This window comes from Cuculus canorus, chromosome 18, assembly GCF_017976375.1.
Source record: "Cuculus canorus isolate bCucCan1 chromosome 18, bCucCan1.pri, whole genome shotgun sequence".
Lineage (NCBI taxonomy): Eukaryota > Metazoa > Chordata > Aves > Cuculiformes > Cuculidae > Cuculus > Cuculus canorus.
Window position 1 is genome coordinate 9793017 of NC_071418.1, and position 65642 is coordinate 9858658.

General features: G+C 52.2%; 1 protein-coding gene, 1 long non-coding RNA gene and 1 pseudogene across 7 annotated transcripts; 2 read left to right on the top strand and 1 right to left on the bottom strand.

The window, feature by feature from the left end:
- Positions 1 to 448: 448 nt before the first annotated feature.
- On the top strand, positions 449 to 5867 carry LOC128854033 (tektin-3-like; annotated as a pseudogene).
- Positions 5868 to 18677: 12810 nt separating this feature from the next.
- PIK3R6 (phosphoinositide-3-kinase regulatory subunit 6) lies at positions 18678 to 56796 on the bottom strand. 6 transcript variants are annotated; one of them, XM_054083461.1, is made up of 21 exons: positions 49799 to 49901; positions 46856 to 47060; positions 41129 to 41261; positions 38282 to 38365; positions 36964 to 37055; positions 34353 to 34421; positions 33728 to 33860; positions 31943 to 32012; positions 31419 to 31602; positions 30498 to 30645; positions 29710 to 29796; positions 28800 to 29256; positions 28030 to 28129; positions 26591 to 26713; positions 25993 to 26103; positions 23925 to 24015; positions 23156 to 23226; positions 22828 to 22918; positions 21865 to 21935; positions 20994 to 21106; positions 18678 to 20252 (listed from the first exon to the last, which is right to left on the bottom strand). In XM_054083461.1, the coding sequence occupies exons 3-21, from the start codon at positions 41139 to 41141 to the stop codon at positions 20096 to 20098; spliced, it is 2265 nt and encodes a 754-aa protein (XP_053939436.1). In that variant the 5' UTR covers positions 41142 to 41261; positions 46856 to 47060; positions 49799 to 49901; the 3' UTR covers positions 18678 to 20095. The 6 variants fall into 6 exon arrangements, with proteins under 6 accessions (XP_053939436.1, XP_053939435.1, XP_053939438.1 ...); XM_054083460.1 differs by lacking the exons at positions 46856 to 47060; positions 49799 to 49901 and adding an exon at positions 56686 to 56796; XM_054083463.1 differs by lacking the exon at positions 46856 to 47060 and having other exon boundaries at positions 49799 to 49936.
- Positions 49669 to 56665, top strand: LOC128853995 (uncharacterized). Its single transcript, XR_008452866.1, has 3 exons — positions 49669 to 49853; positions 53955 to 54100; positions 55222 to 56665. It is a non-coding gene; the product is annotated as an uncharacterized LOC128853995 (long non-coding RNA).
- Positions 56797 to 65642: the final 8846 nt, after the last annotated feature.

Genomic DNA, 65642 nt, shown 5'->3' on the forward strand with positions numbered 1-65642 from the left:
TTTGGGCTTTTTGATGGTGGACTGGCCCGTGCATCTCCAGGCTTCCTAACCCAGGATGGGGCACGCGTGTCTCGTAGGGGTACAAAAATCCTCATCAAAAATCCAGCAGGGCTCCTAAATAAAGCTTTAAACTGGGTGTAAGGGGGGGGGAGAGGGACACCACCAGGCTAGTCAGGAGTGAGCCTGGAAGTGGAACTCCAGTGTCTGAAAGATGGTCTACAGGTGAGGCCCTCCGGTGTATCAATACAGAGCTCGATCCCACTCCCCTCGCTCCTCCTTCCCTGGATCTCCCTCCCCTCTCAGCTGCCCCCAGCCCTGCTGGATCCGCTCCTCCCCCATGGCGCAGGGAGTTGGCTGTGCCCGCGGCCGTCCCTCCTCCCCACCCAGGGGACACCAGGCGGCTGCAGAGGGGCTGTGGCAGCTATCGGCCTTCATTCCTATAGCCGGAATGGAGTTCCACAGGAGGCCCCTGACGCCCCCTCTCAGCCCAAGGTCGGGCAGAGAGCAGGCACAGCTCACCGCACACAGCTTCAGCGCCTCTCAGACAGAGACCTGGGCTGAATATGGCAGCGTGGCAGGGCTGTAAAACCCCTCAGAGCCGGGGCAAGCACGGCTGACCCTCCCTGGCACTCCTGGCTTTCAGCTTTTCTAGAGGGTTCGGCAGCCATTGTCACCCCCTGACAGTTTAAGCTGCTTTAGGGCAGCTGCCCCAGGGCTGCAGCCATGTCCCCTGCCCCCCCAGCTCTCTACTCCCCTCGGAGGGAACACCTCTGCTCTGCTCCTCAGCTCTCAGCCCTGCGAAACTCGGGAAGGGCTGGCTGCTGAGCTCTTGCACTACACAGCTCTGTCAGGGAACAGTTTTTCGAGGGGCTGGTGGTCTCCAGCAGCTGTGGCAACATCTCTGCTGGACAGGATGCAAGGAAAAATAGGCTCGTAAATCGCTGAATTCAGAAACTCTGCAATCAGAGCTCCCAAATCCTCATTCGTGGTGGGAAATACCTCCTTTCAGTACAGATTCTTTGGGTTTGTTCTCATGCATTTCTTGATGTGTTCATAGTCCTGCTTTACTACCTTGCTTTGCAGCCAGCTGGTCTGTGTGCTGTGCGTCTCAATGAAGTCCCACAAATGTGGGTCATTCTTTTCAGATGCTAATTTGTGCAGTTCTAGCAGTGACTGGTTCCCATTCTTCTCCAGATGCAGGGCATTGCAGTTCATGCAAATGGTGTTCACAGGAGTTAAGTTAGCCATAAAGAAACCCCTTGTCATCTGCTGCATCCCCCCCTGCACACACCGAGCACATCAGAACAGTATTTGTTGGACCAAATATGTTTATGAGCGGTATATCCAAACTCCTGACTTGGGAGACTAAAGCCCATGTCTTGCTACGAGGCTCTGGCAAGGTCGGCATCGAGGCTGACACAGGTCCCTGCATTCAGCTGTGGTTGCATGGGGGACACGTGCACTCCCTCATGTTGATCCAATGCCGACGCTGCAGCTTGGCTGCTTGTTGCCAGCTAAAGCAGCTGCCAGGGGCAGTTCTTTCCCCTGCTGTCACCTCTGTGTCCTCCTATCATTTCTTTGCTTCCATCACTTGAGGTGGGGATTGTCCCTGTGGGGAACCCTGCCCCTACAGCCAGCACTGACGGCTTGTCCCCAACAGGTTGCGGAGCAGTGCTTGCTTCACCGTGACAAGAGGCTGGGCATCGACCTAGTCCATGATGACGTGGAGAAACAGCTTCTCACGGTAAGATTGGCAACTCAGATCACGTTTCAAAGCTATTTTTGCCTAAACCGCCTTCAAAGGGGTTTGCAGCCTTTTTCTCCAACTGGCTCCTCAGTCCCCCTTAGTGCAATAGAACTAATCACTACTTGACACGGATGTCAAGATGAAACCATATTTATCACCCTACCCTGAAAGTGAATGCAAAGGTCACGGCAGTGGCCACAGCGCCCTTCTGTCCCTCCCAGTCACCGCACACAACTCAGCTGCGTAGGCTGAGTTTTGGGAGGTACTTTCCCCACTCCTTGCCTGTTTGCTTTGGGCAGAAAGACAACCGGGCAAGTTCTTGCTACGTGCAAGGTTGGAGAGGTCTGAGGGGATGGGTGTGACCAGGATGATAGTGTATGGACACTGACAGGGTCATGTTTCCTTTGCCCAGGAAGTCCATGTCATCAGGTCATGCCAAGAGAGGATGCGGCAGTGCCTGGATATGGCAAATGACCAGCTCAGGTAAGGAGCTCCTTACCTCATGCCATAGGGCCGATAAGCATTTGCAGTTGTGGTGTGACCCCCCAGCAGGGCCTGACCTCTACCCACATTGTGCAGGTGTAAAACCCATGCAGACTCCCCGGGAAGGTGGTGATGATGCTCATGGGAGGATATTGCTGCAGGAGCTGTGGGGGAGTGGAATGGGGAGGGAGCTGTTCCACCCCTCCATCCTCACTGACGGCCGTTGTTTCCATGTTGAAGGTCTAACAGGATGGCCCAGCATGAGCTGGAGAAGGACCTGGCTGACAAGCAGGTGGCCCACCGCATCGATGAAAGGTGCCATCAGCTGAGGAACACCTCTGAAGGCATCAACTTCTACCGAGGGGTGGAGCGAATTGATGCCACGTAAGTGCACACCAAGCAGTTTGCGAGAAGCAGGCTGTCCCCAGGGTGATACAGTCCTGGAATAGGTTGGGTTGGAGGGGACATTCTAGTCTGTGCAGTTGCACACCCTGCCATGGGCAGGGACACCTCCCGCAGCATCAGGTTGCTCCAAGCCCATCCATCCTGGCCTTCAATACCTCTAGGGATAGGGCAGCCACCACTTCCCTGGGCAACCTGGGCCAGGGCCTCCCCACCCTCACAGAGAGGGCCTGGCAGGGAGCCAAAGCGACATAGAAGATAAAGAACAAGAGAACATGGTCCTGTTCAGCTGATAGAGTTCAGCTGCTTTTGGGTGTCAGGAATTGAGCTTTGGCTTTGTGGTAAATGAATGGTGACCCAAATCAGCACTTGCAGAGATACGCCTTGAGTGGCAAAGGGCTGTGAGGAGAAAGCTGCTGCTCACACAGGCGCAGGCACTTTGTGGCAGGTCTGAATCTCTGGGCACTTAAACGCCTTCAGCATCTAAATGCGAGTTGGATTCAAACCTCTATTTTTCTGTGGGAGTCTTTCATTTTAGCTTTCATAAGTATCACAGTTGTCTTCATCAACATGGCATCGTTTGATAAGCGTTATTGAACCAATGATGTTCAGATATTTCACTCACAGGTGGTCCAATTAGGAGCATAGATTAATCAACACTTAATCCACGCTGCTCCCTGGTTGGGTCCATGGCCAGCAATAGCAGCACGGGCTAACCAGGAGCCTCTCCTTCCACCCACAGGATCTCCTTGCCAGAGTCATGGGCCAAGTTCACGGATGGCAACATCCTCCGCTCCCAGAAGGAACGGGCAGCCTCTGCCAAGATGCGGGATAACATCAGAGGTCTACTGGCGGTGACGGCCAACGAGATGATGTGCCAGTTCAATGAGGTGAACGTCGCCTTCAGCAACCGCATCGCTGAGACAGCCGATGCCAAGGACAGGATTCAGACCCATCTGACCAAGGTAGCTTGGACTCCTCCCTTTCGGTGTGACACTGTCATTTCCTGGCGACACCATCCTCCACGTGGACTTGGCCCAGGCAGAGGAACAGTCGCCGCAAGAAGCTGGTTATAGCATCCTTTTCTGTTAGAAATTCAAAGTCCTCAGTAGGGACTCTCTTAGAGCTGGATGAGTTGGCACTGTAATTTCATCTCAAGGGATACTGTATTTTCATAGAAACGTGGACTCATAGAATGTCCTGGGTTGGAAGGGACCCACCAATGTCATCGAGTCCAAGTCCTGTCCCCGCACAGGACACCTGAACGTTCACACTGTGGGGCTGAGGGCATTGGCCAAATGCTGCTGGGATATTGTCAGTCCTGGCGGCGTGATTGCTTCCCCGGGAGCTGTCCCAGTGCTCCACCAGCCTCTGGGAGAAGAGCAGCACAAGGATTTGTAGCAGAAAATGCCAATGCTGCTTGTGTCTCCTGGTACTGCAGAAGTGCTGGCTTCCCTGCTGGAAGTCTTGGCTGGGCCCCTGCTGGGGTCCCTGCTGAGTGGTTTGCAGGCTCGCTGCTCCTCCAAAGATGCGCTTTCAGTCTCAGCACCCTGTGTTTGGGTTACTGTGTGTTTCTGCACTGCTCTGCCAAGCAGAGGAAGTGGAGATGAGGGATGGGCACCTGGCCTGGACTGGTGGGTCTCAGGGAAAGCTTCCTGAACCGGGCATGGCATTGGGAAACATCGTATTGATTAGCACAGAGGAGGCTGGGCTGGCAGCACCGGGGGCTGCTGCCATGTGCTTGGATGAGGATCCACTAAAAATCTTCCCTCTGCTAGTTGCTGTTGACGGGTGATCAGTTCCTGCAAGCAGTAATTTTTGGAAGTGGTAATTCGATAAAACCATCACTGCTCCCAAACCTCCTCTGATGTGACAGCAACAGCAAAGAGAGGCTTTTCCCAGAAGAGAAATCTCTACTGCACTGATCTGTGGCAGGGTGACGGTGCTGTGAGCCCAGGGTCTGCTTCATGAACCTGTTTTATTCTGCAGACGGTCGGGAGAAAAGGGAAACGATGTAGTCATTTGAGAACATATTTTTTAATTTATGCATGTGTTTCTTTTCACGCCAGACACTGCAGGAAATATTTCAGATGAAGATGTACATCGAAGCCATTCGAAAATGTATTAGAGACAAAATGGCTCCCTTTAAAGTGGCTCAGACCCGTCTGGATGAGCGCACGTGGAGACCAAACGTAGAGCTGTGCCGGGACAACGCCCAGCTGCGGTAAGGAAGGAGTGCGGGGTCAGCAGCAGAGGATAAGCCCTTTGCTCTCCATCAGGCTCACACTGAGAGAGCTTAGCTCCATTCTGCTGGGTAACTGCAAGATAGGGTGCACCATAGGGAGGAGCAAGAAGAGCTGTCCTCTCCTCCCCTGGGACACTGGAAATCCTTGCAGGGACACAGTGAGATGGTTGGGATTGCACCCCAAGGGGTTCTGCAGGAGCAGGCTGCCCTGAGTGCCCGGCAGCACCTTGAGCCTCACAATTCCTCCTGGGGACCCTCTGGCTTTGACTCCCTGCGGAGCCTTTTAAAAGCAATTTAAACGCAGCCCTGAGTCAGTTGAGCATCTCACATGTCATTGGTCATTCCCTTTCTCCACTTGTTTCACATTCCCTTCCAGCCTCTCCCAGCTGTCCTGCCTTGCTGTGTGGGCATCCGTGGCTGTGGGGCAGACCCCTACACAGGGAAATCCAGGAGGGGGAACCGACGAATCCACAAAAACACATGGGAACAGGAAACCACAGCTGCCCATCCCTCTTCTTGGTGGCACAAGCTGCTCTGGGAGATGTGGCTGAGCCTTGCCAAAAACTTAGAGCAGGCTTAGCCATGCCAGCGTGCTGAGGTCCAGAGGAGCTGTGCCCCCAGCTTTCCCATTCTTCTGCTAAAAATGAAGGGTTTGAGATAGTCTGAGGTTGCTGAAAGGGAATCCTGTGCCTGAGGGGCCAAGCTAGAAACCACCTCTGTGCTGGCATCATTAACGAAGGTTCCTTGTTGTTTTCCAGCCTTGTCAAGGAAGTCTATGAAATCGATGAGACGGTCCATACCCTTCAGCATCGGCTGAGAGATGCTGAGGACACGCTGCAGAAGCTGGCTCATCTCAAGTCGACCCTGGAGCACGACTTGGCTGCCAAAGCCAACACACTCTTCATTGACCAGGAGAAGTGCATGGGGATGCGCAAAACCTTTCCCCAAACTGTCCGCAAGATTGGTTACGTTTAGACTGGGCTTAGCTGAGCTCCCAGTATCTGTTGTGGGAGGCGTTCCTAGTTTCGCTAAGATTCTTCAAATTCTACTGTTAGACTCTCTTATTAAAACCTGCAATAAAAACTAATCAACTACTTTGTGTGTTACATGGCCTACTGAGATTTTCATTTGCCTTTGGTTCTTCCCTTGCACTGTGTGCCAGAAAGTAGCTGAAAATATCCCATATGGAACTAGGAGTAAATCCATCCACGTGGATTCATTCCTACCCTTTTGGTCTGTGATTTTGGGAGAAAAACTGCTGCGTTTTCCTCCTTTGGAGTCTGTCTGATGTGGAAAAAGCACAAGGGGAAGTAAAGTTAGGTGTCAGAGTAATTAACTGTTGACATTCATAATGTATTCTTAGTGGTGCAGCAGGAGCAACACCAACTACTCTGTAAAACATTCCAGTGTGTTCTGGCCCTAAGTAGAAAAACTTGCAATTCAAGCTCATTTCTGATGATCTTTTTCTTGCTTTTGAAAGACTGGAAATGTCACCTAAACTGTCAGTGCTGGGGTCTCCAAATGAGGAAGCGCTTCAGACCACCTAATTGAAGAAAATGCTGTGGTTTTAGTTTTGATGAGTATGGGTTGCTTCCTAATTTTACCTCTTGGGTGTCATCTGTTGGTGGGAGCACCAAAGCCCTTTGAAGACAAAGGAATGAATCAGCCACCCTGACTGCCACGGTGCCTGCTCTCTTACTGTAAATCAGAACCATCTTAAGGAGCATTTGAATTTTCGGAGGGATAATGCTTCACTCCATTTCAGTTGTAGTTTCTATCATTTCGTTCACAAGTACTTTCCGCTTTCCTCCAGCAGATTTCCCAGACATCAGTGAATGCCCAGGTCCCCTGGGGTGTTTGTTCTCTCCACACCAGCTTTCCATGTGTTGGCAATAGTGATGTTACTACTTCTGGTAGCTGGTACTCTAAAATCCCTCCCAAGCCCTTGGATTGTCTAATCCCACGTGTGCTCCGCTTTGAGCCTTTCTTAACTCCCTTCTTCCAGTATTTCCTGTGGGCACTCACGATGTGAGCCGGCCCAGCCACAACACTCAGGTTTAAACGGGTCTCTAGGGAGAGGATTTTGCATGACATTCCAATAGACGCGTGGCTTCTGGCAGGGTCTGCTGCACCGTGATGGATGTGCCTCCCATGACTGAGCTGCTGGGGAGTCAAGCTGCTCCATTCAGTCACTGCACGGTTGTTCCAGAGCAGTTCCTGAGCATCCTCTGGCTTTGATGTATGCCAGGTGTACTAAACAATCGTCCTGCTTTCCTGCTTCTGTGTGAGAGATGCCTTTTCTTTCCCATCATCAAATGCTTTGCTGTCATTGCTCACTCTTCTCATCCCCCTCTGCCTCAGCCGCCTTTCTGTGCTGACGGGTTGTTTAGTTTCTTTAAATGCCATCACTCTGGAGAATGACCGTGCCTGCTTCTATTGCTGGTTTAGTGCTGGCCGTCTCAGCCAATCTGCTGAGACAGTTACCTTGTGGACATTCCTTTGCAACCCTCAGCCATCTTTCCACTCTCCTGCATCATTCCGATAAACCCTGCAGAGCCGGGTTTGAAAACTAATTGTTTACTGGCTGGAGGAAGGACAATAAATTCATAAACCCACGGCAGTGTTACTTGATGCAAGCCCAGCTTTCGATCAGCCCAGGATCCAGTCCAACAGACAGGGCCAGTCTATCAAGAAGCTCTTCAGAAAGGAGCTTGGGCAGTTTTGTTGCCTAAGAAAAGAAAAATCTGTTCAATGATGGAATGGTTCTTGTTGGAAGGGACCTTAAAGCCCATCCAGTTCCACCCACTGCTGCGGGCAGGAACACCTCCCACTGGATCAGGTTGCTCTAAGCCCCATCGAACCTGACTTGAACCCCTCCAGGGATGGGGCAGCCACCACTGCTCTGGGCAGCCTGGGCCAGGGCCTCCCCACCCTCACCCATATCTCCAGCCCCCAGATCATCACCATGGCCTCCTCTGGACTTGTTCCAACAGAACGTCCTGGAGGTGTCTGATACGAATTTGGGTGAAATCAAAGCCTGCCAAGACCCGTGTGAACAGTATATTAATATATTTATTATAATGTCGCTCTTTCGATGACATCCAGCAGCAGGATGGTGAGCACTGCGGCGGGGTGACAACTTGTAGCCGTGGGGCTCTTCCCAGAGGCAGGGAAAGCCCAGGAAAACCCAGGCAGGATGAACAGGTGCAGAGCGTGTTGGAAAAACGGGGCAGTTTGAGCGGCACTTTGAGCAGGGAGGGCGAAGAGAGTGGCTGGAGGCCGTCCGGAAGGGACTGAGGACCATGGTGGCCACCTGGCATACAATTAAAGCTGCTCCAGGTGCCGCACCAGCCAGGATGGATGGAGCCTTGGTGGCACATGCAGCCACCCAGACACTGGGCTGCAGGGAGCGCCCCCTCCCACACGGAATCCCACCACCGGCACCGACTTCACTTGTGGGAGCTGTGCTGGTGTGGGGGAACTCCTCTGCTTGGTGGCAGAGCTGAGGGAGGAAGGAACCGCACTGAGGCCTGTCAGGGAGCGTGAGAGGGAAAGAGAGCAGTGGAGCAGCGCTCTCACAGGCTGAGCAGCTGCCAGAGCAAGCACAGCTGTGACCTGCCCATCCAGCAACTGCAACCCTGAGGAGAAAAGAGATGGGGAATGGCAGCAAGTTCCTGCCCGCAGCAGAAAGCCTGTTGGCCCCATTCACACAGCAAACCCCCAGGTTCCCTCGCAGAATAAATACGAAGCACTGCAAGCGGAACCAATCCCCGCAGACCAAGAGGATGGCTCCCACGGCCTAGAAGCATTCCCTACGCTGCACCATCCTCAGAAGAACATCAAAACAACCTCTGAGAAAAAGAAGGGGAGAGGGATTGTCTTGGGGGATCCCTTCCTGAGGGAGCAGAGGGCCCTGTCTGCAGAGCGCACCCGCTGCCCAGGGAGGGCTGCTGCCTGCCGGGGGCCTCGGGGAAAGACAGCCCTAGAAAACTGCCTTCCCTGGGGAAACCCACAGGTTATTACCCTCTGCCAGTGTTTCAAAGAGGCCACAGTGACATAGAGAGGAGGAAGCTGAGGGCAATTTAGAGGGACTTCAGGGCTCTGGGTAAATGGTGAAGGGCTCTGGGGCACAAGGAGTGTTTACCTCCATTCCAACAATAAGGAACAAAGAGGGAGAGATCAAGAAGAATCAGTTGATTAATGCCTGGCTCCAAACCTGCTGTGAGGAGCAAAACTTTGGGCTTTTTGATGGTGGACTGGCCCGTGCATCTCCAGGCTTCCTAACCCAGGATGGGGCACGGATGTCTCGTAGGGGTACAAAAATCCTCATCAGAAATCCAGCAGGGCTCCTAAATAAAGCTTTAAACTGGGTGTGAGGGGGGAGAGGGACACCACCAGGCTAGTCAGGAGTGAGCCTGGAAGTGGAACTCCAGTGTCTGAAAGATGGTCTACAGGTGAGGCCCTCCGGTGTATCAATACAGAGCTCGATCCCACTCCCCTCGCTCCTCCTTCCCTGGATCTCCCTCCCCTCTCAGCTGCCCCCAGCCCTGCTGGATCCGCTCCTCCCCCATGGCGCAGGGAGTTGGCTGTGCCCGCGGCCGTCCCTCCTCCCCACCCAGGGGACACCAGGCGGCTGCAGAGGGGCTGTGGCAGCTATCGGCCTTCATTCCTATAGCCGGAATGGAGTTCCACAGGAGGCCCCTGACGCCCCCTCTCAGCCCAAGGTCGGGCAGAGAACAGGCACAGCTCACCGCACACAGCTTCAGCGCCTCTCAGACAGAGACCTGGGCTGAATATGGCAGCGTGGCAGGGCTGTAAAACCCCTCAGAGCCGGGGCAAGCACGGCTGACCCTCCCTGGCACTCCTGGCTTTCAGCTTTTCTAGAGGGTTCGGCAGCCATTGTCACCCCCTGACAGTTTAAGCTGCTTTAGGGCAGCTGCCCCAGGGCTGCAGCCATGTCCCCTGCCCCCCCAGCTCTCTACTCCCCTCGGAGGGAACACCTCTGCTCTGCTCCTCAGCTCTCAGCCCTGCGAAACTCGGGAAGGGCTGGCTGCTGAGCTCTTGCACTACACAGCTCTGTCAGGGAACAGTTTTTCGAGGGGCTGGTGGTCTCCAGCAGCTGTGGCAACATCTCTGCTGGGCAGGATGCAACGAAAAATAGGCTCGTAAATCGCTGAATTCAGAAACAAATCAGCGATTAGGGACAAAATGGCTCCCTTTAAAGTGGCTCAGACTCGTCTGGATGAGCGCACGTGGAGGCCAAATGTAGAGCTGTGCTGGGACAATGCCCAGCTGTGGTAAGGAAGGAGTGCGGGGTCAGCAGCAGAGGATAAGCCCTTTGCTCTCCAACAGTCCCACATTGAGAGAGCTTAGCTCCATTCTGCTGGGTAACTGCAAGAAAGGGTGCACCATAGGGAGGAGCAAGAAGAGCTGTCCTCTCCTCCCCTGGGACACTGGAAATCCTTGCAGGGACACAGTGAGATGGTTGAGATTGCATCCCAAGGGGTTCTGCAGGAGGCAAGTTCCTGCCCGGAGCAGAAAGCCTGTTGTCCCCATTCACACAACAAACCCCCAGGTTCCCTCGCAGAATAAATACGAAGCACTGCAAGCGGAACCAATCCCCGCAGACCAAGAGCATGGCTCCCACGGCCTAGAAGCATTCCCTATGCTGCGCCATCCTCAGAAGAACATCAAAACAATGTCTGAGAAAAAGAAGGGGAGAGGGATTGTCTTGGGGGATCCCTTCTGAAGGGAGCAGAGGGCCCTGTCTGCAGAGCGCACCCGCTGCCCAGGGAGGGCTGCTGCCTGCCGGGGGCCTCGGGGAAAGACACCCCTAGAAAACTGCCTTCCCTGGGGAAACCCACAGGTTATTACCCTCTGCCAGTGTTTCAAAGAGGCCACAGTGACATAGAGAGGAGGAAGCTGAGGGCAATTTAGAGGGACTTCAGGGCTCTGGGTAAATGGTGAAGGGCTCTGGGGCACAAGGAGTGTTTACCTCCATTCCAACAATAAGGAACAAAGAGGGAGAGATCAAGAAGAATCAGTTGATTAATGCCTGGCTCCAAACCTGCTGTGAGGAGCAAAACTTTGGGCTTTTTGATGGTGGACTGGCCCGTGCATCTCCAGGCTTCCTAACCCAGGATGGGGCACGCGTGTCTCGTAGGGGTACAAAAATCCTCATCAAAAATCCAGCAGGGCTCCTAAATAAAGCTTTAAACTGGGTGTAAGGGGGGGGAGAGGGACACCACCAGGCTAGTCAGGAGTGAGCCTGGAAGTGGAACTCCAGTGTCTGAAAGATGGTCTACAGGTGAGGCCCTCCGGTGTATCAATACAGAGCTCGATCCCACTCCCCTCGCTCCTCCTTCCCTGGATCTCTCTCCCCTCTCAGCTGCCCCCAGCCCTGCTGGATCCGCTCCTCCCCCATGGCGCAGGGAGTTGGCTGTGCCCGCGGCCGTCCCTCCTCCCCACCCAGGGGACACCAGGCGGCTGCAGAGGGGCTGTGGCAGCTATCGGCCTTCATTCCTATAGCCGGAATGGAGTTCCACAGGAGGCCCCTGACGCCCCCTCTCAGCCCAAGGTCGGGCAGAGAGCAGGCACAGCTCACCGCACACAGCTTCAGCGCCTCTCAGACAGAGACCTGGGCTGAATATGGCAGCGTGGCAGGGCTGTAAAACCCCTCAGAGCCGGGGCAAGCACGGCTGACCCTCCCTGGCACTCCTGGCTTTCAGCTTTTCTAGAGGGTTCGGCAGCCATTGTCACCCCCTGACAGTTTAAGCTGCTTTAGGGCAGCTGCCCCAGGGCTGCAGCCATGTCCCCTGCCCCCCCAGCTCTCTACTCCCCTCGGAGGGAACACCTCTGCTCTGCTCCTCAGCTCTCAGCCCTGCGAAACTCGGGAAGGGCTGGCTGCTGAGCTCTTGCACTACACAGCTCTGTCAGGGAACAGTTTTTCGAGGGGCTGGTGGTCTCCAGCAGCTGTGGCAACATCTCTGCTGGACAGGATGCAAGGAAAAATAGGCTCGTAAATCGCTGAATTCAGAAACTCTGCAATCAGAGCTCCCAAATCCTCATTCGTGGTGGGAAATACCTCCTTTCAGTACAGATTCTTTGGGTTTGTTCTCATGCATTTCTTGATGTGTTCATAGTCCTGCTTTACTACCTTGCTTTGCAGCCAGCTGGTCTGTGTGCTGTGCGTCTCAATGAAGTCCCACAAATGTGGGTCATTCTTTTCAGATGCTAATTTGTGCAGTTCTAGCAGTGACTGGTTCCCATTCTTCTCCAGATGCAGGGCATTGCAGTTCATGCAAATGGTGTTCACAGGAGTTAAGTTAGCCATAAAGAAACCCCTTGTCATCTGCTGCATCCCCCCCTGCACACACCGAGCACATCAGAACAGTATTTGTTGGATAAAATATGTTTATGAGCGGTATATCCAAACTCCTGACTTGGGAGACTAAAGCCCATGTCTTGCTACGAGGCTCTGGTAACGTCAGCATCGAGGCTGACACAGGTCCCTGCATTCAGCTGTGGTTGCATGGGGGACACGTGCACTCCCTCATGTTGATCCAATGCCGACGCTGCAGCTTGGCTGCTTGTTGCCAGCTAAAGCAGCTGCCAGGGGCAGTTCTTTCCCCTGCTGTCACCTCTGTGTCCTCCTATCATTTCTTTGCTTCCATCACTTGAGGTGGGGATTGTCCCTGTGGGGAACCCTGCCCCTACAGCCAGCACTGACGGCTTGTCCCCAACAGGTTGCGGAGCAGTGCTTGCTTCACCGTGACAAGAGGCTGGGCATCGACCTAGTCCATGATGACGTGGAGAAACAGCTTCTCACGATAAGATTGGCAACTCAGATCACCTTTTAAAGCTATTTTTGCCTAAACCGCCTTCAAAGGGTTTTGCAGCCTTTTTCTCCAACTGGCTCCTCAGTCCCCCTTAGTGCAATAGAACTAACCACTACTTGACACGGATGTCAAGATGAAACCATATTTATCACCCTACCCTGAAAGTGAATGCAAAGGTCACGGCAGTGGCCACAGCGCCCTTCTGTCCCCTCCCAGTCACCGCACACAACTCAGCTGCGTAGGCTGAGTTTTGGGAGGTACTTTCTCCACTCCTTGCCGGTTTGCTTTGGGCAGAAAGACAACCGGGCAAGTTCTTGCTACGTGCAAGGTTGGAGAGGTCTGAGGGGATGGGTGTGACCAGGAGGATGGTGTATGGACACTGACGGGGTCATGTTTCCTTTGCCCAGGAAGTCCATGTCATCAGGTCGTGCCAAGAGAGGATGTGGCAGTGCCTGGATATGGCAAATGACCAGCTCAGGTAAGGAGCTCCTTACCTCATGCCATAGGGCCGATAAGCATTTGCAGTTGTGGTGTGACCCCCCCAGCAGGGCCTGACCTCTACCCACATTGTGCAGGTGTAAAACCCATGCAGCCTCCATGGGAAGGTGGTGATGATGCTCATGGGAGGATATTGCTGCAGGAGCTGTGGGGGAGTGGAATGGGGAGGGAGCTGTTCCACCCCTCCATCCTCACTGACGGCCGTTGTTTCCATGTTGAAGGTCTAACAGGATGGCCCAGCATGAGCTGGAGAAGGACCTGGCTGACAAGCAGGTGGCCCACCGCATCAATGAAAGGTGCCACCAGCTGAGGAACACCTCTGAAGGCATCAACTTCTACCGAGGGGTGGAGCGAAGTGATGCCACGTGAGTGCACACCAAGCAGCTTGCGAGAAGCAGACTGTCCCCAGGATGATTCCAGGATGAACCTGGAATAGGTTGGGTTGGAGGGGACATTCTAGTCTGTGCAGTTGCACGCCCTGCCATGGGCAGGGACACCTCCCGCAGGATCCGGTTGCTCCAAGCCCCATCCTTCCTGGCTAGTGCCTCCCCACCCTCACAGCAACCATTTCTCCCGGAGGTGTCATCTCAATCTCCCCTCTGTCAGCTTAAAACCATAAGATCAGAGATCAGCCTGGAAACAAATTCAGTTCAGCGCCTCTGCACAGCTCGTTAACTTTATGCATATTTTCAATGAAGTGTCAGTGCTTGCCTGAGTGCTCCTCACTGACTTCAACTCTGGGGGGTTCATCGCTGTGTGGAGAGGGCCTGGCAGGGAGCCAAAGCGACATAGAAGATAAAGAACAAGAGAACATGGTCCTGTTCAGCTGATAGAGTTCAGCTGCTTTTGGGTGTCAGGAATTGAGCTTTGGCTTTGTGGTAAATGAATGGTGACCCAAATCAGCACTTGCAGAGATACGCCTTGAGTGGCAAAGGGCTGTGAGGAGAAAGCTGCTGCTCACACAGGCGCAGGCACTTTGTGGCAGGTCTGAATCTCTGGGCACTTAAACGCCTTCAGCATCTAAATGCGAGTTGGATTCAAACCTCTATTTTTCTGTGGGAGTCTTTCATTCTAGCTTTCATAAGTATCACAGTTGTCTTCATCAACATGGCATCGTTTGATAAGCGTTATTGAACCAATGATGTTCAGATATTTCACTCACAGGTGGTCCAATTAGGAGCATAGATTAATCAACACTTAATCCACGCTGCTCCCTGGTAGGGTCCATGGACAGCTTTAGCAGCACGGGCTAACCAGGAGCCTCTCTTTCCACCCACAGGATCTCCTTGCCAGAGTCATGGGCCAAGTTCACAGATGGCAACATCCTCCACTCCCAGAAGGAACGGGCAGCCTCTGCCAAGATGCGGGATAACATCAGAGGTCTGCTGGCGGTGACGGCCAACGAGATGATGTGCCAGTTCAATGAGGTGAACGTCGGCTTCAGCAACCGCATCGCTGAGACAGCCGATGCCACGGACAGGATTCAGACCCACCTGACCAAGGTAGCTTGGACTCCTCCCTTTCGGTGTGACACTGTCATTTCCTGGCGACACCATCCTCCACGTGGACTTGGCCCAGGCAGAGGAACAGTCGCCGCAAGAAGCTGGTTATAGCATCCTTTTCTGTTAGAAATTCAAAGTCCTCAGTAGGGACTCTCTTAGAGCTGGATGAGTTGGCACTGTAATTTCATCTCAAGGGATACTGTATTTTCATAGAAACGTGGACTCATAGAATGTCCTGGGTTGGAAGGAACCCACCAATGTCATCGAGTCCAAGTCCTGTCCCCGCACAGGACACCTGAACGTTCACACTGTGGGGCTGAGGGCATTGGCCAAATGCTGCTGGGATATTGTCAGTCCTGGCGGCGTGATTGCTTCCCCGGGAGCTGTCCCAGTGCTCCACCAGCCTCTGGGAGAAGAGCAGCACAAGGATTCGTAGCAGAAAATGCCAATGCTGCTTGCGTCTCCTGGTACTGCAGAAGTGCTGGCTTCCCTGCTGGAAGTCTTGGCTGGGCCCCTGCTGGGGTCCCTGCTGAGTGCTTTGCAGGCTCGCTGCTCCTCCAAAGATGCGCTTTCAGTCTCAGCACCCTGTGTTTGGGTTCCTGTGTGTTTCTGCACTGCTCTGCCAAGCAGAGGAAGTGGAGATGAGGGATGGGCACCTGGCCTGGACTGGTGGGTCTCAGGGAAAGCTTCCTGAACCGGGCATGGCATTGGGAAACATCGTATTGATTAGCACAGAGGAGGCTGGGCTGGCAGCACCGGGGGCTGCTGCCATGTGCTTGGATGAAGATCCACTAAAAACCTTCCCTCTATTAGTTGCTGTTGACGGGTGATCAGTTCCTGCAAGCAGTAATTTTTGGAAGTGGTAATTCGATAAATCCATCACTGCTCCCAAACCTCCTCTGATGTGACAGCAACAGCAAAGAGAGGCTTTTCCCAGAAGAGAAATCTCTACTGGACTGATCTGTGGCAGGGTGACGGTGCTGTGAGCCCAGGGTCTGCTTCTTGAACCTGTTTTATTCTGCAGACGGTCGGGAGAAAAGGGAAACGATGTAGTCATTTGAGAACATATTTTTTAATTTATGCATGTGTTTCTTTTCACGCCAGACACTGCAGGAAATATTCCAGATGAAGATGTACATTGAAGCCATTCAAAAATGTATTAGAGACAAAATGGCTCCCTTTAAAGTGGCTCAGACCCGTCTGGATGAGCGCACGTGGAGACCAAACGTAGAGCTGTGCTGGGACAACGCCCAGCTGCGTTAAGGAAGGAGTGCAGGGTCAGCAGCAGAGGATAGGCCCTTTGCTCTCCAACAGTCCCACACTGAGAGAGCTTAGCTCCATTCCGCTGGGTAACTGCAAGAAAGGGTGCACCATAGGGAGAAGCAAGAAGAGCTGTCTTCTCCTCCCCTGGGACATTGGAAATCCTTGCAGGGACACAGTGAGATGGTTGGGATTGCATCCCAAGGGGTTCTACAGGAGCAGGCTGCCCTGAGTGCCTGGCAGCACCTTGAGCCTCACACTTCCTCCTGGGGACCCTCTGGCTTTGACTCCATGCAGAGCCTTTTAAAAGCAATTTAAACCCAGCCCTGAGTCAGTTGAGCATCTCACATGCCATTGGTTATTCCCTTCCTCCACTTGTTTCACGTTCCCTTTCAGCCTCTCCCAGCTGGGCTCAGCTGAGCTCCCAGTATCTCTTGTGGGAGGCGTTCCTAGTTTCACTAAGATTCTTCAAATTCTACTGTTAGACTCTCTTATTAAAACCTGTAATAAAAACTAGTTAACCACTTTGTGTGTTACATGGCCTACTGGGATTTCCATTTTCCTTTGGTTCTTCCCTTGCACTGTGTGCCAGAAAGTACCCGAAAATATCCCATATGGAACTAGGAGTAAATCCATCCACGTGGATTCATTCCTACCCTTTTGGTCTGTGATTTTGGGAGAAAAACTGCTGCGTTTTCCTCCTTTGGAGTCTGTCTGATGTGGAAAAAGCACAAGGGGAAGTAAAGTTAGTTGTCAGAGTAATTACCTGTTGACATTCATAATGTATTCTTAGTGGTGCAGCAGGAGCAACACCAACTACTCTGTAAAACATTCCAGTGTGTTCTGGCCCTAAGTAGAAAAACTTGCAATTCAAGCTCATTTCTGATGATCTTTTTCTTGCTTTTGAAAGACTGGAAATGTCACCTAAACTGTCAGTGCTGGGGTCTCCAAAAGAGGAAGCGCTTCAGATCAGGATTAGAAGACGCTTAGAGAAAGCCAGCATTTCACCCCTTTCCCAGTCCAAGCTTACATCTGCTGGGCCAAGTGCTGGCCCTGCCAAGGGAGTGGGAAGCTTGGAAGTGCCAGACTTCGAGGCTGCAGGGACAGAGTATGAACAGAGGGGAACTGAGGGGCAGCCAGCGTGGGTGTTATTATAGGCTGCTGCTTCACATTTCTGCAGCTCTGCCATTCCTGCCCATCCCTTCACAGAAGAGCTCTTTGGGCAGGAATTCTCTGTATAACACAGTGTATAGCCCCAAGGTGATGATGAGAAGACACCAGCCGCACAGGGGCAAATGGCACTGATGGTTTCTTATTCCTACCTGCTTATTCCCCACCCACCCCAGCCAAATGCAAACATAAAAAAACAACCAAACTGACAGTTTCTGTTGCGTTTTTTTATCTATTCTTTTTAATTGGCATTAAAAGGATTACACCTTCTGATACAGATCATCTCTGACACCTCTCTGAATAACTTATAATCCATCTACATCATTTACAATTGTACAGGGTAAACTCTGGACACCACAAACCATGCTCCAACCCAACACATGGTTACTCTATTGCAGCAGCTCACAGAAGAAACCAGCTGGTGTAAAGACGCCTCTCCTGACTTGTTTCTCAGCTTCCTGCCTAAATTTAGGTCCTTCAAGGTCAAAATGTTCACTGCCTAACTCTGGATTGGTGGGCACCAATAATTTTTGGCTTATGAGTTGAAGAACCGAATGCTGTTGCTGAGATCTTGCAGCTCTGTGACTCCTGGGTGGGACTTTAAGGCTTAGGGACTGTGCTTGGCTCAGTTGGGAGCGAGGGGCTACATTTGCCAGCATTTCAAGGCAGGCTCCTTAGGATCTGGCTGTGTTGCTGTTCCCCAACATGATCTTTAAATTGGTGGTGCTAGTTTGAGTTTCAGTGTTTCATGGGACCTGGATTCTTTTCACATTGCTGAATAACCCTTCACCTGCTGCTGCTCTAGAGCTGCTGTGCCCCCGTACTGTGTTTCAGCAGTTGTTTGGGACTACATGGTGCAATCAAAATGAGGACAAGGAAACCTTTAGCTTGGGAAGAGGAAGCAGCAGTGCCTGCTGTGCCGGGTGACAATGCAGGGCAGGAGCAGGAATATGGCAGCCTTGTGCTTGTTGGCAAAAAGAAGGACCAGGGATGTCTGAGGGTTGGACCTCTAAAGCCTTGTGCATGTGGCAAGAAAGGCAAGGATGATTTCCAAGGATCCTAAGCAGCCAAGACAACCCACAAGCTCAAAACAGTTCTATAGAAGGGAAGATCCTCTCCAGTACCGCAGATTGGCATACCTGGAGGTGAGCTCCTTGTTCCAGGCGTGGGTGGTTAAAAAGAAGTGATTTTCCAGATGTGTATCTCCCAAGGGCTGCACGGACCCAGCATGGACAGGACAGAAGGGTGGATTTGTCCTCAGTTGGGGTTTGCCAGTGCCACTGCAGCTGGGTCAGCATCCCCCTGTAGCACAGAGCTGGGTCCCATTGGTGACAGCCAGAGAAGGCTGGAAGTAGCTGCCCTGCACATAGACAAAGCTAAAGGGCACTTTCTTTGGGCTGTTGATCCAAGCAAGCTCCACAGAGCAAAGGCAACCCAAATAATGATTTATCTGGGAGTTGAGAGGATTAAAAAAATACTAATGTCAAAGAAGGAAAGCCCCAAAGTCCTCTCCAATTTGAATTTAGGAAAGACTCCAAGGAGAAACCCCAGAAACCACAGATCACATTCAGAAAGTCAATAAATACACACTGTGTTTCTTCCATTATTTCAGTCAGGCACAACCTGGAATGAAGAAAGAGCCCTCCTACAGCACCATCCTACAGCACACATCCTTCACCATCCTTCACACTGTGTCCATCTGAGCCAAGTCATACTGTCACTTCTCAGCCTGGCCCATCTGCAAACCAGGGGAGAGTTTCTGTACTGTGGTAGCAGCAGAGCAAAGGAACGGAGAAGTCTTGCAGGTATCCTGCCCATCCATCATTCCCAGGAGTGCTACTTTGCTCTTCTGCATCTCTTTCCTGCACAGCAGACACAGATCAAACCAAGATGGCAAGGCAGACTGGGTTGTAGAGGTATTGCCGACTGACCTCATGGAGGAGTTCACTGCTCCTGGGGTTGCAGATGGTTGTTCCTGGAGTGTACAAATGGAGGAACGCAACTGGTGCTCCTGAAGTCCCAGACCAGGTGTTCAAGGCCAGGTTGAATGGGGCTTGTAGCCCCTGATCCAGTGGGAGGTGTCCCTGCCCATGGCACGGGGGCTGAAACTGGATGGGCTTTAGAGTCCCTTCCAGCCCAAACCATTCTGTGATTCTTTGAGGTTGCATAGTGAAGCCACTGCAGCTCAGATGTCAAATTGCTGCTGTGCAGACTTCATTGCCTGCTCAATGAAGGTTTCTTCTTCAAGCAGATCTATACCATTCACAGCCGAGCACATCCCACAGCACCGCCTGGGCAGCCTGAGCTGTTGTCACCCTGGTCATCACTGCCAAATATTGCACTAGGTTTCCCATGTCCCTGTTTCACACCATCATTACTTTGTGTGAGTCCTTTCAAACAACAGCAGGTTTTCCACCGGGCTCCGCAGAAGCTGTGTTGAACAATCATGCTCTCCCAGTTGTGGTCAGGCTTACAATGAGGTTTCGTAGATCCATCAGGGGAATAATTGCTGATTTACCCAAATACACCACCCTGTGCCAGAATGAGGAGTTTGCTGTGCAGAACCCTGATCTCCTGCCTGGCTGAGAGACATCACCATAATAAATATCACTGATAGCATCTGCTCTCTGATCCATGAGCACAGCAAGAGCCATCATCTCAGCTGTGCTTTCCCCGGTCTTCCTGAAATAATGTCCAAGGTTTTCTGTGACTTGTGCAAAAGGTCGGCAAGGCTCTGCCTCTTGGCAGGGGGATGTTACTGGTGATCATCATCATCATTCAGCAGGGCACAAAGGTCCTTCATGAGCCCTATCATCCTCTGCTGTTGCAGCTTTCTACACCATTACCATTGTAAAAATCACTGATCGTAGATTTTAGTGTGTTTTCTTTCTCCATGTCCTTTGTGATGACCGAGTGTCACATCTCTCACACCATCATCTTCTTGTTTTCTTCATTGAATGACACCTGAAAATGTGTTGATGGGCAACAGCAGACACTTGGGCATGTATTTCACAAGCCCCACATCTTCTGCTTCATGCAGGCTGAATTTCATTGTCCTGGTCTTTTGCAGGCAGTAGCTGGGCTCTAGGCAAGGAGACACTTCCATGCTGCAAGAGCACAAGAACATATTTACTGCATCTGCAAGTCTGCCCTTGAGGGCCGTAGTCTGACCTTAGACTCGGGTTTCTTATTTGATGCTGAGGGAGGGCTCTTATACTGAGATGTGCAATTGCTTTTATGTTTTTTAACTGGTTTTGACTGGAAATATGAGCTGACATGTACTAGTGTTTGACCACAAACCCAGCGTCCTAAGCCCAGTTAGATTCTCAGAAATTCACATTTTATCTATGTCCCACCTGGCCTGTGGATCATGAACCACAGGTCTGTCTGCTTCCAAGACATCGTATGTCATTGCAACTGCTATAGGCACCTTTATCTCTGCTATTTAGACAGGGCTGAATTCTCTCCCTCTACCTTCATATGCTTGAGATACCCTGGTTAGGAATGCAGTCAGTGAGATGGCACCAGCTCCATGATACAACTAAGGAGATTCAAGATCTCAGTTTTTCCCTGGGGGTACGTCTCCTTCTACTGTCTTAATGTCTTAAGTCACGGTACTGAAAATGGAAGAACCTTTTTGTTTCTTGCACCATCTCCCCAAACCACAAAGGTAGGAGGAGCCCCTCTCTGCCCTGCTTTCCCTGGAAAAGCAATGTATTTGCACATCCTATGTGAAGATCAGGACTGGGACTCCCTGGCAACCATCTCTGCCACCTTGGGAGTTCATCCAGAGACGCTGCAAGGCCACTGGCAAGACTCACAGAGCCAGACCCATGTGGCATTCTCACCTGATCACGTTCCTGTAGACTCTTCTGCCATCCTTGTCCAAACACACCATGAAAGGCCTCTGCTCTGTGCTCCTGATTTTGATATCGCGTGTTTTCAACCTGTTTGTCACAGTCTGGAGTGAGAGAGGAAGAAGAACCTGGTGAGTGCCTCACTTCTCTTCCCTCAGCTGAGTGGCAATGGGTGGTGTGTGCATCAAAGGGACAAATGATGGCATTTCTCTTTTTTTAACCTCAGATGTGACACAAGGTGAATGCTTTGAGAAGGGAAGCATCTGTCTTATCCTTTTTCTGTAATCACAACCTGGACAAATTTTACAAGGGCAAACTTCCCGAAGTGGTAATGCTTGCCCAGGTTGCAAGGTTTGAGATGTTCACTGTGGGGCACGGTCTGTTCTCCAGAGCTGTGGTGTATCTGTGTGGGCAGTGTGGGCTGCAGTACCCTGGTGTCCCCAAAAGCCAGTTGAAAGTAAGCAAAAGTGTGCTGAGTAGCTAAAAACGCCAGCTGACAGACTGGAGGCTCCACAGCCCAAAAATGACCACGGCACAGTAATGCTTAATGCCACCCAAACTGCAGTGACACATTTCTACAGGGCAGTGTGTCCTTTAGGATCATAGAATGCTTTGAAGTAGAAGGGACCTTTACAGGTCACCCAGTCCAAACCCTCCGCAGGAGCAGGGACACCTTTAACCATATCAGGTTGCTCAAAGTCCCATCTAACCTGACCTTGAGTGTTTCCAGGGATTATCTTAGCAGGGTGGCCTCAAAACCTACCCCCACAGAGTGTTTCCCCTTTCAAATCCCAGTTGTCATAAGGGGATCTCCACACATTAGCCAACCTTTCCAGGGCTGTGAGCACCCACAGATACTTACTGAGAAAGATCGTCCTGACAAGTTGTTGATCTTAACAATCTCAGTGATGTTCACATTCAGATATGCCAGGTCTGCAACAGAAACGTGTTAGCTTCATAGAATCATAGACTCCTCGAGGCCGGAAAAGACCTCTAAGCTCATCCACTCCAACCATCAGCCCAGCCCCACTGTGCCTACTAAACCATGTCTCTAAGTCCTACAGCCACACCATCATGAGATGGAGACTCCATCACTGCCCCAGGCAGCCTCTGCAAGAGCTTCACCATGCTTTCAGTGAAGAAATTTTTCGTAATGTCCAATCTGAACCTCCCCTGGCACTATTTGAGGCCATTTCCTCTCATCCTGTTGCTTGTTAATTGGAAGAAGAGCCCAACACCCACCTCACCACGACCTCCTTTCCAAGAGCTGCAGAGACCAATGAGGTCTCCCCTCTGCCTCCTCTTCTCCAGGCTAAACAGCCCCAGGTCCCTCAGCTGCTCCTCATAAGACTTGTGCTCCAGATCCTTCACAAGTTTCATTGCCCATACCCTTAGACCACGGCATGATCTCAGCTCAGCTTTGAGTGTGGCTGGTGCCAGACCCCAGCTCACATGTACTGCCAGGAGTCTGTGGGGTGCACAGGACAGCAGAAAACGAAGATTCAAGTTAAGGGTTTGTGGGGGATCATGGTCAGGGTGGAAACCTCAGAGGCTATATGAAGGGCAAGATGAAAGAGGAAGAAGCTGCCAAGCCTAGGTCATGGTTATGTGGAACTCAGTGTTACAGGGAGCCCCAGGCACATCATTCACAAGAAAACACACAAGCACAGACTGTGGTGACACCAGTAAATGCACATCACTGGTTCAACTTCCACAGCCCAGGCACAATTGACACTGAGTATAACACCATGGTAAGATTTACTCTGTTGAGCACCACAAAGCTCAATGAAACCTCTTCATGTGGTTCCAAACAGCATGAACTCACCTTCAGCCTCATTGGTGGGGATGGATTTCATCACCAGACCTGTGGAGCGCAGGGATATAACCAGCTCCTTCGCCCGGTCACTCAGCACAACCTGCAGGAAAGGCTTGGTTAATTCACCCTGACAGCAATGTTAGTCTGGGGGCAAGTTTGCACAAATACCAGGTTAGCTAACAGGCTTTTAGAGTCCACCACAACCTCTGTGTCCTCTCCTGGAGTGCAATTCCAGAGGAAAGGAGGAGAGAGCCAGAGCACTCCTTTCAGAAGGTCTGTGCCATGCCAGGGATCCCTGGGAGCAGAGATGTTCTGGGCTGCCAAGAGCCCCACTTACCTTTCTGTACGTTGCTGTGAGATCTATGCCAGGGCCATCCAGGGTCGTTTTCTTCTTGGTTGTGCTTAAGTCTGCAGGGAGGGAACTGGGTAGGATTGGGGTTTCACTCACTCTGCCTGTCTGTGGTCAGCAGTGAGGTGTCTTCCTATGGGATGAGCCACCCACTCTGTCACTCTGCAGCTGTGATCTGGCACACCAGCCCTTCTCTCCTTGCCCACAGGAGCTGAGGCTCTGTGCCCTCAACAGGGGCAGTGTGATGGACTCACTCAAAGGTCTGTACCCAACTGCACTGACAAATATCCACCGGATCAGACCAGATGGAAGGGTTGAGTGTGACCTCTGTAACGGTCCAGCCTTCAAGCATCCTTGTCCCACCACTGGCAAGTCAAGGAAGCTGAATTTCCAACAAAGAGAACATCTGGCAGAGGGGGTGGCTGTTAAGCCCAGCTTGTTTCCTCAACAATAATACGGGGTTGGTCCAACTTTAGAGCTGGCTGGAGCCAACCAAAGGCACAGACTACAAACCCTGGTTGAAACCAGGAGCCACAGACCACAAGGTCTCTCATTTAATCTGGTATCATGGGCCCAAGAGGGAGATGGAGGTGCTTAGGGAAGCCTTCTGCTTGTCAGGAAGCAAGGGGTTTTGCCCCATGGCATGGCCTCAGCTGCTGCAGGCTGAGGGACAGGGTGAGTGGGAACTGTGGCCGGCAGGACCCCCGCTCAGGATGGCACCTCCTGCTGCACAGCTCAAAGTGGGGATCGCACACACCTTTGTGGGAGATGCTCTCCTGCACCTGAGTGCGCAGCTCTGTGAGGAACACGTCCTCGGCTGGCTCCTGGGCTGGGTCATTGAAGAAAATCTGTAAGAAAGGGAAATCTCTAAGAACAGCTCCTCCTCAGTCACCCGGTGACATCACGCTAGGCTTGTGACATAAAAGGTTCTCCAGAGCAGCTAGGCATAACATCATCAAAGAGAACATATGACCTAATCTTGGCAGCCAGGTGGCCAATGAGATGGAGAAAATTGCTTTTGCTCTGCTTTCTGAAGCTCAGGAACATGACAGGCCTTGCCAGGAGCCTGGTGGACGTGGCCATCAGTGGCACAGAAGGTGTCCCCCACCACTGGATGTCACTGTGCACTCACAGACTAGTCTGTTCACAGCCATCTACCCAGAGGTAACCCAGATCAGGAGGAGCAGCTTCCCAGGTCTGACTGGAGGTGCTGGCTTGTCTTCAAGCCATGTAATTTCTATCTGATACATCAAAATCCACTGGTCATTTCATACCTATTAATTGTTTTGGTTTTGTGGACTTGCTTTGAGCAAAATGTGAAGATAAGATCCTGAAGAACCTCTCCTAGCCACTCTCAGCCCTACATCCAATGCCTGTGGGATTTGATCCTTACTTCAAGGAAAACTCTCTGCAGCCAAAAAGGAACAAGCGTGGTCCAAAATGCTAAAACACACTTAGTGTTTCCAAATGAAGCAGCATCACACCCTGTATAACAGGGTAGGTTAGGTGCCACTATCTGAAAACCACATCTGGAGTCAGCTCCTCTTCCTCTGCTTGAGTCACCCCCTCTCTCACTTGCTTTTGATTTTTGTCTTAGAGCAGAAATGAGTGGAAGAAAAAATCACCAAATCCCAAAAATCCCCACCCACTCAAGCTGAGGGCCAGATGCTCCAAGTGTTTACAAACTACAGGTTATCAGCTCAAATCCTAGTGATGTTCTGCTATTAATTACCAAAGCTCTTCCGGCTCTTTGCAAGCCACATGCCAGTTTGCTCATTGAATGGCTGCTCATTTGTTGTGGTAGGATACTACATCGACTACGAGTAGATTAAAAGGAGATAAGACAGGCTGAGAGAGTTGGGGTTGTTCAGCCTGGAGAAGAGAAGGTTCCAGGGAGACCTTAGAGCAGCTTCCAGTACTGAAAGGAGCTCTAGGAAAGCTGAGGTGGGGCTCTTGATCATGGAGTGCAAGGACAGGATGAGGGGGAACCATTTTCAGCTGAAAGAGGGGAGATTGAGGTGAGATATTTGGAAGAAATGTTTTGCTGTGAGGGTGGGGAGGCCCTGGCCCAGGTTGCCCAGAGCAGTGGTGGCTGCCACATCCCTGGAGGTGTTCAAGGCCAGGTTGGATGAGCCTTGGAGAAACCTGATCCAGTGGGAGGTGTCCCTGCCCGTGGCAGGAGGTGGAACTGGATGGGCTTTGAGGTCCCTTCCAACCCAAACCATTCCATGATTCTATGATATGTGCCTCAGGGCCAGCTTGAGCCTCGAAGGGGAAAAACTGCCAGAGGAACAGAGTTGATGGTTGATGTTACATGACTGAATACAGTTCTTTGCTCTCCTATCAAATGCCACGTCTCGCTCTGATACCATTTCAGAGAAAACCTGGCAGGAAATAAATCAAACAGCGTTTCAGGAAGCCCTGCAAAATCCCTGCAAGGTACAGATAGGTTTTGGCAAAGCCACTCAGAAAACCCCTATTTGTTCACAGCACCCAAAGCAGCAGGAGGTGCCAGAGCTCCTGAGCAAACCCAAACCCAGTGGAGCAAGAGAGCTATGTCTTTACAGGGGGATTTCAAGGCTCGTGTTGCTGATTTGTGTGATCCTGAAATAGCCTTCCTAGGATCATTGACCCTGGCTGAGCTGTACTACATGGAGTCACAAGATCTGGGAGCCTGGCAAGGAGAGGACAGTCTGAGGAACACAGAGATCCAGGCTTGGATCTGCAATAAACCCTAGACCACATTGACTTTGCACAGATTTGCCAGCAGTAGTGTCTGCAAGCACTTGCAGGACCATAGGAGGGCATTGAGATGTAGCACCCACCTTCACAGCATAGACCTGGAAGGAGACAGGCTGGATGCCCATGCGAACGTAGTAAGTGATCACGTCAGTGATGAACAGATCAGTCACAAGATGTTTGCTCGGAGAGGAAGGCTGGAGGGGCAAATCACATTACGGATCAGCCATGGTCCCTTCTCAAAAACACTGCCACAAACCCTCATGCCTTCCTAGCAATGAGCTGTCCCCCAGGGCCATAACTAGTCAAGGTGAACAGGAGAAGCAAAGCCTTCTGCCCACCTACCAGCCTGTTTTTTTGTAGGCTATCGATGGTGGCTCAATACTGCTGGGAAAAGAGAGCCCAAGGTATTTCAGCAAATGCCTCATTTACATTTTCTTTCTCGAAATCTGCCATTTCCCATCCTCTGGCCAAAAAAAACCCATCGCAGAGTGTGGGTCTTGTGGGCTGGGGTAGTGTCAACCACATGCACCTTCCTGGCTGCTGGGCCAGGGAGGGGTTTGCAGGGAAAAAGCTCTATCAGGGGCCTGAAGGAGCCCTGCAGGGTGTGAGATTGTCCTTAAGTACAGTAGATGTGTTTGGGAAGTGGGCCAGGCTGGGGAGGTGGGAAGATTTCCCTCATACCATGGTGGCCAGCTTGGGAATCATGTGGCACAGTGTGTTGATGTTGCTCTCGTACCATGGGTCGGCTCTGCCCAGGTACCCAGCCACCTCGCACAACTCTTCTTGGCCAGTGGCAACGTGGTCCTGTGGGAGAAACACACAGTTCAGGGTACAATCATGGCTCAAACTACCAGAAGCCATAGAGGAGGCAGAGGGAGCTGAGGCACAAATGCCCTGTGAGTAGCTCCCCCATCCCTCTTGGTCCAGAGAAGACAGCAAAACTTTTCTTGTGGCATTCACTTAGTATGTGCTCAGAAACAAGAGAAGAATGAAAAGAAGAAATAGTCCTTTTTGTAATGGCACATTTGTCAGGAGTCACAGCCAGCTCTGGGCCAGTTTGAAATATTGTGAGAAGTGCAATTGTTCATTTATCGCTGTCTCGAGGCTGTCAGAGGACAAGAGATTTGCCCAAGATAAACCACAAAGTAGTGACTTGCAGAACTAGAACTGGGGCTGTGGCCACGCAGGCAAAGACCTCTGTAAGGGGTGACTGCTTCCCCTAAGTGTTTGGGAGGAGAGAAGAGCATCAGGCCCTTCCTAAAGATCCCTCGACTCTCCTATAGCTGGGGCATAGCAGCAAAACTGAATGGAATCATAGAACGGTTTGGGTTGGAAGGAACCTTAAACCTCATCCAATTCCAACCCCCCTGCAATGGGCAGAGACACCTCCCACTGGATCAGGTTGCTCAGGGATGTAGCCTGGCCTTGAACACCTCCAGGGATGGGGCAGCCACCACTGCTCTTGGCAACCTGGGCCTCTGCCTCCCCACCCTCATCGTGAAGAATTTCTTCATAATGCCCAATCTAAATCTTCCCCTTTCCCATTTAAAGCCATTTTCCCTCATCCCATCACTCCAGGCCCTTGTAAAAAGTCTCTCCGCAGCTTTCCTGGAGCCCCTTTCAGTCCTGGAAGCTGCTCTAAGGTCTCCCCACAGCCTTCTCTCCTCCAGGCTGAATCCAACTCTCTCAGCCTGTCCTCATACAGGAGGTACTCCAGCCCTCAGATCATCTCTGTGGCTTTCTCTGGACTGGTTCCAACAGCTCCATATCCTTCTTATGTTGAGGATTCCAGAACTGGACACAGTACTCCAGGTGGGGTCTCATGAGAACAGAGTAGAGGCAGAGAATCCCCTCCCTCAACCTGCTAGCATTTCTAGGCTAGGATTTACCACTCATCAGGGTGGTTGGAGCAAGCTGAATGTCTCTGAAGTTGATGAATTCCCAAAGCCAGTCTGCAGACTGAGCCCAGTTGCCCTGTCTTGGCTCCTGTCCTCCCAGGTCCAGGAACTAGGTATTAATAATAATAATAATTCCTGTAACCCCCCCTGCTCTTCTTCCCAAAGCACCATCAGCTGCTGGCAGCCGGCAGCGGTGCCCAGTGCTGCTGAGCCCACACTCACCATGGCAGTCGGGGTATCTGGTTGCTCAGTCACGACTGGGATGTAGTAGAACTGCAGGTTCAGCCTGGGAGTCAGGAAAACTCGCCGTGTTTCTCTTTTCCTTGAAATAGAAAATTAAATAGCCATGTCATAAGGGGAAGGGGGAAGAAAATGGCTCTTGGCCAAGTTTGGGCAGTGCCAGGAGACCACAGCTGCTCTGCAGCAGGAGCTCAGACCCTCCTCGCACACCTCCTTTGACCAGCGTGACAGGATGGCACTAATGCCCCGGTGTTCCCAAATCTGATGAGAGGGGGTGCTGGGGGCGGAGGGTGTCCCACAGACAGGCTTTCAGCTGGGACCAGCGGTCTCCTCTGTGCCCAGTCTGCTCCCGATTCTGCTGCCTACACCACAACCTAGACCCAAGCCATGCTGGTCTCCTGGCTCAGAGGAGCTGGATGGGCAGCTGGGAAAAAGCTTTTCTTTAGGATTTCTCCCTTTTGCGTAGGAAAACCTCGTGCCTTGTTTACTGTTCATTTAACCCATAATGTGGACAGAACGGAGAAATTCCTTCTGTGCAGGATTTGGTCCAACTGAGCCAAACGATGCCATGCAGCCAGTGAAGTTGGATGCTTTCGGGTGCAAAACACCTGGATCCCATCCTGTCACAGGTAACACTGGAGCCCGCTCCATCCCCAGATACCTTGACTGCTTCCACATGCTGAAGAGCATGACCCATTCTGTCCTCCCTTTCCCAAGCACCCGGAGCCGAAGAGGCTGTGGCCACTGGTTACCTCAAAGAGTGGTAGGCTTGGGTCAGGCGCCCCAGGATCCGGTCATCTCCCAGCAGCACAATGCGGGCAGTGTGCAACCTCTGGAGTGGGGCCATGGGCTCTGGGGGGTTGCCTGGTCTCCTCGGTGGCTTTGCTGGGGGTTTTGCCCCAGGACCATTGCAGCCAGCCTGCAGGAAGGCCACGCTCTCCAGTGGTGATGGCTTTTTTTTAATGCCACCCTTCCTCTGGAGCCGGGATTGCTCTGTCTCGGCGTTGAAAGGGGTGAGTGGTTCCTCGGCTGCCACGGGCAGGTCTCGCTCGATGCCGCTGTCCGTGGAGAGCACGGAGAAGCGAGTCTGCTCACAACACTCACAGTCCGAGATGATGTCCTGGATCTCAAAGTTGTCCAGGTCCTGGCTTAGGCAGTCAGGCTCACAGCTCTGAGTCAGCGGGCGGATGAACAACACCAATTCCTTCCCTGCAGGGAGAAGGGAGCTTGAGGAGGGAAACACAACTAAATCCAGGCTGAGCTCTTGTCCTGTCCCACTTCACCTCTTCTCATGCAAAACAGAAGGCCAATACCTCCACCAGTGGGTCCAAGAACAGTCAGTCTTTCAGACCCATTTCACACTGCACCATGAAGAGAGCTCAGTATCACTCAAACCAGGTACTTTGGGTGCATCCTGCTGCAGCCTGTCCTGTAGGGGTCCCCATCTCATCTCCTTCACCCCTCCTCCCTCCAATCCCCTGATCTGACCACATCCCCCAAGATGGAAGGCTGGTGCAGTCAGCATGAACCTCCCCAAGCTTGGCCCTTGGGTGATGATTATGAAACTCATTGCCCAAGAATCAGGTAGAAATTACATGTTTTGCACAGGCTTCCCAGCCTCAGGCATGGTCCAACCTCACCACAGCCCCCTGGGGCACTCACAGAGCTGGTCGTCTTCTGTCCAGAGGTGGAAGCTGATGTTGGGGTTGGGCAGAGGGGTACCATGCGTCTCTCCCAGGGGAACATCGCCTGGGGGAAACAATGGTGCTTGTAACACACAGAGCAGATATTTTCCTTTTCAGGTGCATGAAACTCCACCAGTGCTGTGCGTCAGACAACAGCGGAGACAGCCCATGCTGACCCCAGGGGCCTCTCCCACCGTGGGTGCTTTCCTCCCAGACATGAGGCTGCAATCACAGACCTCTGCTCTCACAAACTGAGCTGTAAGAAGGTACCTACACTGTCGGTGAAAGCAAGAAATGAAGATGGGGAGATTAAGGCGTGGGCAACTGAAGGACCTTGCTTTGCTGCAGAAAGCAAAGGGACTGCAGAACAATAAGCTGCAAGAGGGGAGATTGAGGTGAGATATTTGGAAGAAATGTTTTGCTGTGAGGGTGGGGAGGTCCTGGCCCAGGTTGCCCAGAGCAGTGGTGGCTGCCCCATCCCTGGAGGGGTTCAAGACCAGGTTGAATGGGGCTCGGAGCAACCTGATCCAGTGGGAGGTGTCCCTGATCATGGCAGGGTTGTGGAACTTGATGGGCCTTGAGGCTCCTTCCAACTCAAATGATTCCATGATTCTCTGATTCTGTGAATGCTGCTAAATTGGAGACAAATGGGAGGTGGGAATGGACAGCTATGGGAAGGCAATGGTGAGGACATGGTAGCGAGGCAGGGGCCTGCCAACTTCACAGCTCCCTTAACCCAACTTGCATGGCAGGCCTGGAGCATACCTGCTTGTGGGGACCTGAGGATGGTGCAGTAAATCTTTTCCAGCCTTGCTGCGTGCTGGTTGCGGTCTGCATTCTCTTCGTTTCCTGCACACTCCACTGCTGCCACCACTTGCTGGAACCAGTGCTCGACATCGCTTGTGGGCATATCCTGTCACGAGGAGTAGCTGTCAACACCCAGAGGTGTGAAAAGGGTAGGTGTTCCCCGGGCAGGGCCATGTGAGGGGGAGGAAAGAGGGCAAATGAGTCCTGCAGCAGTTGTTTCACAGTAGAGGACACAAATGTCCTCTTGCCTTTAAGGAAGGTTGGAGGAAGAGAGATGCTGGCTGCACTGCCTGCTTAAAGATTTTCTCTGTCAGGCTTGCAGGTGACGGGCACTGTGCTCACAGCTGCCATGAGCTCTGGGAGGCAGAAGCAGAGCTGGCAGCTCAAATGACCCTCGAGAGATGGGGACAGCAGACACACAAAGGTGCCTTTGGAGTGGAAATCACTGAGAGCCCCTGCAAAGCTGCCTTTCTGAACCAGATATTTGTGTAACTGTGGCCTCATGGCTGCTAGAAGGAGGTTTTGAATAAAACTCATCGGAACATTTCCACGGAGATGTTTTTTCAATGACCAGGGGCTCACAGAGGAGCCTTTATTTCAGCCACAGAGCCCAGCTTTGATGAGCAAATCTGAAGACTCAAGACGAAGATTCGAACCCCCTGGCTCTTGCTGCAGCAACCCAAGTTGCCCAGAGCAGTGGTGGCTGCCCCATCCCTGGAGGTGTTCAAGGCCAGGCTGGATGGAGCTTTGAGCTCCTTAATCCAGTGGGAGGTGTCCCTGCCCATGACAGGGGGGTGGAACTGGATGGGCTTTAAGACCCCTTCCAACTCAATCTATTACTCTATGACACCACACGTGGTGATGAAGTGCTGTGGTTACCTGGAGGGTCGCCTTCAAGCCACTGACGTCGCAGCCCTCGGCCAGGGCTGCCTGCATGGCGTGGATGATCACATAGCACATACACACCCGGGGGCTCTGGGAGACCTGAGCTGCCTCTGTGTCAGTGACCAGTGCATTGCAGATAGCTTCAGAGAGCAGCTCAGGATCAGCAAAGATGAAAATCCTGTGTGGAGTAGGAAGATGGGGAAGAAGGTGAGAGGAGGTGGGGACTTCCCATTACTGACACCAGGACTGCCGTGAACAGCCCATGTCCCCATTATCCCATGCAGAGAAAAAAGGGTTGTTGTTGATATTCCCTTTCTCCACCCTGTCTCCCTGACTCCCAGGACCACAGAACTCAACTGGGACACATGGGAGGAACGTGCTGCCATGTGGTTTACGTCCAAATTGTCCGTTTGATCCGACATAATTTCAGAGCACAGGGCAAGGACAGTTTTCGCTATGAGACTTAAAGGCTGGAAAAGAAATAAAAGTGACAACACTTTCAAAGAGGTGCTACTCACTTTTCCTGATAAGGATATGGGTCACTTTTAAGACTTTGCTCGGAAATGACCATCCTTTGGTACAACGTACCTAGCAGAGACAAGGAGATAAACAGGCAGGAGTCAGAGCATGAGACGTAATGACACAGCTCACCCAAGCAGCGAAATGCTGCTCCTGTCATAGAGGCTGACGGTGGGTCTGCAAAGCCAGACATCATCTCTCCAGTCTTCATTGCTGGAGAAATGGTGTTAAAAGAGCCAAGAATCAGGCCCAGAGTTAAAAATAGTCAAGGACAAAGATAGGATAGGCCATGCTACATAAAAAGAAACCACCTTCTATTCTGGTACCATTTCCTGTGTTTCCCTTCCTTTGTTTGGAGGATTATGAGCTCAGGAGTAGAGTTGGAAGCAGGAGGAAGAGCCTGACTCCTGGCCTCCATCCACAGGGCCACATCAGGGGAGAGTGAATATGAAGAGCCCAACATGTTTCTGAATCAGGAGAGATGTGTGGGGGAGAGTCCTGGGTGGGGAAGATACTGTCATCCTGCATTGCTCGGGTTCAATCACCTCGTGAACCTCGTAATGCTCCGAGAAAAGCCACGCTGGAGATCCCCAGCTCTCCACACTGAATCATTGTTTTACCAGAATTCAAGTGATAAAGGTGGACCTCGGAGCTCCGGACAAACTTGTGCTGGGGAAAAATGATTGGGGTGATGATGATGGGCTGAGATGACCACAAATGGCTCATTCTCTCTAGTTTCCCACCAGGTTTTTCATATTTTACTTCTACCTCACACAGTGTCTGCACTTTGCACTGTCCTAAAGGATTGCTTTTAAAGACTGTCATTAGAGATGACTTCACCAAGGAGAACTTCACTGGGCAACATTAAGGAAGAGAAAGTTCTCTTCTGGTTTTCTTTCTAAAAGGGATTGATCTCTGGTGGAATCAATGATGTTTGAGTGTCTAAAACCTGATATACAGTAGTGGAGAGAGAATCCATGCTGGACAGCCTGCAAGTCAATGTTAGAGAATTTGCTTTGCCAAATGGAAACCTCCACAACATTCACTGAGATACCCAGGCTGAGGGCACAAGCACCCTGTTCCCTTTAGAGAGAGGATGTCTATACACCCACCTGCACCTTACTGGGCACTGGCAGAGGCTGCCCAGGGTGGGGGTCGAGTCACCTTCCCTATAGGTGTTTAAGGAATGGGTTGATGAAGTGCTTAGGGACATGGTTTAAAGGAGTGTTAGGAATGGTTGGACTCAATGATCCAGTGGGTCCTTTCCAACCTGGTGATTCTATGATTCTGAGATGGGCTGGATTTGGCTTTGGCGGTTCCTACACCAACAGCAGGAGGACTCCAAGGTTTTCTGCCTGTAACTAAGGCTCCTAAAATCTGGAGAGGAGAACTCTCCCAATTCAGATGCATCCCTAAGGCCTCTAAGTCTAGACTGGATATTGGGAAGATTCCTGCACTGAGAGAGTGTTGAAGCCCTCACAGAGGCTGCTCAGGGCAGTGGTGGAGTCTCCATCCCTGGAGGAGTTCAAAAAGTGTGTAGATGTGGCACTTGGGGACAAGGTTTAGTGGGCATGGTAGGTTTGGGCTGATGGTTGGACTGGGTGAGCTTAGAGGGCTTTTCCAACCTTAACAATTCTATGATTCTAAGTGGCAGAAATCCCCGCTCACTGCATTAGGCAAAGGCCAGTTCAAGTATGGAACACCCCCCCTCCCCCCAACTCCTACTACCATTGCCTTGAGGACCCAAACCATTCACCGTGCCCTGCGTGGAGAAGCCCTCATACCTGGTGCTGTCCTTTCCATCTTCACCTTGATGGCATAGTCCAAACCAATGGTGCAGAAAGGCTTGGGCAGGGTGAGCAGCTTCTTACAGAAATCATACACTCTGCTGCAGAGCTCATCAGAGATGCAAGGAGCCTGGAGTGAGAAAGGGACAGTCGAGGACATGCCACAGGGAGTGTCCCCTAACGGTGCTCTCTCTACAACAGACCCCAGGGTGGGAGAGCACAGAGCTACCCTAATATGGATTTAAATGCAATATGTGAATCAGAATCAGGCCCTACAGTGGTTTAGAATCCTCCAGCAATATCCACTGAAGGTCTGCAGGCACACATTTTTGCCAGGTTGTGGATTCCTGCACCATCAGGCATCTAAACACCTCTAGAAACGGAGGTCAACTGGGAGGAGCTGTCACCCCCGTATATGTCACAGGCGCCAGTATCTCAGCCATCAGACAGCACACTGGGAAACACACAGCTGAGTCCATCCATGGTGGTTTCAAGGCTTTACTGGGTGGGTACTGGGATATTTCAGCACAGGAATAGGTGCTGAATGGCTCCAGGTGGTCCCTCCTGATTTCCCTGGAAACCAACGGTTTCTCTTGTCCCAACGAAGTCTGAGGTAGGTTACCTTTATCAGGGTGTACATCAGCGTGTGCAGCAAGGGGATGATGTAATGTCTGAAGTCACCTCGCTCCGCCTGTGGGACCAAAAGGCACAGTCAGTGCAGGCAATGCCTGGCGGAGTGCTGGGATGGGCAGAGGCAGAGACTGGAGCTGGAGGAGCCACCTCAGCCCCCAGGATATGCTTGGTCCCAGCTGCTCAGCGTCTCAGATGCACAAGGCGAGCACAGGCACTCACCCTGGCTCAGGGATGATGCTCTCCAGGTCAAGGTGGGGTTTGGGGTCCCTCCACAGGCCATCAGGGTAGGTAGGATGTCCTTGGGACAGACAGGTCCTTCCTGGTGGGCATCCCAAGCAAGCCAAGCCTTGGGGAAGAGTGGGGAAGACCACACTGCCATAGCCACCACCTCATCGCAGCTCTGGAGGTTGTTGGAAGGATGTGAAGGCTCTGGGATTGCTGCAGGAGTGGGGTGTGTACACCAGGAGCGTTGCAGTGCGCGTGCAGCAGTCGTGGTGGGAGAGAGTGAGCAAAATATCTAACTGAAAACATTAAGGAGCTCCTGAGGGTGGGGAGGCCCTGGCCCAGGTTGCCCAGAGCAGTGGTGGCTGCCCCATCCCTGGAGGGGTTCAAGGCAACGTTGGATGGGGGTTTGAGCCCCTGATCCAGTGGGAGGTGGGGTTGGAACTGGATGGGCCTTAAGGTTCTTCCCAACCCAAACCATTCTGTGATTCCTCCCTGTTGCAAAAATTCATGTGAAAAATATAAAACCACCGTGAATCCCCTGGAAAAAGCCTGTTTTACATCTGGTGGGTGTGAGATCAGAGTGCACAGGGAGGAAAGATGCTCTTGCATCCCCATTTGAGCCCGTGGGAAGCCAGGTGGATGCTCAAGCCTACACAGTCCCAGCCTTTCCCTGTAGCTTGGCTCTACCTGACAGCTCCAGCAATGGGAATGCTCCTGGATAAACCTGGGAAGGATATTTCCGTCCCAAAGACATTTCCAGCACTTCCCTTCAGGGCTTCTGTGCTGATGGATCTGAGTTAAATGGGACTGATGACAGCAAAGCTTTAGAAATGATCAATAAAATGAATAACAGTGAATTGCTGAGACCGGCTGATGTTTGCCCAGAGCCCCGTAGGAACTCAAGCATGAAATTGCTAAATTATTATCTGTGGTTGCTGCTGACTGCTCAATGCTGCTGCAGGATCAGAAGAATGAAAAAGAAGTGTGACACTGATTTCCAAGAAAAGCTTCAGGAAGATGAAGGCAATTACAGACCAGGAGGCCTGACATCCCTCCTGGAAAAGGAGAGATAAGAGTAGAGTAGCAGAGTGATAATAAGTAAAATGGAAGGGACTGACATGGCTTTTGCAGAGGAAAACAGACCCCAAGCCCTCGGGGACAACGCCTGCATCCGTAGCCAAGGGTGCTGTGGGTGCTCCTGTCTATCTGAATCTGCAAAAGCCTCTTTATACGATCCCTCCTCAAGGCACTGAGGGATGCTCGACTGCCCCAGCGTGGGAGAGAGCCCACAAATGGCCTCAGAGCTGTTCAAAAGGTAGGAATCAAAGGTTAGGAATAACTGTTCCATGTTCACAGCGCTGTGATGCGTGTGCAGGGATCTGCGCTGCGCGGATGCAGCTCAAGTGTGTGATACTGTGTTGATGGAGGGGGTGACAGCCTCTGCAGAGGGGGTTTCCCCACCCTGGGGCTGAGCAGGGGCTGGCAGGACATGGGAGCTGAGAGATGCTGAGCAAGGCGGCTGCATCCTTCCATCTTGAAAGGAGAAACAAGAAATATGGAGAGGAAAAGGTATGGGGAGGTTTTTGAACAAAGCATGACTTGCAGGGGCTCAACACCGGGATGGGGAGAAGGAGGTAGAGGGGGACATAGGTTGTTCATCCCTGCACCGGAATGAGAGGGCGCTGGGTAAAATGAGGCAGCCTCATCAGAAAGAAAAGGTGTTACTTCTACACATGACACCTCATCAAACTACAAGCCAGGATGCTGAGGGTGCTGAAGGGTTGCACAAGATCGGAAAATGAGAAAACAAATCACTAAAACAAAAAAGATAGTCGCAAGGTTTCCATCAGATGCTCTTGGGACAAGATACCGGGTGAGATGTTTCTGCTCTGACACCCTCAGGGAAGGAAATGAGTGACATGGAGGAGAAATTTCCACTCTAGTTGTGACTACAGCTATCAGGGGTGGGCTGAGGGAGATTTGGGATTGGTTGGGGGTGTTTTGCACGTTGCTGTTTGCGAACTGCGAAGGCTGCCTGCCTTTGGCACTGAGGAGCCCAGAGAGGCTCCCTGTGTTCCCCATGGCTCCCCATCTTTTTGGAGCAAACCCCAGTCCCTGCAGACATCAGCTGGGGACGAGCTGCAGCTCTGTCCTGGTGTCCCACAGAGTTCCTCGCTCTTGGCTATAAGGCACAGCTCCCAGCCAGGCTCAAGGTCCCTAAAAACACCTTGAGCCCAGGATGGCCCAGACGGGAGGCAAAGCCCTGTGGATGGAGTGGGGTCCCCAAGCTTCTGCTCCCCATGGTCCCAAAGCAGGGCATACGCTACAGAGGGGCTGCTCTGGTGCTCAGCAGATGTCTCAGAGGTAGCACTCACCCTTTCCAGCTCCTTCACCAGGATCCCAACCAGGACGGAGCTGTTACTGGGATTCTGGTCGATCTTTTTATGCAGGGTCCATCGCAGCATCCCTGAGAGGTGAAAGCCAAGAAAGAGGTCATGTTGCAAAGCAGAGGAACGATGGATCAGAGGCAGTGTTTTACAGAGGAGTCTGGAGACCTGGGAACTGTTGCTGCAAAGGTCACCCAGCGGGATGTCACAGTGACTTCACTATCAGAGCTAAACCAGACTTCTCCATCCTCCGCTTCAATCAGCGATGCTCTGCAAGGGCAAGGCTGCTGCCACCCTGGCTCTGGGTGCAGCGTTGATGTATCGCACTTCTAGTACTGGGAAACTGTTGGAAAAAAGGTCCTAGAGATCCTAGGACTGAAGGTTGGAGAAAAGCAAGGCAGGGCAATGGATGTGCTTAGTTTCCTATTCCCGCTGCTGCCGGTTTAGGACTGCCTGCTTTCACCGCCTGCCCCAAGGAATCCGGGCTCCCGCTGCTCCCAGCACACAGCACGTGAATGGCCACAAAGCATTTCAGTCCTGCAGGTGTCGCAGCTCATTCCAGAAAAAATCAAGTTTAATTAACTGTAAAATATTTTGTGCGCTCCAAATAAAATCAGTTTTTCAAGATTAATTGTTTCCTATGGCTGCAGCAGTCCGGTTGCTCAAGTTTTATTCTCCGAAGCTGTAAACATGGATTTCACCTGATTCCTTAGTGAGGAGCTGAGCTGGCAAAACGATATCCCCGCAGGAAGAGACAGGGAGACTCCAATTCAGAGGTGTTAAGCGAGTTGGATGGGGCTGTGAGGCGAGTCAGTGTCGGGGCTGGGAACAGCACGAGGAGCTCTGGCATTCGCTCTCCCCCCTTGATGCTGGACCTGGGTGAGTGCTGGGTGTGAAGGATACAACAGCCACCGAAAGGTGGGGTGGAAGCTTCTGAGGTTGGTGCACAGCAGACACCAGGAACAGGTTGCCATGGGGAGCTGTGGCTGCCCCATCCCTGGAGGTGTTCAAGGCCAGGTTGGATGAGACTTTGTGCAACCAGATCCAGTGGGAGGTGTCCCTGCCCATGGCAGGGGGGTAGGAATTAGATAATCTTTAAAGTTCCTTCCAACTCAAATCATACTAGGATTCTGTTTATCAGAGTAGAAAGGGCAGAGCAGTGCCAGGGAGGTGAGGTCACTCCATGTCCCCTCGTTGTCTGAGCGAGAGCAGCAGTTGAGGACCCTGGGGCCAAGCGATACCCTGGTGAGGCAGTGCAGGGGGCAGTGGGTGCCAATACTGGGAGCTGTGCAGGGGTTCACCTTACCTCGGTCACACTGGCAGGCGGGGTGGTGCCCATCCAGCTCTCGCAGCAGCGTGCGGACACGGCGTAGGATGTCCGACTCCACCTCTGCAGGAACAAAGAGGATATAAGCAGCCAGGCCAGTATCTCTGGGAGACTGGTAGCTGGGGACAACCCCAGGGAAAACCACAGGAAAGCTGGAGAGAGGCTATTCATAAAAGCTTGTGGTGATAGGATGAAGAAGGACAGGTATAAACTGGAGAGGGGCAGATTTAGACTGGACATTAGGAAGAATTTCTTCACTATGAGAATGGTGAGGCCCTGGCCCAGGTTGCCCAGGGAAGTTGTGGCTGCCCCATCCCTGGAGGTGTTCAAGGCCAGGTTGGATGGGCCTTGGGCAGCCTGATCTGGTGGGATGTCCCTGCCCATGGCAGGGGGATTGGAACTGGGTGGGTTTTAAGGTCTCTTCCAACCCAAACAATTCTATGATTCTATGAAAAGGGGGCTGGTTTGTGGGGTTCATCCTGATCACATTCCTCAGGACACCCGTCTCAGAAGGCTTCAAGCCTGGATATTCCTTGCTTGGAATAGGCCAGAGCCCTCTCCATGGACACTGGAGGTGTGGGGAAAATATCACCCTGTGGGCTGGTGTCCCATGGAGCCATACTGTGAAGTGCTCCAGCGAGGACATGATGGTACTCCAACAGCCAAAATACTTTTCCTATGTACTGATCCCAGACAAGAGCATCCCCTTAAGGATGCTTGTACAGAGGATCCATTCAATTTAGCCGCCTTCTGCAGAAGAGTACTTGGTGCTGTGGCTTCAGTCAAAGCTGTGTTAGAAAACAATCACACACCTGAGCTCACGACTACTCACACGTGCTGGCAAAGCTGTTTGTGTGCTCCCAGCACGGTTCGTGCCATCGTACCCATGCAAGGAGAATCTACAGTGCAAAAATGCAGGAAACACACAGAACTGCTGGAGCGAGTCCAGAGAAGGCTACAGAGATGATCCGAGGGCTGAAGAACTTCTGCTATGAGAACAGGCTGAGAGAGTTGGGGTGGTTCAGGCTGGAGAAGAGAAGGCTGAGAGGAGACCTTAGAGCACCTTCCAGTTCTGAAAACGGGCTCCAGGAAAGCTGGGGAGGGGCTCTTGATCAGGAGGTGTAGGGACAGGATGAGAGGGGATAGTTTTCAGCTGAAAGAAGGGAGATTGAGATGAGATTTTAGGAGGAAATATTTTTCTGTGAGAGTGAAGAGGCCCTGGCCCAGGTTGCCCAGAGCAGTGGTGGCTGCCCCATCCCTGGAGGTGTTCAAGGCAACGTTGAATGGACTTGGAGCAACCTGATCCAGTGGGAGATGTCCCTGCCCATGACAGGGGGTAAAACTGGATGGGATTTGACATCACTTCCAACCAAACCCATTCTTTGATTATATGATTTTATTAAAAACATCATTTGAAATGGGATTTTTCTCATTTTGGAAGTGTCCTTTGAGAAACCATCAACATTTTGCTCTGTTAAATCTACATTTCCTCTCTGTTCTGTTTTCTCGAGTGATTTTGTAAATCTCCTCGACTTCCCTATTATGTTCATGGATTTTGCATTGGGGAATTACACAATAACGGACTATTCGAAATTTCCTATTCTTTTCATTCCTGTATGGTTTTGATTACTAAGGGAAGTTTTTTTCTGGGCACTGATATAAATACTGCCTTCTTTACTCTATCAAAGCAATTACAGTCATGATAGGCTGATGTTTCTCCACAGAGAGCGGAGCATCAAAGCTTCAGTTCCAACACAAACAAGATGTACTTTGATCTAAATATGGTCTCAACCTGCCAGTGACAAACAGCAGTGGCTTAGAAATGAAAAGAAACTATTTCAGCATCAATATCCTGACCTTGGGGTGCCGGGAGGCCAACACTGCTTTGTGAAACAACATGAAAATAGAACACAAACAGGGGAAAAATGGACACAAAAAGTACAATAAAACATAAAACTGCTTTAGAATTCTGATGTTGAAAGGTTGAAAGGCCTGGGGCTTTCAAGGAGCTCCTCCGCAGCAAATCTTTTGGCTGCCCCTCAGTTGCTTTGTGCCTCATTTCCCACCTATCCCACACCCCATAAAGAGCAAGGTCTGCCCATGTCAGGGACTGAGTTTTTGCTCCTCAGATGGTTTGCCTTAAATCGTTTGGGTTTGAATGCTGCGACGGCAGCAGAGGCGGTGTCCTCCAGCCCCTCAGCTCACTCTCACGAGCAGCCCGGCTGTCCGTGCTGTGATCTTACTGGTACGGAGAGCAGGGGCAGAGTGATACCTCAGACTCACCTCCGACCCCGGAGCCCCCCCGAGTCGCCCTCAAACTCAGTTCCAGAACTTTCCCAGAAGCAGCACTGGGCAGGCCAACCAAAAACCGTAAGTAATACTCTGCAAGAGGGGCACTGGCAGCAGTGCCCACCATCCTGGGAAAAGAAGAGCATCCGGAGCCCAGGTGGTGTCCTTGCACTTTGCTCTCTCTCTCCATCGCCTCCCTCTTCCCTCTTTCTTCTCCCTTAACACAGATTTAGCAGCCAATGCCAGTCTTTCCCCCAAGATTGCCTATAGAAATAAATGCCTTTGGGGATCAATTGTTCGGTATCACTTTGCTTTCATCTACCCTGGTGAGCACCAAACCCATACATTTTATGGGAAGATCCAGGTCTTACCCTGGCAACCCCTGGACCATCCGGGTTTGGGTTGCAACACCAGCAGTCAATCATCCTTAGATACCCCTGTATTTTATCAGAGGGCAGTGGAAGCACAAGAAGATGGATGAGGTGGGTTTAATTTGTCTGGGACCCCGAGCACCCTGTGGGGTTCGGCATCACCCACCTGCGCTCTCCATGGCTGAGCTGAGTTTGCAGCACGGGATGGGCACGGTGGCCGCGGGGCGTCTGTGGTGACGGGGTGAGTGCAGAGCTGCTCCTCACTCCACACGGGCATGGCCTTGGGTCCTGAGTCTCACCTGCGGAAAAAACAGGGCACACACTCAGCTCAGGCTGGAAGCGGAGATCAGGATGAGCTCAGACCTCCAGGAGAGCACAAGCCCTCTGGGGCGCCACGGACACGGGACCCCAGAGCGAAGGGTGTCCAGCAGGGAGGCAGAGCACTAACGGAGAGCGTGTCATGCCTCAAGAGATGGGTTTTGCTGGAGAAAGTTGCTCAGCTTGAAACTGGGCTCGGCTGAACACTTGGCCCTCAAAGCCTCCTGCAGCAAGGAGGATCCAGGGATGAGCATCAGCATCACCAGGCAGGGGAGATCGGGAGCGTTCTCCTCCCCAGGATATAAGAGATGTTCAGAGTAAGTGAAGCTGAGTGTGAAATGCAAAGTCCAGTCTGAAAAGGAAAAAAAAAAAGGGAAGGGAAGGGAAGGGAAGGGAAGGGAAGGGAAGGGAAGGGAAGGGAAGGGAAGGGAAGGTAAGGGAAGGGACGGGAAGGGAAGGGAAGGGAAGGGAAGGGAAGGGAAGGGAAGGGAAGGGAAGGGAAGGGAAGGGAAGGGAAGGGAAGGGAAGGGAAGGGAAGGGAAGGGAAGGGAAGGGAAGGGAAGGGAAGGGAAGGGAAGGGAAGGGAAGGGAAGGGAAGGGAAGGGAAGGGAAGGGAAGGGAAGGGAAGGGAAGGGAAGGGAAGGGAAGGGAAGGGAAGGGAAGGGAAGGGAAGGGAAGGGAAGGGAAGGGAAGGGAAGGGAAGGGAAGGGAAATGAGAGGAAATTCCACACAATGAGAGTGGGGAGGCCCTGGCCCAGGTTGCCCAGAGAAGCGGTGGCTGTCCCATCCCTGGAGGTGTTCAAGGCCAGGTTGGATGAGGCTCTGAGCCTCCTGATCCAGGGGCAAGTGTGTCTGCCCATGGCAGGGGGATTGGAATTAGATGATCTTTAAGGTCCCTTCCAACTCAAACCATTCTATGATTTCCATGTGGTTTCTATGCTTGTGCTGATCCACTGCCACCCTGATCCAGCATCCCAGAGAATCAAACCCTGAGGAAATCTCTAGAGGCTGTTACTCTGCCTGGAGCCAGACAGCTTCCCTTGTCTTCAAGCATTATTGTCTCCAAAGAAAGAAGACAAGAAAAATGATTCCATCAGCTGAGGAGGAAGGAAGGGAGATTTGCCTGTGACACGAGCACAAACTGGCACGAGCAGCCATGGGGAAGCAGGCTGGCATCTTCGATGTGAAATATCACTGCTGAGATATTCAGCTGCTGCCATCAACCCCACAGTTGGGTCCTTCCAGGGCAGCAGCTCCAGCGCCTTGTTGTCCTGCCTCCTCAGTGCCCAGCCCTCCCCTGTCTCCCCACCCACGAGCACAGCAGCAACCGCAGGGCTGTGCTGCCTCCACTCACAGCCTGAGTGAGCTGCCACGCTTCTTTCAGCGTTTCTAGACTAAGGCTTTGCCAGCCTGCAGGTTTTGCCCACACTTTCTTGCCTTTGGGGATGGAAAATACCCAGTCTGTAAGTCTGAATTCTACAGTTTCCCTGAAACATCCACATTGGTGGCTGATAACAGGGAGCCCACCTCCAGTGGTCCTCAAACTGGCAATAACTGCAGTGTTGTCAGTCCCTCACCTCCCTCCAAGCAGTCAGGCCATCAGCAGACATCTGCGCTCATATTTTTGCTCTGTTTAGGCATTGCTCTATTTAATTTGCAGATTTAGAACACAATTCTGCTCAGATAGGTCCCAAATCTGTAAATATCCATCATCAAACCCAACACCTCCGCGGCCGTGGGTGCAGATGGACATACAGGTGTGGGAACACCCCTGCCACGTACCACTCGGGCCCCAAGAGCATTCCACCTTCAGGAGCCTTCAGAAACTCATTAAAGCTTTCCTGCAACAAGTGAAGTTCTGAAAAGCCACCTCAGACACACATGGCTTTTATTCCTGGCCTTGGGGCTGGATAACAAGGCTTGGTGCTGAGGCACCACAGAGGAGTTCTGCTGCCTGCTGGGGGCAGCTCCCGGCGGGGGCTGAAAGCAGAGAGGACAAAGGAGGTGAGGACAGAATCTTTCTTCAGGCCAATGGCTTATGATAGCAACCACCCTGCCTCTGCTTGCACAGCTGCAGGCAGCTCAGTCCAGGGAGGGGAGCAGAGAGGAGATGCCTAAACCTCCTCCAGCTCAGCTGGATGCATGTTACAACCTTGGAATCGCATCTCTGTGTCATGTGAATAGCACTGCGGAGATGGACATGACCTTTCTTCTGAGGTAAATGCCCTGGGATGACTAAGGGTGTGTTGCGGGGCAGAATGTGGCTACTAAAGTCAGTAAACCCCTTCCTCCCCTGCACCCCACGCTGATGGCAAACAGCTCTACCTGCGGGAAGTCCCACAGATTGTGCCTGCCTTCCCACTCACACCCATGTTGCCACCCCTGGCTGGGCACTGGTGGCTTCCCAGAGATGCTCAGCACCCTGGGGGCAAAGCAGTGAGCAAGGGGAGGATGATTTCATACCCCGGCCACAGCTGACCACAGTGCTGACAGCCTGCACCAAGCATCAGCCCTGTGTCTGCAGACAAACAAGGCTTTGCTTCTACAGGCAGAAATGGGATGTGTCTCCTGGTATGCTGGAGTCTGGCCCAGAGAAGAACATCATCAATTAATTGTCCCAGTATCTGAAACTACAGATCACCCTCTTGAACACTGGCTACAGAGGGGAAGAGAAGAATCACTGGCTGTCTGAGAAGTCATGGATCTCCATCCCTGGAGGTGTTCCAGGCCAGGTTGGATGGGGCTTGGGCAGCTGATCCAGGGGGACGTGTCCCTGCCCATGGCAAGGGGGGGTGGAACTGGATGGGCTTTAAGATCCCTTCTAACCCGAACTCTTCTATGGTTCTATGATCATTTTGAGAACTGCAGTGCCCACCAGCTCACTGGCTGGTTAACGCTGCTGTACAGTATTGGGTGTTCTTATGCCTGCAAATGATTAGGAGAACCAGTCACTTTCACCTAATCATAGAATCATGAAATGATTTGGGTTGGAAGAGTCCTTAAAGCCCATCCAGGTACAATCTCCTTCACAGAATCATAGAAACACCAGGTTGGAAAAGATGTCTTGGATCATCGAGTCCAATCATTCTGTCATGGGAAGGGATACCTCCCACTGGATCAGAGATCCACAACTTCTCTGGGCAACCTGGGCCAGTTGCTCACCACTCTCATCAAGAGGAAATTCCTCCTTAAGGCTAGTCTAAATCTGCCCCTCTCTAGTTTATAGCCATTATGATATTTCATGCTAGAAAAATGCCAGAGTCCCCAATGCCATGGGAGACCGACGGCACCGAGCTCGGCTCTGCCAACACGCCTGCCGCAGTGCTCAGAGAAGCCACGTGCTGAAGCGAAACACAGCCCGCTGCTAATTGCGTCGGTGGTTTTCCACATCCGCATCCTACCTGCCCGCGCGTGGGAGGGGAGCTGGTGACCAAACGTGGAACTTGCCAGTGCTATTTCCAGATTTAGAAAAGGAGCCAACAGGGCCAGAGCGATGTGAGCTCCTCTTGCCTGAGAAACTTCTGTTCTTGGTTCATCTGTCTGCTTAAAAAGTGCTGGCTCTCCTCACTGTCAGCAAAGAGGAGCCAAGACTGAGGACACAGTCCACTTGCCTGCTCCGAGCGCTTGGGTCTCCCAAGAAAATTGAACATCAAATGCCCAAACCTGGTCCCCAGCACATCCAGAGTCCAGTCCTCCACAAATGCTGTATGAGAAAAGGCATGAAAGGACACACATAGAAACAAGCTGGTGAGGAAGGCCAGGGTCAGTCTGGTTCCTGCCAGCTCTAGGTTTTCACTTGGCCAGCCCAGGACCAGCACAGAAACCAAAATGAGCAGAAAATCACTCATTTTCACTGGGGATGTTTTCTGCCCTGCTTTGCTGCCCCAAGGGAGTGGAAACCAGGACCACCAAAGGAGGAGGAGGGATGCGGGACTGAGGGTGGGAAGGGCTGCACAGCAGCAGCCCCAGTTCAGAGCCGGTCAGACAGCAGGACCACGTTTGCCAACTCCAGCTGCCACAGACGGGGATGCTGCTTGCCCTTCCCTGACCCCAGCTTGCCCTGCAGTCATCCTGACACAAATCCAACCCAGTAAGGTGGTGAGGAAGGCTTTGAAAATGCAAAAGCCTGGTCTGTAACCAAGGATTAAATTCAGCCTCTGCACAGAGCATTTACACATTCCTTGCCTGTGGGGATGGAGGCTGCTCCCCAGTCGAGGTGCATGGGCTGCTTTTGAGTAATGCTGGTGAAGCCAGGCTGATTTACGCCAGATAATCTGACCTTGGTACCTCTTTTGCTGAGCAGAATGTGGTACAGAGGAAAGACACAACCTATGCACCCCTGAGAGGAGACTGCCAGCTCCTGCCCTGGCTGTGATGCTGCTCTGGGCAGAGGCTCACCATAAGGGATGAAGCTCACCAGCTGGCAGGAGGGATTCCTTGAACACCACCTCAAAGCCATGTGTCAGTCCAGGGAGACAACAACCACCTGAAGTTCCAATGACACATTTATTGTTGCTGGTGTGGTGAAAAAGCTTTTTAGCAGAGGGTGGGTGGGAATGCAGGCACACAGCGTGGAGAGCCCAGTGCTGGTGCCAGAGCAGTGGGAGATGTCACCCACTGGCACCCAGAAACCTGGGGTGTAGCAGGATCCCTGTCACTGCTTCAGGCTGTTTCTTGTCCTGCTGAGAAAGAATCAGCCCCCAACACCCACCCTACACGCCTCTCATGTCAGGCTGTTCCCAGGGACCGCAGCCATAAAACCCCTGGGAGAGCAGATGCAATGGGCTGTGCTGTGATGCTGGGACCACCCCTTCCCTGGAGAAAATAGAGGGGGATGTCCCTACACCCTCTGCATGCAGGGGCAAGGCCCTTCCTGCTGGCTCCTTTGCCATTGTCACCCCTTCTGGTGACAGACCCTGGGGCTAAAGACCCTGGTTACAGCCACTTCATGCCCATCAAGCCCTGACCCACCACGCGCTCTAAGCCAGCTCAGGACTCCACAGCTTGCTCGGGTGCTGAGATGAGTCTGAGCTGCGCTGCGGCTCCCCCTGCTCATCCAGGGATTCAGGCGAGCCCATCCTCTCTCTCAGGTCTGCACGGCTGCTCTGGTGTCTCATGCAGGGACACTCTCAGCCAAGGGGACTTCACCAAGGCTCACTATTAACTGTGCCACATCCCCACATCCCAGCGCAGCAGCTGGGGGTTGCTGCTGACAGCAAGTGCCAACGCAGTTCCCAAAGGAAGAGGAGCACAAGATATCAGAGTCCCCACACTACAGAAAGTCCTCTCTGCCCAACTTATCCTTCCTGAACTGACTGATCAAGCAAGCAGGGGCTATTGTCCCCATTTCTGGGGATGGACGCTGCACTGGTACTTGTGCCTGATGGATTAACTCCGATCTCCAAGAGAAGAGGTCACAGGCTTTCCCCTGGGAACCCCTGCCCTGCTCCCCTGCAGGCTGGGGATGGGATCTCTCGTCACAGCCTGGCCCTGCACTGTCCCCAGCGTGAGTGGGATCTGGAGTGCGCAAAGAAGGACTCTGTCCCAAACCTGCTCAGCTCTGGGCTGCACTCACCTTCTCTTATGTCCTTCTAGCTCTGAGGATCACAGCTCCCTTCGGGGCGCAGGACCATCCCAGCGGGCACATTTGAGGAGGAGGAGGCAGCAGCGGATCAGGCGCAGCTGAAGGACATGGGATCCTCAGCTGAGGTGCAGCTGGTGAGAGTTAGACGGCAAAGCAGCGATCCCCGCGGCGTCTGCACTGGAGCCCACGCTCAGCGCTGCAGAACGTGAGCAGGGCTCTCTCAGCGTGCCTGTGGCTGAGCTCAGCGCTGACCACAAGCTTTCTACCCAGAAACAGGAAGGGCTCACGCGCCCCAGCTGATACGCGACTGTGGGGAGACGATAGATGGGTCGAGGGGAAATATGGCAGTGCAGTAAAAGCGAGCCCTGCAAAAGTGCCAGCGAGAGGTAGAAGCTGCTCAGTTCCCTGATTCACACTCGTGAGGGCTCCTCTGCTTTCTGGCCCCCTCCTCCTCCCTTGGATCTCTTCCCTTCCCTGCAGCAGGCACAAGACACATTTCATCCCGTAACTGGTTATTTTGCTGTCTGCCAGCTCAGCAAGACCAGAGCCTTCTCTGCATATATCCCACTTCTTCGCAGAGCTGCAAAGCCCTGCTTCCTCTCTGCAATTCTTAAAATACCCACAGCATCAGCTGTATTTTACTTCATTTGCAGGCAAAAATGAAAAAGGAAGGGTGAGAAGGGATGTGACATTCCTCCCATCGGTTTCCAACAACTATGAGTGAAAAAAACTTAATGACTCACAAGCCACCTTTCCCAAGAGCTCAGGGTTAGGTATGGGAACCTTGAAGATGAACTTTGCATCGTAAGTACACAGTTTTTCCTGGAAGCTGATGAGTAAGACTGTGGGTTAAAGGGCTTTGCAGCCTCATCCTCCCTTTCCAAATACCAGGGTGCTAGAGGTAACACGAGCAGGCTGAGCATCAGGCACTGAGCACCCCATAAACCTTTCCTCAGTGTCCCTCCTCTGCAGGGCAGCAGTTAAAGGAGATCCAGAGGTTGGAACAGTTTTCTCTGTGTTAGCTGAACCAACACAAGTGCTGTCCCATTTAGAGGTGAGGCCACTGCAGTTGGCATCTTCCAGTAACCTGCCTCCCTCCTGACCTCTCCACCTTTCGAATGCTCGTTGAACCACCTTCCTCCTAAGCAGGGGTTCCCCATTTGTGTCATACTTTGGTTCAAGCCTGCACAAGGAAATAGTCACCTTCCTCCAGGGTTATCCACTCCCTGGTGCTTACAGCCAGGTAGGGAAGGTGGGGAGACCACACTGATGCCTCCTCCCTTCCCTGATGGCCAGTCGTTCTCAGAATAGACGACAAAGACATTGTGACAAGGTAGGTTTCAGCAAATCACACATCACCCTGTGTGCTTTTGGAATGTATCTGGAGGGTCCTAGCTCTGGCTGGGTGGACACCACAAGGTTGTACATGCAGAAGGTCATTGGTCCCTACTGTACACAGAGAGCAGGCTGGGCTGTGTCGGCTGCTCTTGTCCTCCATGGAGAAGGATCCATGCTCACTCAGCTCTTGTTAGAATGTTTTAATTATAACATGGGCCAACACCATTATAGGTGTCAGGCTCTGTCACCTGCAGTCCCAAAGGACCCTGGATCAGGCTCAGCACCGTGCAGCCCCACCCCAGCAGGGGACTCACTTCCAAGCACGCCTGAGCAGAGACAGGCAGAGGGAGGCATCACACAGTCACAGCCTCACCACCAAGGGAACCAGGGGATTTCTCAGAAGTGCTGCCAACACCCAAGAACCTCTATGAGTTGCAGGGGAATCCAGCCTGGCCAGGACTAGACCCGAACCCCAGAATGCCACCAGGTCCGTATCCCACCTCCCAGCAGCCCAGATCCTCCAGCCTGTCCCATTCTGCTGACCTTTAAAACAAAGTTCAGCCAGGCAAACTTCCTAGCAAGTGAATGGCACAGCAAAAGGATTGTCTCCACAGCCTGATGCACTCGCTGCAGGAACAGCCCAGCTCTGTGAGAAAACACATCCCTATCCCAAGAAAAGGATGCTTCCCTCTTGGCTCCGGTCCATGGCAGGAGTTGAAGCTCAGTCTTTTATAAGCCGTTAGTATGAAAGGACACTGGGCTGAGATCGAAACTTCCAAAGTAACAAGGTAAAGATGTGTCCATCCACAGGAGTCATCTCAACCTCATCACATTCCGTGGAGAGAAGTGACTCAGGCTGTCCCCTGGAAATGTCCAACATAGGGATGCACAGCCTCCCCTGGAGACCTGCTGCCCTGTCCCATCGATTATCAAAAGTGGGCAGAAATCACTAAAATCCAACCTCGCTGGACTAGGTGAAACATCTGAGACACAGACTGACAGATACCAAAATAGCTGAAGCCATGAAAGAAAACCTAAACCCAAGCCCTTTGGGGGTGGGAGGTGTGCTAGCAGCAAACGAGTTGGGAATCTCGGTTGCACCATCCTGCACCAGCTCTCCAACCTGTCTGGGCATCCTCTGCTGCTCAGCACGCCCTGGCTTGGGTCTGGAATGCAGTTACCTGGGGCTCTGCTGACCATGGCCAACACTGGGGGATGTCCTCTCTCCGACCACCCAAGGACAGCAGTGACTCAGCAAGGCAAGCACAGCCCGTGGTGCGCAGCGCTTGCTTTCTCCGAGTTATATTTAGTCCCGCTCCAAAGCCAGTGTCTCTACGCCTTCTGCAGCCCTGTATTTAGTTACAAATTCACTACACGGGTACGGCTGAGGTTTCCTGTGGTTGTTTATCAGCTCGGCAACAGGCGCTTGCAGAGAAAAACCTGCGTATTGCGCAGGACCGAAGCATGGAAAGCTGTTCCCCCCGCCACGCTCTTCCTCGCCCCTCTCCCTCATCCCACCACCAGTTACCGCCCCGATCCCAACATTTCCCATTCCTGAAGTGGACACATAAGTGCAAGGAAGGATTGGACAAATACCATCGGCAGCGGCAAGCAAGCTGTTCCGTGCCAGAGCGTCCTGAAGGGAGACACGGTGAGTGCTGAGCCATAGGAGAGACACATGAGCACATGTCCCCTCAGCGTTTCGTCACAAGCTGACAGATGTCCTGTGGAGCAGATCAGAATTCACCACCCCTTCATACTGCCCTCCCCCTTCTCCCTACAGTTGCCTTTGAGAGAGATCAGTTATGAAAGCAGCACATCAGAGGCTTTGTCTAACATCACAAAGCTCTGGGGTGGTTACACAGCCCGTATTTCCTCTCAGCTCTGGTGAGAGAGTCTGGGGTGCAAGTATCTGGGGAGACCTTAGAGCAGCTTCCAGTACTGAAAGGGGCTCCAGGAAAGCTGGGGAGGGGCTCTCCATCAGGGAGTGCAGGGAGAGGATGAAAGGCAATAGTTTTCAGCTGAAAGAGGGGAGAGATTGAGATGAGATCTCAGAAAGAAATGTTTTGCTGAGGGTGGGGAGGCCCTGAAACAGTTTGTCCAGAGCAGTGGTGGCTGCCCCATCCCTGGAGGGGTTCCAGGCCAGGTTGGATGGGGCTTGGAGCAACCTGATCCAGTGGGAGGTGTCCCTGCCCATGGCAGAGGGTTGGAACTGGACAGGCATTGACATCTCTTCCAACCCAAACCATTCCTTGAGTCTATCAGATGTGAGCCAAAGGGTGAGTTCTTCACTGGAGGAGCTGAAGGGCTGTTTTCCCCAAGCCAGCCTGAGAAGCTGACATTGTGTCCTCTAGGCTGCTCCAAACTGCAGCTGACAGCTCCCAAAATGCTGTGCAATTGCTCTTCTGGACCCAATGTCATTGCTCACTCCAGAACAAACTGATGCTGCAGCAAAATCATCCAGGGGAGTCCATCAGAGGCAGGTCTGACATCCTGTTTTCCCCATCCTTGTAACCGTGTCCATCTGCCAGTGGAGCAGTCACTATTTTTGGCCCTGATCCAGCCCCAGTTGCACAGCTCTGGTACGAAAGCAGGACAAATGCAGCTTTCCGGCCTCCAGCCTTCCTTGCTGTCCAGGCAACAACAGCTCCAGGCTCCCCTGAGGACCTGAATGGTGGCCAAGGATAAACACGGTGAGCAGAGCCTGGCTCCATCTCACCTTACATCAGTCGCCCCAGAGCGAGGTGCCACAGTTAAAATGAAAACTAAGCAAGACTTTGATTCTGAAACTCAAACACCACATAAAGGACACCTGCCTCATTTCTGATCACGTTCGGACAGGTTGCTGGAGCGGACAAGACCTGCAGTGGAGGCAGGAGGACCACGCATGCTGTGTGGAGCCCCCCTTCTAGACTGATTTTCTGTTTCAGCTCAAAACCTGGCAAGGCTTGTGGTTTCAGACAGCTCTGATATGAAACCAGATGCTCTCCCTCAGGCTCTCACTGCCAAGGAAACGCATTGCAAGCTCAGGCTCTGCTTTGCTGTGCCGCTCGCCTGCTCTGGCAAAGCACGTCCCTTCCAGAAGTCTCAAGTTTATGGAGGGAGATGGTGAGAACGGCTCTTCCAGCCATTTCACTAATGAAACACCTTCACAGCTTGCACTGCAGCAGGCGTTTACCTGCCCAAGAGGACTGAATAAGCCCCAAAGCCCTTTGCTAAAGCTCGTATGGAAGTTGAGCAGCTTCCTGGATGCTAATGACTCTTCGGAGACTTCCTCACCAGTGTTACATTTAATTCTTTCTAAGGAAAGAAACACATTTTCCGGAAGCATCAGCTTTTTAGATTTAGCATCTCTTTCCATTCCCAGGGTCAGCTTGGGGAAAAACAACCAGAGGGAAAAAATAAGTACGTTTGGAAAACTGCTGCCAGGTTTGCTTGCACAAACAGCCCAGACAAGTGCTGTGCACCTGAGGGGGAAATGAAAGCAGAGCTCAGGCTTCCAAATGTCATCACCCTGAGAGAGGCCAGGCAGGGAGATAGCTGCGTTCATAGAATCACCAGGTTGGAAAGGACCTACTGGATCATGGAGTCCAACCATTCCTAACAATCCCTAAACCATGCCCCTCAGCACCTCATCCCTTAAACACCTCCAGGGAAGGTGACTGAACCATGTTCGTGAGGTGGAAGGGTCTGTGGGACGGCAGAGCTGCTCCCTGCCTCCATAGAGCCCCATTCCCAGAGCAATACCTCCTTTGGACAGAACCTTCACCAGCACAGCCGCTGCTGGTACAACCCCTTCACTTCGCAGATGTGCTCCGTGGCACCAGCTGGGAGAAAGCAGTTTTGTGCTGACAGCAAATCTTTACCTCTGAAAAAGAAATCTGGGCTTTAAACAGCTGTTTCAGGGAGTGTTCAGCATCTCATGCCGTGGAGCAAGCAGCTCCCACCAGGCTGCATCGAGATGTGCTCAGGCAGGAGCTGGTGAACATGGTTGAGCTGGTGCCGTGACATCGTGTTGCTGCTCCTTGCAGCGCTGTGGCAGAGCACCAGTACCGGCCTGTCTCGCCTGACCACGGGCACAATTTGCAGCTGAGAGCAGAAGAACCTGTATCCAGAACCCCTGGTGGTGAATCCAGCACTTTATATAACTTAGGTCTTTCCTCCCCAGGTGATGCGATGGTGTCTCAGTGCACAGCTCTGCTCAGGGACACAGTGCTGTGCCCTTCAACAGTGGTGGAGCTTTCACGCAGCCTTTGCTGGAAGCTGCTCGCAGGTGGCCACAACTGCCCAACAGTGGTGGGGGGTTGTCACTGGGGTTCAGGGAGGGCAGAGGGCAATTGCCCGTGGGCTTGGGGGGGCACTGGTGAGACCACACCTCGAATACTGTGTTCAGTTCTGGACCCCTCACCACAAGAAGGATGTTGAGGCTCTGGAGTGTGTCCAGAGAAGAGCAACGAAGCTGGTGAGGGGCTGGAGAACGTCTGACGAGGAGCGGCTGAGAGAGCTGGGGTTGTTTCCCTGGAGAAGAGGAGGCTGAGGGGAGACCTTATTGCTCTCTACAACTACCTGAAAGGAGGTTGTGGAGAGGAGGGAGCTGGGCTCTTCTCCCAAGTGACAGGGACAGGACAAGGGGGAATGGCCTCAAGCTCTGCCAGGGGAGGTTCAGGTTGGATATCAGAAAAAAATTCTTCACAGAAAGAGTCATTGGGCACTGGAACAGCTGCCCAGGGAGGGGGTGGAGTCACCTTCCCTGGAGGTGTTTAAGGAACGGGTGGATGAAGTGCTGAGGGGCATGGTTTAGGGAGCGTTAGGAATGGTTGGACTCGATGATCCAGTGGGTCCTTTCCAACCTGGTGATTCTGTGATTCTGTGATTCTGTGGTGTGGGTGGTGTGCTTTTGGCATTGCTCTGGTAGTGGGGAATGAAGATGGAGCACAAAAAGAAGGAGATTAGCAACAAAGGGGTGAAGACATAGTGTTGCACCAGGAGGGCCACATCCATGACAAGGATTAATTACATGGTATGGGTAACAGCAGAAATGATCGCTTACTGTATGAGCATGGACACCCCCAGTAACACCACTCTGGATTGAAGAATCACACTAGAGTCTCACAAGCAAAATCCATCCCAGCACAGATCACTCATAACAGCAGCTCCTTCAGAGAGATCCTGCCCAAACTGCGTTTGGACGGTGTGGTATTTGAGGCATGTCACACCTCAAAATAGAAAGACGTGACTCAACCAACGCGACATCTGCCTTCAGAAGAGCCATTAACATCAGCAAAGCTCATGAAAGCAAGAAAGCAACTCCTGAGGAACGCCTCCCTCTGACTAGAAGGTGTGGTCAGCTTTAGGAAGGCTGTACACAACCGAAACAACAGTCATAGAATCATAGAATCATAGAACCATAGAAAGTTTTGAGCTGGAAGTGACCTCAAAGTCCATGCAGTTCCACCCCTCTGCCATGGGCAAGGAAACTCTCCCACAGGATCAGGGGCTCCAAGCCCCATCCAACCTGGCCTTGAACACCTCCAGGGATGGGGCAGCCACCACTGCTATGGGCAACCTGGGCCAGGGCCTCCCCACCCTCACACAAAACACTTCTTACGATCTCAGCTCTCTTGCAGCTGAAAACCATTCTCCTTGTTCTGTCCCCGCACTCCCTGATCCAGAGCCCCTCCCCAGCTTTCTCAGAGCCCCTTTCAGTACTGGAAGCCACTCTAAGGCCTCCCCTCGGCCTTTTACTCTCCAGACTGAAGAACCCCAACTCTCTCAGCCTGTCCTCATACAGGAGGTGCTCCAGCCCTTGGATCATCTCTGTGGCCTCCTCTGGACTCACTTCAACAGCTCCATGTCCTTCCCGTGCCAAGGACACCAGAACTGAACGTGTGGCTCCAGGTGAGTTCTCACCAGAGCAGAGTAGAGGGGTAGAATCACCAAGTCCTCTTGGGTCAGCTCTTTCCCAAACCCTTGGAACAGAAGAGCTTTCATTTCTTGTGAAAATCAGAGCTCCCCTCTGTCAGTCCTCCCCTGGGGATGCTGGGGAGGAGGATGCTGCCCACATCCCCGCAGCGGGCTGCACACCCATGCCAAGGTGACTGATAAAAGGTCATTATGGTCCTGCCACAACAGCAGCTGTGCCCACCCCATGTATCAGAGGGCTGTGGGGAGGTGGAAGTTCAGTTCACCCCAGGGAGGTGGTGCACAGGGTGACTCCTGCCAAAGGGGCCACAGGTGGGTATTACATCAAGGTTTCCATCTCCAGTGGAGTGTGACTATGCCCAACACAAGAAGGACTGCTCTGAGACAGCATTCATGGAACTCCCAGAGGAAAACTGAGCACTAAAGAGAAGATGAAAACTGCTCCTATGGGGATGAGCAAGTCAGTGCCTGGCAAGGAGGAACGGCAGCTACCACCTCCACAGCCCCACCACCAAGCAGAGATTTTCATAGCAAAAAAAGAAAGCAATGTGTCTGTGGCATAACAACCTGAACATGCTGTTCCATAAGGTCCAGGAAACTCCAGTAAACCCAGTGCTACCTGCCCTGTGTCATCTTCCCCAGTGCCAAGAAGTCTTCTCCTCTGTCTGATATGGGGCCAGCCAGGAATACGGGTTATCCCGAAATGATGGACAGGCAGCAGACAGTGGTCTCATAGCTCTTTCTCTTTAGAAAACAGGACTAGCAGAAAGAAAATATGTGGGAAGCTATTTTTGGGGTAGAAACACCACCACAGCTGGTCTTCATAGCAGCCCTCCAGTATCTGATGTCAGGACAGCCCTGTGCCAGCGCTGCAGCCCCAGCGTCTCACGGCGGTGAGGAGAGGCTGCAGGGCAGAGCCACAGGGAACAGCAAGCCCAGATCTTAACAGGACAGCTTGAGGGTTTGAGGGCTCAAGCTGTTTCCTCAGGTCAAATTAATATTTGAGAGAAAGCTGTGCGGTTTGAATAGATTCGCGTGACAGAGCAAGGCTGGCCGTGTGTTTCACCAGACTGACCCATTTTTTTCTTCCATTGCAGGTGTAGGATAAACCTTGAGACGTTCAGTGGCACCCTAAGCTGTAAAGGCTGAATTAATGTCTCATGGATTTGGACCACCCACAGAGGAACTTGGAAACAGGTTGAAAAAGCCTTGGCAGCCATGTACTCACTCCACGGCCAAAGTGCCAAACAAGTACACACCTAAAAGTTTGTGTCATACTCAGAGGTGATAAATCAGTCCTTGGAACTAAGAGGAATTTGTTTCTGTGCTCAGGCTTAGAGAGCTCTTAGAGAGCTCCCATGGGAGGCCAACAGCATCCCGTGGAGGTGAGTGATCACGGAGCGATGGCTCCGTGCCTCTGATGCTGCCATAGGACGCAGAAGAAAATACTCAGCGGGGCAAAGAGAGGAGGACAAATCGAACCTGCCTATTGCACAGAGTTGGCTCATCTATAGGTTTTTAAAACTTGGGCCTCAGGCACTCCCCTTTCTCTTTCCTCTCTGGATGGGGCTGCTGTGCTCTCCTCTTTATCACCACTCTCATTGCTTTTTATTGCCATGTTACCGCTCAGGGCCCCCAAGGGACAGATGAGGCCCCAGGACGAGCGGAGGGGAAGCCGGGCAGTGACACAACTGCACAGCCAGTGCCACAGCGTGCACCACCCCGGCCACCCCCAGGCTGCAGCAAAACCTGAGCACAACCGCCCTCCCTGGAACGCTCCCTGCCCTGTGGGGCGAGGAGCTGGGAGAGGGGAGCCCCGGCGGCGCCAGGGCCAGAGCGGGCGATGGCCAAGAGTGGCTCTGGGCAGGTGACTCTGTGCCTAACAATTGGGAGTTGTTCTACACGAAAAACCATGAGCTTGTGCTGAAACAGCCCCAAGCCAGTGATGTAATTCACTCGCCCCGTCAGGGCTGAGCAGCAAGCTGTGGGGCACGGAACGGGGCTGCGTGCATGGTCTTGAACAAACACCAGAGCAACACCACCACCCAAACTACCTGCGTCTTCTCCAGGGGCACTGGCAGGTAATTCCCCCCTGGAACAGGTTCCAGGGCAAACCCCGTGCTTCCCAACAGAATTGCTGGCAGGGTGCGGCAGGGGAAGCTTGCACAGATGTTCCCTTTCTGGGCAGAGAAGCAGCACGTTCATCTTCTCCAGCACCATTGCTGCCCCCTTCCCTAATTCACCCTGAGAAAGTAAATCAAACCGAACCCTGTTCAAGGGCTTTCCAGGATCTTTCGTTCACAGGAGGGCAGCACTTGCAGACACACTGCCAGATTCTAAGACATAAAGCACTAATAGTTTCCAGTGAAAATTCCACTAATGGAAGTGAAGGAGGCTCCGGTAGTTAAAGTATGGTAAGCACGCTCTGGTAAAAGCACAGCACCGAGGACCAGCGGTACAGAAGGTCTCCCTCAGGGGAGCAGACAGAAGACAACACAGAGGATGAACACTGCCTTTCCCCATGCACGGACCCAGGAGAAACGCGCCCTTCAGGACTCTACCTGCTTCTTCAGGACAGGCACCAAGGAGCCCAGCAAGTCACACGCACATCTGAGGTCCCGTCCAGTGTTGGTGAGCAAAGCGGGGTCCTGGAGGAGCCATCACAGGGTCGGTGATGCTAGAAGAGCACTGGGGCGGCTGCTGGGCTCTGCAGCACGCTTCAAAGTCTGCAAAGTGAAAAGGGAAGCGTCGGAGTTATTTCAAGACAGCTTCCTCTTTCATAGAGAGGTCCCTTAAGGAGAAACCTGTCCCGGCATGGCTTGTGCTCGTCTGGTGCTCTCTGGCCACGCAGGAGCAGTCAAGAGAGGGCTCAGCTGTGCCCTGCCTCTAATCCCAAAAACCAGCCACACAGGTCAGGCTGCTCTAGGACGAGCCTGTCTCGGGGCAGATGCAGCGAGTCCTGGCTCTGGCACAGCCTCCGCCGTGCCACCAACTACCCTGTGCCGGGGCAACTCCTCCAGTGCTGCTGTCTCCCTGCGGAGTCAGAGAGAGCGCCTGAGGCTGCACACCCAGCACCTCAAAATAAACAGTGTTGCTACGAGAGACAAGGAGGAGTCTGTCCAAGGACACACTTTTCCAGCTCCTGTTCCAAGCCCAGAGTTTCGTGCCTCCTGCCCAAAGCATCTTGTGCACATCTGCTTTTTCTCAACGCCAGCCCCTGCCTGCCTGCAGCCTGGGCAGGGAATGCCCGACCCCTTCTGGAATGCTCTCCCAGAGAAGTTTGACATTGCCTTGACAGAGGTGTTGGCTGCGTGTTGTTTGGAGCAGATCTGGGACGTTCTCACCAGGTGTGACTCAGTGTCGGGAGATGGGCTCCCAGGATGAGCTCAAACAGGGCCCCAGGTGAGGCTGCTTGGGCTGCTGAGATCTGCCAGTGCCCGGCCGCTCAGATAGGGCTGAGACCTGTTTGCACATTGGCATAAGCCCAGGCTGGCAGATGGAAAGGGTGCATGGATCGGGCAGACCCAGCCCAAATCAGGAGATAAATATTCATCGCTGTGGGATATGGGTGCAAGGCTGGGGTGAACCCACCAGCTCTGTCAGTTCAGCCATCTGATGGAGCATAGAATCATTAAGGTTAGAAAAAAACTATATGGTCAAGTCCAACCATCAGCAAAACATCAACAACGTGCCTCCTAAACCATGTCCCAAAGCAACACATCTACAGGTTTTTTGAAACCCCACCCCGACCCTGCCAAGGGAAGGAGACTCCACTGCTTCCCTGGGCAGCCCCTTTGAGTGTTTCATCACTCATTCAGTAAAGTAATTTTTCCTAATATTCAATCTAATATCTGATGTGAACCTCGAAGCCCCATGCTTCACTGCATGAAGTGCTCAGGAAAGCTGAATAGCGTGAGCCGACCCATCCAGCTGGCGACTGCCGTCACCGCTGCTGTCCTGCTTACGGCCAGGGCTCTGCTAGATCAGCTCATCGCCCCCAGTGTTACCTCGAGCAGCACTTGAAGCACTGAGCTTTTCTGGGGTAGTGGGTTGGGGGGAGAAGGTACTTACAGAGGGAGCGTGGGAACCCCAGCTGATATTGTATCACTTCCCATCTTCTTTTGCATGAGAAAAACCATTAGGTATAGCTACGTACCTGGGCCCCAGATTTAAAAATAACCTACTTCCTTCCTGACCGGGAGAGAAAGGCAGGAGGAGGTCGTTTAACCGGCTGTCAGCGTTACTTGCATTCAATTCCCACTCGTCGCACTGGTGCCAAGTGGCTGCGCTGCTCAGCATCCCCTTCCCCTGGCGCGTTCGAAGCCCCGAGCAGCCATCCCGCAGGCAGGAAGGCTCCGGGGAAACAACAGCACCACACAACAGCAGATGATAACATCCTCATTTCCCCTGTCTTGTTTTCATTCAAGTTCGCTTCCATTCATAAAGGACACACGCACACGTCCTGGCCCCGGTACAGGATCACCGCGGCAGCACTGGTGGACCTCAGCCCAGCGTAGTTGTGGCGTATACACGTGTGAACCTCTTGGCAAAAGCTTTGTCCTTGCAAGCATCAGAATTAGGTTCTTCAACACGCTCAGGCTAAGGTCTTGGGCATCACTGTTCTGGGCATCACTGTACAACAGCTCATTGTCCCACGCCTGCCTATCTGTTCTAATGCCACGTTGCACCCATCCTTCCTCTGGGGGAGTCACCCGTTGTGCAGAAGCCCCAGCCACAGGCAGGAATCGCCACACAGATACCACTTCCGATGCAAATGCTAGAGGAAAGTGAGCTGTGAAGCCAATGCATCAACAGGAGTCGGGGTATGAGCCCCACACAGTTACATAGGAGGGAAAAAGGGTGGTGCTGGCTACGTGGTACCCCTCTGTTGGATGTGTTCTTGCCTTGGTGATGTTTCACAAGCATCTTTCAAGGCAGGGATCTCCCACTTACTGCTCGATATTTTCACTCTTCACCCCTCAGCTGGCCGCTGCCAGTCCTAATCCTTCATCCTTCCCATTATTCTGGTCAGAACTGGACTGTCTCCCGCTGCACAGCTACAGGAGGAGAACATGAGGGAATCTCCTTGCACGGTTCGCGTAGCACAGACCCAGAACCCCCCTTACTGCCACCAACCTTGGCATCTCAAGCCAAAATTTGTTTAGCTAAAGGGCCCTTCTGGACACTTACCTCTCCCACCTTTTCTGTACACACCATCGCCAGTCACAGTGGCAACTAGATTCCAGCATCCTCCCTCCTCGGAGTGTAGGGGCATCTTATCTGGTGGCAGCGTGCGGAATGTGGAGATAGGGGTTGGTTCTCTGTGGTTTCTGTAATGAGCAGCTAGTTAGCAGCTGGTATCATCAGACACTGAAACACAGCTGACTGTCACCCGGAGAGAAGGATGAGGAACTGCCACATCACCCCAGATAACATCAAGTCTCTGCCAACCTGGGTTGGCAACAGTGAGAGGAAGGACCCAGTATGACCCCACTCGAATAAAGGCTTCAGTCAGAAGACCAAAAAAAAATTAGGGAAGAATCAAAATAAAGTAGAGAGATGAAGCAAACAGCACAGATCAGGTACAAAGCCGCTCTTTGTCCCTGCAAATGCTTCCTCTGTGATTCACAGGTGCTCTAAGAGCACCATAAAGGGCAGCGCCTGTGCTCTTCTATGCATGAATGGGATGCACAACAGTTTGGAACCCGGCTGAATCTCCCTCGCATGGAAGAAGTCTGTCTGCTGAATAAACGGAAAGAAGCATGGATTCGGGACAGGCTTTCCAGCCTGGCAAAGAATTTACTGCCCATCAAGGGGCTTTCCTGACACGGGAGCAGCACACAGCCCTATGTCCACTCGTAGCACTACAGCACCTGAACTCATGCCAGCAGCAGCAGCTCCACACCGGAGAGCCTCCTGCACAGCTGCTGGGCTGCGACACCCTGACACCGGCTGGCGCTGGCTCCCTCCTGGATACGCCCCGGTGCCTTGCGGCTGCACGCAGAGTCCCCAGCTCCTCACAGCTCAGCACCCGCGCTGGCAGCTATGCCAGGGCTGCCAGCCAGCAGGGACTGTGGAAACAGAGATGCTTCTCCTCCTCCTCGTGGAGCTGACGTTTGGTTCCCATTTTGGCTGCTGCTCCACACCCCACAAACACACAAAGGTTCCTGTTGAAGGCAGGCACTGGACACCTCTTCTCCTGCCCTGGAGGAGACTCTTTACTTTTCCCTGCTATAATTTTCCATCATTACGTGGCTGCTTTAATAACATAACCAAGTTTTTGAGGAAAGTAAAGGCATTTGTACAAAGAGAAAGAAGCTGTTTGAGCTCTGTTCCTTCTAAATCACACATCCTTCAGGGAACTCTCCTCCTGGCAGATGTCCTAACCCCCAATGCCTTAGTCAAAGGATGGTTTTCTTACAGTTTATAAGGGAACAGGTCACAAACAAAGTGATATTTTGATCTCACATCTCTATTTTCCACTTTGGAATTCAGTCCAGTTCTAGTTTTACACAAGTTTTAGCAAATATAGAATGTGGGGATGAGGAAAGCCAAGAAAACAGCTGGTGTAATGGTATTTAAGTTACCTTTTTCATTCTCCAAATTGAGCCCTCTCCAATACTTTTTCTGTTTTGAAAAAAATCCACAATAAGGAGAGTGCAGCAGAAGACAATAATAATAAATTATGGATTTCAAGTCATTTTTCTAATCTGAGCAGTGTCTCAGTGTGGCCTGCAAGAGTGGAAAATATCATTTTACTTGATAAGACAACTGATGTTTGAGGCCCTGGCCCAGGTTGCCCAGAGCAGTGGTGGCTGTCCCATCCCTGGAGGGGTTCAAGACCAGGTTGGATGGGGCTTGGAGCAACCTGATCCAGTGGGAGGTGTCTCTGCTCATGGACAGGGTGCAACTGGATGGGCTTTAATGTCCCTTCCAACCCAAACCATGATTTTATGATTCCATGGTAAAGAGGAGATGACTGCCCACCTACAGGTTAATTACAGGTTTGATAAGCATGAGGGAACAGCTGAGAAGAAACCAGGAGACTTTGCCTTTTCATCCCACCCAGAAAGCAGCTCCGACCATCCTCAGGGCTGCAGTTACACCTCTGATACCACACAATCAACACGCACAGGCGATGGAAAACCCACTGCGAGGTGAGGTTAGCCACTTGTGAGCAGGAAACTTCGAGGCACCTGTTGGAAAAAAAGCCTGGTGCTGGTGGCAGGCGCTGCAGCCACCCCGTGCCCATGAGCTGGGCACGCCTGGGCTCGCACGGGCCGGCAGTGACTTTGCCAGTGCCAAGGAAGAGATCAGCTGCTTGAAATGGTGAGAGATTGCTTCTTTCCAGAGTCTTAAGTACTCCATACACATTTGCCAAGAGCCGTAGGTCTCCTGCTCCCACCTCCCAGGATCTTTTCCCCAGAATTTATAGCTCTCTTGTGGGTATCAAGGTGACAGGTTTGGAACGAGATCAAATCCTTGAGCTGATCAGTTTTACCAGCGATAGCATGCAACGGGAAACAGCTCTGTTTAATCAGTCCCTCTGCTTCACTGCAGTGTTGGGTTGATAAGCCGAATGGAGAAGCTCTTTCTGCAGTTGTTTTTCAGGATGGACGAGCAGGGCTTTCGAAACACTGCTTGGGCTTCCACCCTTCTGCTTAAGGAACAACCTGCCCCTTTCTCTGCCTGAGTGCCAAGGCAAAAGAAACTCCACCACACTCACATTCTCAGGGTTTTTTGAGCTGCTGTAGGAGCAAAGCAGCATTGGTTTAACTCCCCTTGGCTCTGATAAATCCCCACTTTGGTTGTGATAATTCTCTCACTTCCCTGTTGTTTCCAGGTGCTTGCAAAGCTTTGGTTTGTTTGTGCCAGCATTTTTCGAGCAGTAGAATTAAGCTGAGAGCATTTCAGCTCCTTTTCCCTTCTTAAGGGCTGCTCCTTCACTTGTCTTCCCTCAGCCTCACAACCTCACTTTTTCTCTGTCCATTCCTAAAAGTCACTGCAAGGAGGAGCCTTGAGCTGAATCCTGAAGCACCCAGGCAGAATCTCTTCATATCAGGTGATTTAAAGCATTTAACACTCCTGGGTGCACGTACCTTGCACAAAGAGACCCATCCCTGTGTCTGACCATTACATTGAAGTCATCAGCTCTCAGCTGGGCTCTTCCCAGTTCATGCGGACATGCCTTTAACACTTTCTGCATTGTCCATAGATAGCTTTCCCTCTCCAGCAAGGACTCAACCAGCTTTTCCTTGCCTTTCCCTCACTGCTAACACGCTCACAAGGTGAACATAGGTTGCTGTTGCGCTACTGGAGCCCAGTGCCTCCTTTGCCTTTCCTAACTCCTGTGTTTGCTGTTTGTCACCTGCTTTCATCCCAGCACCTCAGTGGTGTCCTCCCTGGGGCAGCGAGGAGCGTGCAGGTTAGCCAGGCAAGGCTGGTGCTGTATGTCCTCTCTTTCCTCCACAACGGGATCATCTGCATGTGTAGGGTGAGGAAAACGATCTTGTTCTCTTGGGTGAACCATGGGGAGCTCTACTGGTGTCACTCACTGAAAGCGATTGCTGATGCCATCAGAGATACAGAAAGTTGCTTCCTCAAGAACAAAAAAGTGTTTGCTGATACCGAGCACTTTCTCTTACCTTTGTAGTTGTGAAGAGTTTCCTCACTGGAGACCCTTGGCTGATATGGACTCATCCCTGTCAGGCCTGTCTCTAATTCACATCAGCTCTGTGTTACACATGGATGCCAAAACTAGGACAAACAGCTTTATTTTAAACACAGTTTTAAACTATTTTCTTGATTTACTATTCCCATTTTTCTCTTTCCCATTTCCTCACTGCTGGGGTTCTTCCTCCCCCCCCACAAGTTCAGCACTTAGGGATTTTATTTCACTGGGCTTTTTCAACCAAGGATGGAGGATAGAGAGCTGGGAAAAGAAGAGAGGAGCAAACCACAATGGAGAAATTAAAAAAAAAAAAACAAAAACCAAAACCAGAAAAGAAATCATCAAATGAAGCTTAAAAATTCTCCAGAGGAAAAAAGTAGAATTTGGGACCAATAGCAGAAGCATCTCTTTTCCAGCACCCTGCAATGTAGCAATTGCACCTTTACTCATAAGTTATTTTCCCAGTACTTCAGTCCTCTCCACCTGCTGGCAGCCAAAATTCATCTTCTGCTTGGCTGTGGGAACACCCTGGCAGCCTTGGTGAGAGAGGAGGAGGAGGCAGCTCCGCCAGAGCTTCACCTCAGGGTGAGGAAGCGCTGAGCCATGGCGAGTGGATGCACTCAGGGGGCTACGGTGGCCCCCACCCACATCCCACCTGTGGGGAGAGCTGACTGGGTGCTGGAGCAAAACCTGCACGGTTAGAGGGTTATCACTGTCCGGTCGCAGCTGCTCGCAGAGCAAGGGGCTGCTCCGATCTCTGGGGGTTGTTTTCATGTGTCTGTTGAAAGAGAAACTTTAGTTGGGGAGGGGCTCTTGATCAGGGGGTGCAGGGATAGGATGAGGGGGAACAATCTTAAGCTGAAAGAGGGGAAATGGAGATGAGATCTTAGGGAGAATAGTTTTGCTGTGAGGGTGGGGAGGCCCTGGCCCAGGTTGCCCAGAGCAGTGGTGGCTGCCCCATCCCTGGAGGGTTTCATGGCCAGGCTGGATGGGGCTTGGAGCAACCTGATCCATGGCAGTGGGTTGGAACTGGGTGGGCTTTGACATCTCTTCCAGCCCAAACCATTCCTTGATTCTATGATTCTACATAAAGAGCATGCAGCTACGCGTGCACCTACCTGCTATGTCTGGCCAGGTCCTTCGGTAATAACGGATTATCTGACCAGAGCACATTACCTACTGCATTTAACGTTGCACCTGGCAGTGGTGGAGCCGTTTAAGCATCAAAGAGTCACGCTGCGCACTGACACACACACAGAGCTGTACTTTCTTAGCCTACAAACCATATGGAACTGTTTTATATGCTAAACAGACACACACACAGAGTAGATATACCCAGTGCTCACATCTCTACTGTGTGTCACTCATGTCACAGCACATACACACATGCACACACACAGGCTGAGTATGTAGGCTATTCATTGATAGATTCAGCGAGATAAGCAGGTAGGCAGATCAGTACAGCTATGTGTGTTTCCTGGCATAGTTGTATGCATAAAGGGTATTCGAAGGCTTTAAAATTACTCTGGAATCCTCAGCGTAAGAAGGAGATAGAGCTGTTGGAACAGGTCCAGAGGAGGGCTACAAAGATGATCGGAGGGCTGGAGCACGAGGACAGGCTGAGAGGGTTGGGGTTGTTCAGCCTGGAGAAGAGAAGGCTCAGAGGAGAACTTATAGCGACATTCCAGCACCGGAAGGGGCTACAGGAAAGCTGGAGAGGGGCTGTTCATAAAGGCTTGTGGGGATAGGACCAGGGGGAATGTGTATATACTGGAGAGGGGCAGATTTAGACTGGACACGAGGAAGAATTTCTTCACTATGAGAGTGGTGAGATACTGTCCCAGGTTGCCCAGGGAAGTTGTGGCTGTCCCATCTCTGGAGGTGTTCAAGGCCAGGTTGGATGGAGCCTTGGGCAGCCTGAGCCAGTGGGATGTCCCTACCCATGGCAGAGGAGTTGGAATTAGATAATCTTTAAGGTCCCTTCCAACCCTCTCTATTCTACAATTCTATGACTCAGTTCATGCACACCCAAGTGCATATTTAGGCACACACAAGTCATATCACGGTTCAGAAAATCTCTCTCACTATCTTAAACTATTTGTGAACTCATTCTAATAGAAAGTGAGAAACACAAAGATACAACAACCTCATTCTAGCCATGTTTTACAATCACTGGTCAACAGCTGTTAGCTACGCCCACTCTGCCCATCAGTGAAGAGGACAATTTATGGGCTGCATCCGTCTTGTGAGCGCCCATCACTGTCCAGGCACCTCCAGCTAAATATTCCCATGTTCACTGGGAGCCATACCTGGGGAAAGAGGGATGGAGGGAAACATAGGCTCAGCCTATCCCTCCATTCTGCATTGGAAGGAGCACCACTGCTCAAACCAGCCACCATGGCCAAGGTGGGGCTGGAAGAGAACAAGGAGACCAAGTGATGGGGCTCCAGTGCTCAGCACACAGGCTGCCAGGCTACTCGCTCACGGCAGAGCGAGTAACTAACTCCTTGTTAGCCACCAGATCAGGATTAGCCACTTAAGGACTCCTTCTCTGGATGATAATTGGCTTATGCTGTTCTCCACCTCATGCACTAGAACAACTGCACCTTTCAAGCTATTCAGCCCTCCGATGGACCCTGGAGAACCTGATGGACATTACCTGCGTGTGTTAAGCTTGGTGCTCCTTACCAGCACTGAGCCATGGCAGCTCTGAATCAACTGATTTGGTTCTCGATCAACTCTTGTGACACGGTGGTACCTGCTGCAAGCAACCACACCGAGATGCTCCTCGTGGTGCTGGTGGGGAGCAGCTGTGGGGATCACATCAGTAAACATGAGGAGCACCTG

Excerpts from the sequence above, each read along its gene's own strand:
- PIK3R6 (XM_054083460.1), bottom strand. Across the intron at positions 31,603-31,942 it reads CCATATCCTTATCAGGAAAA|GATTTTCATCTTTGCTGATC; the intron begins GTGAGTAGCACC and ends TACTCCACACAG. Across the intron at positions 26,714-28,029 it reads CAGATACCCCGACTGCCATG|GACCACGTTGCCACTGGCCA; the intron begins GTGAGTGTGGGC and ends TTTCTCCCACAG.